Source organism: Lemur catta, chromosome 7 (assembly GCF_020740605.2).
Source record: "Lemur catta isolate mLemCat1 chromosome 7, mLemCat1.pri, whole genome shotgun sequence".
Lineage (NCBI taxonomy): Eukaryota > Metazoa > Chordata > Mammalia > Primates > Lemuridae > Lemur > Lemur catta.
In genome coordinates this window covers 61,289,872-61,348,031 of record NC_059134.1, presented here as the reverse complement: position 1 = coordinate 61,348,031, position 58,160 = coordinate 61,289,872, and the positions used below count along the sequence as shown (strand labels likewise).

Below are 58,160 nucleotides of genomic sequence, written 5' to 3'. Positions count from 1 at the left end.
AGTATGGCAGTTCCTAAAGAAAATAAAAATAGAACTACCATATGATTCAGCAATCCCACCTCTGATAATATATCTAACAGAAATAAAATCAGTGTCTGAAAGAGATATATTCACCCCCATGTTAACTGCAGCAGTATTCCTAATAGCCAAAATATGGAAACCAGCTAAGTGTCTGAATGGATAAAGAAAAGCAAATAAAGAAACACACTTACACACACAGTAAATATTCAGTATTAAAAATAGAAGGAAACCCTGCTATCTTCAACATGATTTTGCTCATTCTGTGAACACACCATACTAAGGTTGTGACTTTCATTGACTTGCCATGAATTACTTCTAGAAGGATTGCATGATTTTTTAAATTTTTCAATACAGTGATTTTATAATGACAATATTTATAAAAATTGAATTTTATTTTTATATCCTACAAAATCAATATATGTCTGTCAATTTAGCAAATTTGACCAGCATTTAGCTCCCACTCATTTCATTTTGTCTCTAAATTCTGCATAAGTACTGGTAACGATCACAGCATCTACAGAAATCTGGTATCACATCTACAATATTAGTCAGGATGCTGCATGTTGGTAGCAGACATGTATGTGCAAATTGGTAGAAATTATTGAAGTAATTCTTTTCATCATCGTACAAAACATAATGCCATACATTCTTGATAAGAGATCACAAAATGCAACATTACTCCTGAAAAGGTGAAGCTATAAAAGTAATGGTTTATGTTTCTTAACATTTGGAGTAAATTTTCAGGAAACAAAATTAAAATATATGGAATACACATGTAATAGTAATACCAATAATACTTACGTAATGTTCAAGAGGTTGCACACTAAGTTTATCATATAAACTTAATACTGCAACATATAAGGTAAGTAACAGGAAGATCCCTTTTGAAAGTATAACAAGGTGAATATATAAAGTAACAAACTTGCCATGCTGGTCATTATTTGTAGACTCAGAAATCTAAACCCGTTTTTTTCCTCCATAGTCAAGCTGTTTATGTATTACATACAAGATAGGACAGTAGCTCTTAGTTGTCTCTAATGGAGTTGTAACTTTTCAAAACTTAAAATATACACGGGAAAATTATGAGCTCTGGAAAGATATTTCAACATTTCATTAAAGATATTCAGACAAGGAAACTATTACATAGCTGCATGGACTGATAATGTAAAATTTTATATTAGGATATGTGTTTGATTTTTTTCCCAAAATACATTATGTAATGTCACCTTGGGTTACTATGATGCCTAACCAAATTTATTTATTTGTTTATTTTTTATATCAGCATATTATGGGGGTACAAATGTTTAGGTCACATATATTACCTTTGCCCCGCATGAGTCAGAGCTTCAAGCATGTCCATCCCTTGATGGTGCACCACACTGAGATATTATATTGGACACCTACCTTGTACCTTAATCAAATATCAATTTTATTACATTTAAGTAAACACTTTATTTTGTAAATGAGAATCCTACCAATATCTTTTTCATTTACATTTGAATTTAGTTCTTTTTTGCAGAATAAATCAAAGCAGTTGAAATCAACTCATTGTGCCCAGCTGTAATGCTACCCTACTTTCCAATACAGAGAAATGGAGTTTCGCTTCATCTCCATTGTTAAAAACTGAATGTTTTCCCCCACTGTAACAAAACTGTAAACTTGAAGAATAAACACTCAACACCAATATGAAGAGAAAATGTGGAGATTTAAGACCAGAAGGCATTCTCCAAAGTTTGTTCTTTTAAAATCTGCAGGATTTTTGATATGAGGTTCATATACAAAGGAAGGGTCAAAATTGACTTCTGTCAGTTATGTTGACACCATCAAGAACTACAGAAACCAGAGACCCTATTTTGAGGTGAAAGCACGGATGACATGCTCACGAATCTGCTTCGTTCTCACGCCATAGATAACAGGGTTGAGGGCAGGCGGGATGACCACATAGAGGTTGGCAACAAGAATGTGCACATAACGGGGGATTTTTTTGCCAAATCGGTGAGTGAGGAAGGAGAAGAGGGAGGGTGTATAGAAAACACACATGACCCCAACATGTGAGCCACACGTGTTCAGTGCTTTGTGACGAGCATCTCGAGATGGCAGGCGGAAAACAGCTCGGAGAATGTACATATAGGAGATTCCGACGAGAACCACATCCAAAATAAGAAAAGAAGCCACAAAAAGCCCATAAATGGCATTGATGCGAATGCTGGCACAGGCCAACTTGGCGATGCCCATGTGCTCACAGTAGGAGTGGGCAATAATGTGAGCCTCACAGAAGGGCAGGCGATGGGTTAGGTACAGAATGGGCAACATGAGCAGGACTGGGCGCATTATAATACCCACACCAATGCCTGCCAGCACCCTGGGTGTCAGAAGGGTGGTATAATGGAGTGGTGCACAGATGGCCACATAGCGGTCAAAGGCCATTGCCAGCAGGACAGCGGATTCCATTCCTGTGAAGGTGTGTATCAGAAACATCTGGGCCACACAGGCTCCAAAGCCAATATTGTGTGCCGCAAACCAGAAGATACCCAACATGCGTGGCACTGAGGATGTGGAAAGAGCTAGATCTATGGCTGATAAGATGGCTAGAAAGTAGAACATTGGATTCCGCAGAGCACGCTCTGACCAGATGATTAGCAGAATTGTAGCATTGCCCAGCAGAGCCATTAAGTAAACAGAGCAAAAAGGCAGGGAAATCCAACCATGGAAAGCCTCAAGTCCTGGGATGCCTATAAGAAAAAAGGTGTCTGGGTGGAAAGTGGTAGTGTTGGTGCGGACCATCTTGCCATTCATTAGGAGAGAAGTAGCTGACCACCTCTACAAAGAAAACTAAGATTTATAAATGCTTGGCTCAAAATCTCTCCAATAAACTTAACTTTATGTCTATTTTTTCTCATTAAAAAGCTGATGCTAAAACTTAAATCCAAAGTCAGATATAGACACAGACTGAGCATTTGTCAAGTGGAAGGGACCTTAACTTTGTCACAGTTCTTCTTCTGAGGTTTTGGACAGTAATGTCTAATACTCCCTTGCTCAACCCCATACAAAACCTGGAATAAATTTCAAAAACATGAAGTGTATGTTATACTGAGATCTCAGTCTTCTTTGAAGACATATCTAACCTTATGCAGAAAGACAGCCATACCTGCACACAGAACCCATAAGTGAAACTAGACACAATGATAGAAAATCCCTTAAGATTCCTTAAACTGGTTTGTGTAGTATTAACAATTTCAATGATACATATTTAGAAAATCAGACTGAAAATTAAGAGTTAAGTTTCATTAATTCAGCCTTTCTATGATTAGTCATATACTCTTATAGACATACTGTACTATACCACAAGTAGTAAAATACTTGCACAAAGATAAAAAACATTATAGCTGGAAATCACCTTCAGGAGAGAAATCACTGCAGGAGAGAAATGCATCTCCTTGCCTTTAGTATTCTAATGACAATTATACCCATAAAGAAGTCCAAATTGTTTACTGGTAGACAAATTCTGAAAAATATCTCTGGATACCCAACAACTGTGTCCTTCAATGCACGGGGCAGTGAAGAGATTCACTGAAATGATATTTGAGAGAAATAAAGAAAACATAATGATGGTCGTCAATATCAGGCTGAAAAGATCCATGTTCCTGATTTACCTACTGCAGGTGTGACCCACCTTCCCACCCTCCCTTCTTTCCTTCCTTCCTGCTTCCTTCCCTCCTTCCTTCCTTCCTTTTTTCTGCTTCCTTCCCTTCCTCCTATTTTTACTTTCTTTCAGAAAGAAGAAAAAATATAGGTCGATAACAAAGAAGGAAGGGACCGAGGTATATACAGGAAGAAAGGGAAGGTAGGAAGGAAGGAAGGAAGGAAGGAAGAAGTAAATACAGAAGAAAGGAAGGAAAGAGAGAAGGAAGGAAGAGAAAAGGAAGGGAGGAAGGAACGGAGGGAGGGAGGGAGGAATTAAGGAAAGACAGAAGGTAAGTCTCCACTTTAATTGAGTCCGGAGAAAAGTAAGAGGGAAAAGTCCAAATTTTGACAAGTTTTTTTTAATGACATTTAAAAATAGAGATTTCCCAGAAGTGAACCCTGCAAGATTATGTGTGAAGTCCATCTCATTCTTCCTATATCTCTGCCTACCTCTTTGTAATCAACTATATAAATCTGCAGTTAATCTCAGTCCTCTGATAACCTTATTTACTACTATTATTATCATTTTTATTATTATTAAAGACTATGTCCTAATGCGCAGTTATCCTGGGAATGAAAATTACCATTTATACCACAACTTAAGTTCCCTCTACAGATGGGTACTTTAAAAATTTAAGTGTCACAGCCTGATCCAGTAAAGACATCTTTCAATCAGGAAGTCTTTCTGCAGTAGTGATATGGAGAATATCAGCTTAATAAGCTCAGCTAAGACCAGCTTGTCATCTGTTAGCTGAGAGTTTCTGATCACTACCCGTCTCCATCACACCTTCAATGGGAAACTCACCTCTAGCAGGTATGGGGCTAGAGAGCTCTGCAGGAAAGAGAGTTTTATACTATCACTGCTTAGGGCCCTTGGGGGCATGTGTGAAATGACAGCCTTCTATGAACTAGAACTAATACTTCAAAATCTCCTGGGGAAAATCTGACTTTTTGCACCAGGGACAAAGGTACTGATGTGGAGGCAGACACCCCTCCGAACACCTCCCCCCGACACACATACTGTCAATAGGAAGTCAGATATAGAGAAATAAGTCTACCAAAACATATTCATGTGAGTTAAACCAAATCTTTTCTTGAGTAAATTTCACATTCCGATTTTATTTGATATAATATTAGTGCAGATTTGGGACATTAACAATGTGTACATCTCTACTTCCACATCCACGTCTTAGCACTCATCAATAATTTATTAAGATATCATGGTTATTAAATAAGACAAAACTTCTCATATCTTCTCCATGCAGTGTTCACCTCACTGTCTTTAAATGTAAATGAATATAAATTAATTCAAAATGTCATAAAAATAAAATAACCTGAAATATTACTCATATTTATAGATCTGAAATATGTAGGCACTAAATAAATCTGTGATTTATTCAAATAAAAATAAAATTCATCACCTACAATACAAGGCCAAGGTAGGAGGATTGCTTAAGCCGAGGAGTTTGAAGTTGCAGTGAGCTATCATGATGTCACTGAACTCTAGCCTGGGCAACAGAGTAAAATCTTGTTTAAAAAAAAAAAAAAAGAAAGAAAGAAAAAAATATATATATGTAATTTGTGATGGATGTGGGGTAAATTAGCATTTTTCTTTAATTTCCTTTGAATAAGAATTTCAAGGAAATCACAATATTTTCAGAAAATCTCAATGCATAAGTTGTACATTGATCTCTTATTTGTGTGTATATATGTACATATAAATACATACAAATGTATGTAACACGATTTGTACTTTACTTGGGTCAAAATTTCAGGGAATTTTAAATGAGGGTGACACAAAAATGGAAACACATAAAATTCTCTAACAGTAGTAATTCTGTCAAGGAGTAGAATAAAAAAACTCATTGGAAGACAAGTAATAACAATGATACTAGTAATGATTAACAACTACTTTGTGTTTTCTGCAAATACATGCTAATTACTTTACAAGCATTATATCATTAAGCCCTTCATGCTTAATATATGAAATGGAAATTATTACAATATTTATAAAATAAAGAAATTGAAGGTCATTGAAAAATAAAAACAGGACAAGAACTGAACCTGAGTTTGTTTAATATTAAAATCATATAACTAAAGACAGAACAAAGCATATAATCAAAAAATGAGTCTGAAAATAAGTTAGACAAATAAAACTAAGAAAGAAAAAGAAAGAAATGCCTCTCGGATGTAGGTGGTTTTTTGTGTTTAAATCATACTTTGGCCCATAACAAATGAAATATATTTGTGACAAACCTCGGACAAAAATTTGTATTGAAATTATTTGTGGTTTCATTTATTTTCTTTCTTTACCTGTACAAAATCAGTACTTATTCCATGGCACAATTTTGCATATTTTTAATGTTTATGATGAAATCAAAAAATTATGATACTGTCCTTACGATGGAATGAAAATGAGTGATATTTCTGGGAATAGAACAAAAAAGAAAAAAATGGAGATATAGGGGTCGGATGCAAAGTAAGAAGAGAGGACATAAGTACAGAGAAACATGAAAATACCCACATGAATGATAGAAAGTGAAGATTGCACAAAAATAAGGTGAACTCTTTAAAATCCTACTTTAAATCTACTGACATCAGACATCAAAAATCACATACAAGAAATGAGCCGTCATTTATCATATGAATTGGATAAGAAAGGTTAGGCTTTTGATTTCTGAACTCGATAACATACTTACAGGAGGGAGCTAAAATAAATAAACTTTTCCGTCAAACATAATTCAATTTAGTTAATATGATAAAAGGTTTCTCTGCTCAACACATCCATGTTATATGTACTAGGTACTATTCTATTTAAATTCTTTATTTTTGTAATAACATTTTCTTCACACGGTCATAGATCTGCTTGGTCCTGACTCCATATATGACAGGATTGAGCATTGGTGGCACTACAACATAAAGATTGGCCAGGAGTATATGGATATAGCGTGGCACATTTCGGCCAAAGCGATGTGTCATAAAGGAAAAGAGGGCTGGGGTATAGAAGGCAAGGATTACACAAACATGTGAACCACACGTGCTAAGGGACTTGAGTCGGGCTTCACGGGAAGGAAGACGGAAAACAGCACGGAGTATCTGAACATAAGAAAGAGCAATGGCTATGATGTCAAACACCAGGATTGAAATGGCACCCAAGCCATAGATGATATTGATCTTGATGCTGGCACAAGACAGACGAGCAAGACCCATGTGCTCACAGTAGGTGTGGGGAATGACATGATTCCCACAGAAGGGCAATCGCAAAATGAGAAATACAAATGGAATAACAGAAATAAACGACCTCATTAACACACCAAGACCAATCACAGAAACAACCTTATTGGTGAGGATGGTACTATATCGGAGTGGGTTGCAGATGGCCACATAGCGGTCATAAGCCATTGCCAAGAGGACTGCCGACTCCATGCCAGTAAAGTTGTGGATGAAAAACATCTGGGTGAGGCAGGCATCAAAGATGATCTCCCTGAGGCTAAACCAGAAAATCCCAAGCATCTTAGGGATAGTAGCTGTTGAGAGGCCCAAGTCAATAGTAGCCAACATGGCCAGGAAGTAGAACATGGGCTGGTGTAGGCTTTTCTCAGTCTTGATCACCAGCAGAATAGTGAAGTTTCCTATGAGTGCAATCATGTACACGGCACAAAAGGGAAAGCCGATCCAGATGTGAAGTGTTTCTAGCGCTGGGATCCCCAGCAGCAAGAAGGAGGAGGGGTGCATCTGGGTTTCATTGGGAAGGACCATCCTGCTTTTGAATGCATAAATTCATGGTCTTTACAAAAGTATGTTTGGCAATGTTCAGGGCACCTATTAAACTCTGAGAGTTGGAAACCTAAAGAAAAATGAGAACATCATACAATTGTATACATTTTATTCCTCAGTGCATTCACACAATTGGAAATGTGCTAGGTAAAGAACAACATGAAAATGTAAATTATTAATGAGAAGGCTCTGGAAGAAACTATGCAGTGGATTATAATAAAAAATTCTATGTAATATATTCCTCTCTGTTATCACCTTTTTTCTCTGTCAATTTGCAATGGTTTCATCACTGCTATTATGCCTATATTTTACCTTATACCTACTTCAATAGTTACCTTCTCTCATCATTATCAGTAAAATTTGTTTTCAGTTGTGACATACGTAGAGCTCTGTTCCATTTGGATAGATGGTAACATACAGGAGTCAACACACCAAATGGGTAATAAATTATTAATGCACAGATTCATTAAAATGTAATAAAATATTAAAGATTTTTCAGCACAGGCAACTGTAAAAATTATTAATACATAATAGCTGTACATATTTATGGGGTGTGTGTGATAATTTGATGCATACATACAATATGTAATGATCAAATCAAGGTAATTAGCATACTCATGCCCTCAAATATATATCATTTCTTTGTGTTGGGAACATTCCAAATCTTCACTTCTTGGCTATTTAGAAATATAATATAAATTCTTTTATACTACAGTTGCCCTATTGTGTTATTGAACACTAGAAGTTATTTCTTCTAACATTATTTTTGTACTCATTTAAATAACCTCTGTTCATTCCCCTACTCCCACCCTTCCCAGCCTCAGTTAACACTCATTCGACTTACTACCTCCATGAGATCAATTTATTTTAACTCCCACATATGATTGATAACATGCAGTATTTGTTTCTCTGTACCTGGCTTATATCACTTAACATAACGTCTTCCAGTGCAAGCTATGTTTTTAAAGGATTAAAATGGGCTCATTTGTTAATATTTATTCATTATTATTACAAAGTAACAAAGTTAATGTAGTTAAAACAGCCACATCAACTACCATTTACTTTAGGTACTGCCTGCTACTTGCAGAGCTATGTTAGAACCTGTGCAAATATCATATGTAATCTTATAAATAAATATAGGAGAACATATTTAACCCTATTTTACAATGGGTATTGACCTCAAATAGTTTAAAATCTTCACCAGATGCTTGAAATGCGTATAGCTATATTAACAGAACTAGGAAAAGAAAGTAGAGGAAAGCAATGAATTAAAATGGAAAGACTACAAATAAGGAAAAGATGATTCATGCTTTACTTGTGTCATGTACAAATCTCCTCCCCTCACACACACATCACACACATAATCTCTTTTAAACTCACATCCATCTGAATAAGAGATACCAACACCTTTATTTTAAATATGATTTAAACATGATTTTAATTGTTTAAGATATATGGCAAATACCTTGAAGAAAAGACAGGAGAGAAAAAAAAATATTCTGAGCCCTGAATTATTAGAAGCAAATAAAATCTATCATTTTTTAAAGTTATTTAAACTGTTCTTATATGCTTTCATTGTACCTTACTTATGGCATTGGTTAGGGAAATATTTCCAAAGATTCAATGATTCATTATGAGTAATTGTTTTGTTGTAAAAAGTCACTTTTGATTATTAGAACATTCCAGAGGAATGATAATAATTATGAAAATAATTTCAAGAAGACAATCAGGATATTATTTAAACATTGATTTGAGGGAAGCAAAGCCAAGAAGAGGGTCCATGATAAACAGGTAATGGAATGAGCAATACAATATGGGTGGGGAAACGGAATCCCTATAAGGAAATGGTAAGCATTTGAAAAAAAGCAAAGCTAAGAACAGATGTTACTTGCAGAAGACAAGAGTATTATTTCTTCTACAATGTTCTTACCTTGTAATAGAATAGGGAACATTTAAAGAAGGTGTAACATGCAAGACATAAGGACCAAAAGTAGGATTTAATCATGGAAACAATTTTATGTTTAGGATTTTTCAATGTATATGCCAATGTTTTTATTAAATAAAACTTTCTGTATTCTTAAATAGCATCACTGAAGAACAGAAATGTAGGCAACAGTCTCAGAAAGCTGTAAAAACATTTTACCTTTTTCATCACACCAATAAGTATGATGAAAGTACAAATCTCAGTAAATAAGAAAAATTACTTTAGCATATAAGTGCAGAGCTAATCATTAAAGGAAAAAAATAAGCTACATATCTGGGGTTTTTTTGTAAGTGGGAAAATGTTATTATATTCTGTGTTTGCAAATAAAATAATGGGGAAATTATATCTCTCAGTTCAGATTATTAAATTGTACCATGGAAGCAGTGTTTCAGTATTCGGTTAAGTAGACAGACAGTAATATGAATAAAAAGTAGAAAAAATTGGAAGACATACACGGAACAACAAAATTGTGTAATTGTTTGTCTTACATCATTACCATTCAGTGAATTGGTTATGTAATAAATCTGAAGAGCATCCTCCTCTCCTGTCCACACATTAAAAAATAATACTGTTGATTGTCCTTCTCTAGTGTCTTTAAAAATCGCTACATTTATCCTCATCCTAATGGGACTAGTTCAAACCATTATCATGTCTTCAATTGATTATGCACAGTATTTTACAGTGCTTAAAAGCATGAACTCTGAAGACACTGTTAAAACCCAGCTTCATAACTTACTCACTCTGTGGTCAAATAAGCATTACCTGCCAGCTGTGTGATTTTGCACACACAATTTAAATATCTATACCTCATTGTCTTCATCTATAAAATAAAGATAATAATGCTAAATTACCCTAAAAATGCCATTACTTTTAAACATATATTTATTTTAAGACACTTTGAACCATATGCCAAAGACACTATGCTATCTATCATTATTTAGACATCAGGAGACTAATTTTTCTAAAATGTACACCAAATGGATTTAGTCTGAAATCCAAATCTTTTACTAGTATTATATGATCCTTTCTAGCCATAATACTATTCATTCTATAAGCTTCATCCTTAGTCTCCTTTCCTCAAATCTTTTGTTTTCTCTTCCTCCCTTCTCCCCTTATCCCTCTATCTCCTTGGCCATCACTGTATCTTAAGGATGCACCTCTGAGCTGGGAGATAGGGGAGACTCACCAGCTTTGGCACCAGTATAGAATTCTGTCTCTGTTTTGTTGCAATCTGCCCAGTCTTTATGATGGGACTGATCTTTGCCTGAAAGGAGCTTTTAATAGAAAACCCCTAGAGCCAGTTTTGTAAAGGACACAAGGTCTCTCAGGATTCTAGTTTATAATTGGGCCCTGACTCGAGAAGACAGTCATTAGCGAGCTCTGACTTCTAAGAAAACGATGGAAGAAGAGTGAAGTTTAGGTCAGAGATGACATAATGGAAGATTACAGTCCTCCTTTCCACACAAAACCACAGATTTAACAACTATCCATGGACAAAAGTACCTTTGTGAGAGTTCTGGAACCCAAGTGAGAAGTTACAGGACCCTGGTGGAGCACATAATGAGAAAAGACACATTAGAAAATGTGAAAAGAGCAGTTTTACTTACACATGTGGCTCCTCCTCCAACCTGGCACAGTACAATGCCAAGAGAGAGCCCTTCAGCCCCAGAGTTCTCTCCCAAGTGAAAGAAGGAACAAAGAAAATGTGTGTGTGTGTGTGTGTGTGTGTGTGTGTGTATGTACACACTCATACACATACAGAATACTATTCAGCCTTAAAAAAGAAAGAAATCCTGTTATTTGTGACAACATGGATAAACTTGGAGGACTTTGTTAAGTAATATAATTTAAGCACACAAAGACAAATACTGCATGATGTCACACACACACACACACACACACACACATAGAGTCAGTTCTCACTATTCTCAATATTTATGTTTTATAAGGTTGCCATGAAACACTGAATTAGCAAATATTGAACCATTCATCACTCCTGGAGAAAAGTACAGAGTTTGGTTCCTACAAGGCTCTGGTCATGACATTTTTATAGACTTATTTATATATTCTCTTGTCTTGTAAGTGTTTCTGATTAAAGATATATTATTTAGCATACAGTTCTTAGAAATAATTAATTTTACAATCTTCAAATGATTTAAAGTTAGGGACTTTGGAAGTGATTTGCATCACACAGGTTTCTTTGCCTATATTGTCCTTGTATGATAAACCAGTCTCACAAATATTGAAAACCTGCTCTTCCAAATAATTATTTTCATGTATAACACTTAACAGGCATTTTAAAAATCATTCTGCGGCCTTGTAATATGTAGAGCATACAATGAGTTGCAAGGTTAACATTATTCATGCTTTATTATTTTTTCAAATGTACAAGATAGACAGTATCAGGTGAAAAGAGGTTGACATTATTTTTTAAAGTGGTTAACCTGAATGTAAATTTCTTTGGCTTTCAGCCTCACAACAATGTTGCCTCCTACACTTTTTGTGTTAGTTGACATCTCATAAGTCCACAAATTTAGTCTCTTTTTCATATGTTAAAGAACCAAAATTTCAACAAATTTACTTTAAAGATCTAATTGACTTTCATTAGTGATTCATGAATGGGGCATGATCCCATTTAAAAATAGAGCCAGCTCCACTGAGCAGAGCAGAGCAGTTGGGTTTTAGAAGATAGATTGAGGAAACAGAGTAATATAAAAAAGTGGATTAGTCAATACCCAGATACTTCATTTTACTTTTCTTCTAAGTGTTAAACAGAAGGCATTTCCTCATCTTGCTGGCTCAGGTTGATTGGGCCCTTTCTGACTGGTTGCTGTGAATCTCATGTGTTTAGGAAAAACTGGTCTGTTTGGGGATTTTGCTGTTCCCTTAGAGTTTCAGTTTGATTACATGGCACTTAGAATAAGCGACTCCATTTGGTTCTGTTTAGTGTAGGAGCTTAGTTTTAAACAATGGCCTCCCATAAATTTTTTTCAACACGTTTTCTGTACCCATATCCCACACTATAGATGTTACTCTAGCACTTTGCAGAGTGACCTCATATACAGCTAAGCAAACTTCCTCTTCTTTTTTCTGGGGGAAATACACTATTGATTAATTAACTTGAACTCTCAACCAACAGCACTATAATTCACTTCTGAAGAAGCTTATGTCACAAATTTGTTTTCTCCATAAGGCACAGGATCACCCTCTTGCACTTAGGAACACTTGACAGCACTTCAGCATAACACTTGGGGGCCATTTTAAACAGTGGCATCATCAACAAAAAGCAAAAAAAAAACAAAAAAAAACAAAGAGAAAAACATGGCACTAAGTAGACTGCAAAAAGGATACTTGTTTATGTCATGAGAGCTGAAACTAGAAGTCAGAGACTTACGTTGTTCAACCTCAGCCCAAACATACACATCAAGGAACTCAAATTGTTGACAGCCTTTTGCATATTTGCAAATGACTGTGGAAATTTCATCAGTATTGATTTGTAGTTACAACACATTTTAGGGAGCAGGCAAATTCTCTACATGGAATCTCCAAATTATGAGACTCAATTGCATATGTGTTATTTACACAGGATTTATATGTATAACACAAATAAAGGATATAAATAAGTATAACAATAAATTTATATTAATATTCTAAGTTTGAGAATTAACAAAATTGATGAGATTGATACAAAAATGTCTAAAAAATTAATGTATAATGAGCTGGAAATAAGAGTAAAAACATGCAATAAACATAGATACATGAGAGAATTGCATGTTTTAAGATGTCAAATTTTCCATACTAATGTTTAGAAGCAATTCAATTTTCATCAAAATTCCATTTTGATTTCTATTAAATTTTTTTTGACGAAGTATGAAAGAACTAAACTATATATCACAACATAAAATTTGGATTGTGGTATCAAACTTCAAAGTATAATATGATTTAAATATTTTAAATAATTTAAATACAAAAAAGTAAAAAATAAAATTAAACCTATATCAAAGTGGCATGAATAATGTTATTTTTTAAATATTTTTCTATATTAAAAATAAAAAGGTATTATTTAAAACAAAGTGTTGAGATGCCACATTTCTTTTTTTGATATATACATATGGTATTTTTAAGAACCAACAATTCTGAGATTCAAGCAATCCTTCTGAGAGGCAGGCTCCAGAGACAGCTGAGGAAGACCCAATGCCTGCCCCACTACTGCCTGTCCTTATATTAAGTTATTAGCTGAGCTCAATCCTTTAACCCCCAGAGGCTTCTTTCCCTGACACCATGGGGATGCCATTCCCACTCCCTGTCCCTGGGAAACTTAGACATCTGGAAACTGTCTATAACCGAGCTCATTTGGAAAAGCTATAAGTTAAGAGAGAACTGAAGCCTCTCTTCAGCCAGGGCATGCTCATCCTGAGCCGAACAGACCCCTAGTGAGGTAAGGCAGTGTACAGTTGCTCTCATTATGTCCTGAGCAAAGTGGACAATCCTCAGATGGAAGATTTTGAGACTCTAATCAGTGCAGACAGGCTCTGAAAAACAAGCTTGTGTAAGATCTCTTGAGTCAATTGATCCCTCTTCGGTTTGTGGCCCCCGAAGAGACCACATCTGTTTTACAGGTAATGGCATCTCTACTCTGTTATGGGTTGAGTCTAGGCTGCAATTTTCATTAAAAACAAATTTGTACATGGGCTTCTTTGCTAAGTTTAGTGCATTAGATGAAGGCTGATGAAAAGGATGGAAGTGTAGATGTATTGGCCCTAAATTCCGAGCAAACCTTAGAAATTTGTGACATTAGAACAATATTTCATCCCACTTAAAACAGTCTGAAATACATTTTATGTTTTACATTTACAAACACTTTGGGGGTACACATCCCCTAAGGTTTAATGTAAAGATTACAAACTTTGTAATTATACTCGAGTTCAAATTCTAGCTCCATAAATTCATAGTAGAATAGCTTTGGGCAAACTAATTGAACATTCTTACCTTGTTTTCTTATCTATGTTGTAATTGTGATTACCTATCCCCAAAATTTCTTAAGGCTAAAATGAGATAATGCCAGAAATGCAACTTACATGGAGTTCAATAGATGTTTAATTCATGCTTTTCTACCTTATTTTTGTAAAGAGATTGAAAGAGGGTATAAGATTTAGCCAAAAGACATTATAGTCCATTTATCTTACTCCTCCCAAAAAGCATATGTGAGTTTCTTCCCCACCATTCCCTCATTTAATCCATCATGTAGTTAAACAAGGAACAAAATGCTGAGAGAATTAAATTTTGTTAAAGACTGATCCTTGGGTATGTCTTGAAATTTAATATGATAATCAGGAAAGAGGGTTTGGGATTAGTGTAGACTATAATAAATTTATGCTGATAGATTTATAGTGATTGAAGGCTTATTGTTTTAACTTTAGATTCAAATTATTTACCAGAAAAGTAATTATATTTCCTTACTCTCTCTTTTTTTCTCTATTAATTCATTAGAACAACAAGCATGTATATGGAAATGCATTATTTCTGCCAAATAAGAATTTGCAATATAATAAAGAAGAAAGATTCAGAAATATGAAATGGAGTATGACAAAAGATAGACAAGTAATTGCAAATAACATAGGAACACCAAGGAGAGGTGCCAATAGTGGTTTAAGGTAGCTATAAAAATAATTTCAGAGGAGTTGATATGTGAGTAGAATCTTCAGTTCTAATTAAAAGTTATTAAGGATTTTTATGTATGAATAGTATCAGTTCTCTATGCAGAGAGATATGGGGAAGGGCATTTTCAGTGGTTAGAAATATTTCTTAATATTTTACAAGGCAACGCAAGGGATACTACATCCCATTTATAATGTCTTGGTTTGTACTTTTTTATGAATAAAATTGTAACTTCCATTATTCATTTACTTATTGTAAACACTACAGGTAATACATTAATACGTTGAGTATGTTTTCCTTGTTTAAAAAGTCACATTGTGTGATAAAGATAAATTATACTCTGCCTATACTCTTTCCATCCATCACCCATTTTAGACTCCTCCTAAGTTGAGTGTGTATTGTATTAGATTGTTTTCTGTGCTTATAAAATTTTCAGTATAAATGTACTTATGTTATATATATGTATATTTAATTTGTGTTTGTATATTTTAATATCAGTGGAAAAACAAAGTTCCACTTTATTTTTACTTGAATATCTTCTGTATCAGGTTATATAAATATACCATAATCATTTTAAGTGCTACCAATTATACCATAAAATAAATTTGCCTTACATTTTTCTACTTTTATTTTTCATTGACACATAATAAATATATATAAATTTATAGGGGACAACGTGATATTTTGATCCATGTATATATAATATGTGATGATCAAATCAGGATAATTAGGATATTCATAACCTCAATTATCATTTATTTTGTTGAGAACATTCAATACTCCCCCTTCTAACTATTTGGAACTATGTAATTTATTATTGCTAACAATCATCATCCTACAGCAGTATAGAACACTAGAATTTATTCCTCCTATCTAGCTGTAATTTTTTTTTATCCATTAACTAATCTCTCCGTATCCTTCCCTTCCTCTTATCCTTCCAAGCCGCTAATGAACATAATGCTACTCTCTGCTCCTAGGAGCTCAATTTTTTTTTTCTTACGCATATATGAGTGAGAAGATATAGTATTTATCTTTCTGTGCCTGACTTAACACAATGTCCTCTTGGTTCATCCATGTTGCTGCAAATGATGGAATTTCATGTTTTCTGGCTGAATTGTATTCCATTGTGTACATACACACCAAATTTTCTTTATCTATTCATCTGTTCATGGACACTTATGTTGATTCCAGATCTTGGCTATTGTGAATAACGCTTCAATAAACATGGGGTTGTAGATATTTCTTGTATATGCTTACTTCCTTTCCTTCAGATAAATAACAAGTAGTGGGCTGCTGGATCATAAGGCAATTTGAATTTTAGTTTTTTGAGAAACCTTCATAATGTTTTTCATAATGGGCTATACTAGTTTACATTCCCACCAACAGTGTAAGAGAGTTACATTTTCTCCACATCCTTGCCAGCATTTGTTACTTTTTGTGTTTTTCATAAAACACAAAAACACCCCATTTTAACTGGGGTGAGATAATATCTCAGTGTGGTATTGATTCATATTTCTATGATGATTGGTGATGTTAAGCATTTTTTTCATTTCAAGCCTATTAAGATCCTTTGGCCATTTGTTAATTGAATTTTTTTATTTTGTTTTTGCCTCTGAGTCACTTGTGTTCCTTTTGTATCCTGGATATTAGTCACCTGTTGGATGATTAGTTTACAAATAGTTTTTTACATTCTACAGGTTGTCTCTTTACTATATTGATTGTTTCCTTTGCTCTACAGAAGCTTTTTAGTTTTTTATGGTCCCATTTGTCTATTTTTGGTTTTGTTGCTGTGCTTTTATAGTCTTGTCTATAAAATCTTTGCCTAGATCAATACCTTTAGGGTTTTTCCCATATTTTCTTCTAGCAGTCTAATAGTTTCAGGTTTTACATTATGTCTTTAATTCATTTTGGCTTGATTTTTGTGTATGGTGAGAGATACGGGTCTAGGTTCATTCTTCTGTGCATGGATATCCAGTTTTTCCAGCACCATTCATTGAAGAGACTGCTTTCTCCGATGTATGTTTTTGACACCTTTGTTGCAAATCAGTTGACTGTAAATATGCAGATTTATTTCTGTGTTCTCTATTCTGTTCCATTAGTCTGTTTTCATTTTTATGCCAGTACCATACTTTTTTTTGTTTACTATTGCCTTGTAGTATATTTTGAAGTCAGATAGTGTGATGCCTCCAGCTTTGCTCTTTTTATTCAGCATTACTTTGGTTTTTCAATGTCTTCTGTGGTTTCATACAAAATTTTAAGACTTTTTTTCTATTTCTGTGAAAGTTGTCATTGGTACTTTGATAGGGATTGCACAGAATTGGTAGACTGCTTTGGGTAGCATCATCATTTGAACAATATTAATTCTTCCAATTCATGAACATAAGATGTTTTTCCAAATTCTTTGTGTCCTCTTCTGTTTCTTTCATCAGCGTTTTGTAGTTTTCATCATAGAGATCTTTCACCTCCTTGGCTAAATTTGTTTTGAGGTTTTCTATTTTATTTTATTTGTAGCTATTTTAAATGGAATTCCTTGCTTGATTTATTTTTCAACTAGTTTGTTATTGCTGTGTAAAACACTACTGATTTTTGGATGTTGATTTTGTATGCTGCAACTTTATTGAATTCATTGATCAGTTTTAAGAGATTTTTGGTAGAGTCTTTAGATTGTTCTATGTATACTATCATGTCATCTTGAAAAGGGAACAGTTTGACTCTCTCTTTTCCAATTTGGATGCCTTTTGTTTTGTTCTCTTGTGTGATTGCTTTGTCTAGGACTTTCCAGACTGTATAGAATTAGAGTGGTGAAAGGGGGACATTCTTGATCTTAGAAAACAGAATTTCAGTTTTTCCACATTCAGTGTTGTCAGCTGCGTGTTTGACATATATGGCCTTTATTGCAGTGAGATAAGTTCCTTCTATATCTAATTTGTTGAAAGTTTTTATAATGAAAGGATGTTGAATTTTATCAAATGTTTGTTCTACAGCTATTTAATATGATCATGCTTTTTGGCATTTGTTCTGTTGATATGATATATCACATTTATTGATTTGCATCCCACTTGATCATGAAGTATTACATTTTTGATGTGCTGTTGGATTCAGTTTGCTAATTTCTTTCTTTTTTTTCTTTTCATTTTCTTTTTCTTTCTTTCTTTCTTTTTTTTTTTTTTTTTTTTTTGTTTGTTTGCATCTGTACTCTTCAGGGATATGAGCCTGTAGTTTTCTTTTTTTGTTGTGTCTTTGTCTGGTTTGGGGATCAGGGTAATGCTGGCCATGTGGAATGAATTAGAAAAAAATCCCTCCTTTTCAATTTTTTGAAGTAGTTTAGAAACAATCAGTGTTAGGTTTTTTGGGGGGTTTGTTTATTTTTTTTTAAGTTTTGTAGAATTATCAAAAAGAACCATTCATTCCTGTGCTTTTCTTGCTTGAGAGACTTTTTATTAATGATTCAATCTTGTTATTTTTTATTTGTTATGTTAGGTTCCCTATTCCTTCTTGGTTCTATCTTGATCAGTTATATGTGTACAAGAATTTATCCATTTCTGTATTTCTGTTAGATTTTCTAACTTCTTGATGTATAGTTGTTTATAATAGTTTCCAATGATCATTTGTATTTCTGTGATATCAGTTATAATATCTCCTTTTAGCTTTCTGATTTTATTTATTTGGGCTTCTCTCCTTTTTTTAGTCTAGCAAATGGCTTGTCAATTATTAAAGTGTTTTCAATAAAGCAAGTTTTTGTTTCATTGATCTTTTGTATTTTGTCTCTATTTCATTTAGTTATGATCCAATCTTTATTGTTTCATTCTTTCCATTAATTTTTGTTTTGATTTGTTCTTGCTTTTCTAATTCTTTGAAGTGACTCATTAGATTGTTTATTTGAAATCTTTCTATTTTTTGATACAGGTGTTTGTTGCTATAAACTCACCTTTTAGTACAGCTTTTGCTATTACCCATAGGTGTTGATATGTTGTGTTCTTATTTAATCTGTTCTGAGAAATTTTTTTATTCCTTTTAATTTTTTCATTGATCCATTGTCATTCAGGAACATATTGTTTAGTTTCCATGTCTTTGCACCATTTCCAGAGTTTCTCTAGTGTTTGATTCCTAGTTTTATTCCATTGTGGTCTGAGAATACATTTGATATGATTTTGATGTTTTAAAATTTGTTGAGACATATTATGTGACCTGACATATGGTCTATCCTGTAGAATGCTCCATGTGCTGAAGAGAAGGATGTATATTCTGCTTCTGTTAGATAAAATGTTCTGTAAATGTCTGTTAGGTCCATTTGGTCTATGTTCAATGTTTCTTTGTTGATTTTCTATCTAAATGATCTGTTCAATGCTGGAAGTGTGATGCTGAAATCCCAAATTGTTATTGTATTGGATTCTATCTATCTCTTTAGCTCCAATCATATTTGCTTTATATATCTGGTTGCTCCAGTGTTGGGTGCATATATATTTATATTTATTATATCTTCTTGATGAATCGATCACTTTATCATAATCTTTTTTTGTCTCTTTTTTATGTTTTTTGACTTAAAACCTATTTTGTCTATCATAAGTACGGCTACTCCTACACAATTTTGGTTATTTCAGTTTTTGTTTGTTTGGGATATCATTTTCCATCCCTTAGCTTTGTGTCTTCACAAGGAAAGTAATTTTCTTAAAACCAGTATATAGCTGTGTCTTGTTCTTTTTTTTATCCATTCACCTACTCTGTGTCTTTTAACTGGAGAATTTATTAATAAACCATTTATATTCAAGGTTGTTATTGATAGGTGAGGACTTACTTGTGTCATGTTATTAACTGGTTTCTGATTGTTTTGCATATCCTTTGTTCCTTTCTTCCTCCCTTATTGTTTATCTCTTTCTCATTTGTGTATATGTTCTACTAGCAAATTTTATACTTTAATGTGTTTTCATGATGATAGATATCCCCCTTTCTTTTCCAGATGTAGTACTGCCTCAAGCATTTCTTGTAGGGTAGTCTAGTGGTGATGAATTCCCTCAATTTTTGCTAGTCTTGGAAATACTTTATTTGTCCTTCATTTCTGAAGGATAACTTTGCTGGGTATAGTATTCTTGCTGAAATTTTTTTTTTCCTTCAGCATTTTGAATATATCATCCCATTCTCTCCTGGCCAGTAAGGTTTCCGCTGAGAAATCTTCTGTTAGTCTAATGGAAATTCTCTTATATGTGACTTGATACTTTTCTCTTGCTTCTTTTTGAGAATTCTTTCTTTGTGGTAACTATCATTTTATTGATGAATATTTTGAATTATTTAATTTTTATTCTATTATAGGCAGTATTACAGTAAAATCATGGTGTATAATTTCATGTGTATCTGTAAAATTTATTCCCTAATATACCAAGTAGTTAAACTTTTCTGCCAAAAATATTATTTTTAATAATAGTTGTTACTACACAAATTTTTCCTAAATGTTGTGACAAGTTACACTCCAACCAGTTGTTCTTAAGAGTGTGTCTTTAACTCAGTCCTCACTAACTCTATCATCAATCTTGATATCCTATTGATTGAAAATATAATGTATGATTTGTGTTGTATGCACTTTAATTTTTAATTTCCTGATTACAATTAAAGATAAAACCTATTTTAAATTTTTGGACATGTGCATTTAATCCACTGTGAATTTTGTCTCAACATATCTGTCCACTTATTTTCTACTGTAAAATATATTTAAATTGGGTAAAGGGAAAGAATAAATAGAAGGAGTGAAGGTTAAAGTGCATGAAAAATATAAGAATGTTAATGTAATCATGGACAAAAAGGTACAAACATTCTTTTTAAGACAAAAAAGAAGGAAATATTTTAAAATGCATTAGCTTAATGGTATATACATAAATCTAATTGTAGAACAGCAAATTTGAGAGAGTCTTATTATGTTATTAACAAATTTATTTCTCAGGTAAGGTCTCATTTGTTGAAAGTAAGTACATTGGGGAAGGATTAATTAGAAAGACTAAGGCTTAGATTTGGACCAGCTTCTTTATGGAATTTAGAAATGGAGGGACTTTAAACCAGGATTCATAATAAAATTAATTGTGATGGTATTTTTAATGCTGTATACAGAATAATCACCATACTCTATTTTCACAAATTTAAATGGACTGTCACATAATTAGGTCAATTTATCATTACAATTGAATATGATGTTTCTTGAATCTGTATCTGGGCTGCAAACCAGGTCTGTCACATACCAGAAATATAACCTTTTACATGTTGCTTAAACTCTCCTCATCTGGAAATGGGAATAAAATTTAAATGAGAGCATATATGAAACGTTATCAGGAAAAGAACTGATTCATAATCAGTGACTGGCTCATTTAGATATGTTAGTTACATTATTATATAACTTTCCAATCATCTGGTTTCCCTATATTCCTGTTCTGTCCAATATATGCCATGATTCAGAAATTATAATCCCTACAATTTCTGAACCTTCCTTGACACATGCATCCAGCTACTTCCATGCTAAAGAAAATATCCATCCCTAGAGACACTGAACAGGAAATGACCAAAGTAACAAGAAACTTTAGGTATGAAACTTCAGAGACAGATGAAGAGGCTAAAATGTGCTTCATCATTGTAATTCACTATTGAAGCCCAGTCTGCTATATATATTCCAATCTTCATTTCATTGGACTTCCGGTTATTCTTCTGATCACAAAAAATCCATAATCTACATATATCTATAATAACAAAGGATTGTTTCAGGAACAATGTCAATTTTGTTTCTAAAAAGAAGAACAAAAACAAAAGAAAGAATATGCCTGTTAGGGGACCAGTATGACTTTTAAAATGTGTTTCTAGTAGTCTTAATAAAGGGAACATGTGTAGTCAGCAAATTTCAGTATAAGAGTAGAGGTGGGGATCAGCCAGTGCAGAAGTATGTACAGCAAAGGAAAAATCTTGAGCCAAAGTGTAAATAAAGTATATTGCATACAAAGCGAACTTAACCAGGAGCAAAACATAATGTTGTTTTACTAACTGGATATGTGGGAGGAAGTGATGGAAGCTCAGACCACAGGTTACAACCCAATCGTTGTAATTCTTGCTGCTCAGATCAGGAGTAAACACAAATTCTGTGACATGGGGAGTCATGAATTGTGCAATGAGTTGTTTAATTTCTGACAGACTGTCAGCAGGATCACTCTGTTCATCATTCTGAATGAGTCTCATTATGTGAATCAATCTCCTTTTGATTATTACACAAGAAACAACAATCAACACATTTTCCCAAATGTCAGTTTTCCTATTCTCAAAGCCACACTTTGTAAGCTGGTATGTCCCAAACCCATTATGGCTAAAAATCTAAATTAAAAAAAAAAAAGAAAGAAAGAAAAGGAATCAATTTTCTATTCAAAAACTCATATCATCCCTCTTGTCTTACTCTATTTCTTGTCTTAGGACTGCATTATTTCTTCCTAAGTCCTCCAAATCCATGGCTTTTATACATTCTCTTTTTTTCTTTTCTTTTTTTAATTTTTTTTATTTTAGAATATTATGGGGGTACAAATGTTTAGGTTACATATATTGCCTTTGTCCTGCCTGAGTCAGGGCTGCATTCTTTAATTTTCAATTGATATCATTCTCTTCTCAATGGAAGATTATCTGATTTTTATATATTTAACTCTGGGTCCGGTATTAAATATTTTTCTTCACTTAGCATTTACATATCAGTAACATTTCAAATCACAAATGTATATATCAATAAATATATCAATGGCAATATATTGGTAAAAGTTATTGAAGCTGCTTTGTGCATGGATAAAATGTTTCATGGAGTTCACTGCATCTCAATAAGGAGAACACCAGACTTGTTTTAGCTTTCACTGCAGATACCCTCCATATATTTATTTAGGTGGTACCTTTTTCAACGTAGAGTAACTCTGTAATAATATCTGACTCTCTGTCAAATAATGAAATAATATCTATCTAAATATGTATAGGCATTGTAATTACTCCATTGCTAAGAATTTCTCTGTGTTTTAACTCAAAAGAGATTTTAAAATTTATAAATTATTATTTTGTTTGCTTTAGAGGAAAAGTTCATAAAGAAAGAACTGAAACATCTGATCCTTGTTATGTCAGCATACAATAAGACCAATGCCCATCCATCAACCTTCATTCTTATTGGCATTCCTGGTTTGGAGGCTGTCCACATCTGGATCTCCATCCCCTTTTGTGTGGTCTACTTTTTGGCCCTCCTGGGAAACTGTTCTCTTCTGTTTATCATCAAGACAGACTCCAGCCTCCATGAGCCAATGTACCTCTTCCTTTGCATGCTGGCTGTGGCTGACCTTGTTGTGTGTACTACAGCTGTGCCCAAACTTCTCAGCCTCTTCTGGTTCCATGATGGAGAGATTCACTTTGAAGCCTGCCTCACACAAGTGTTTCTGATTCACTCTTGCTCCACCATGGAATCTGGCTTCTTCCTGGCCATGGCTTTTGACAGATATGTGGCCATTTGTAAACCATTAAGACACTCAGCTATTCTGACACGTTCTGTCATCAGGGGAATGGGCCTAGCAATTGTACTCAGGGGCATAGCACTTCTCAGTCCTCACCCCTTCCTGCTATATTGGCTTCCCTACTGTAGAACCAACATCATTTCTCATACCTACTGTGAATTCATGGCCCTCATCAAGATTGCCTGTACTGAGACGAGAATCCGCAAAGCCTACAGCCTCATTGTTGCCTTCCTTACTGGAGGGGTGGACTTTGTATTAATCATTTGTTCTTATGTTCTCATACTCCACACTGTCTTTCAACTCCCATCCAAAGAAGCCCGGCTCAAGTCCTTAGGTACCTGTGGATCCCATGTCTGTGTCATCTTAGTGTCCTATACTCCAGCCTTCTTCTCTTTTCTCACCCACAGGTTTGGTCATCATGTGGCTCCCCATGTCCACATATTCGTGGCCAACATGTATCTTCTTGTCCCACCCATGGTGAATCCCATTATCTATGGGGTAAGGACCAAGAGGATATGGGATAGATTTCTTAAATTCTTCAGTTTTCCAAAGCCTCTAGACTAAATTATTTTTATTGGTGAGTAACATTTAAACAAAACATATGTCTATCTTAGAATGTGTGATTCTTCATTAAGGTCCTCTTTTAATGATAAAATAGCTCAGGTTATTTTGTGGGAAATAACTTATTCAAAGATAATTATATGTTTAATCAGATATAACTATAGATTATCTGTTCACTTCAGAAACATTTATTAAATAAATAGTGGGGTTACTGTAAAATAAGAATTTCATTAGAGAGCTTAAATTAATAATTTAGATCTAATCATTATGAATGACACACAATGTATTTAAAAGTTCCAGTTGGCCTAAAGGCCTGAATCTTGTCATTATATAAAAAAACCTAAGTCTGAGCATGTTTGGAGACCAGGTTTATAAAAGAGGAGGAGTCTATGAGAAAATATTACTTTCAACTGTCTTTTCCTGGGACATTTTGATGACATTCTGGAGTTTTTTCTAGGATGCTGTAATTGTTTTTGTATTTATTCCTATATTATTCACCTTCCTCTCTTTTTGGGGAAACCTTACTTTACCATTCACTTTTTCTAATATATGAAGTGGAGATCAACTAAATTTGCCCTGTTCATCTTTCATGTGTCAAGAAAAAGGTCTTAATGTTTTAAACTGATAATTAAAGCCCAGTGTTTTATCTAATATCATAAATTTAAAAAACATTGAAATCATATGTTTTATCTGTAATTAAGAATATTCAGTCTGAGCTTATGTCCAATGACATTTGACAATTTGAATTACATAACTCTACATATTTTATATTCTCACCTATATTTATTTTTTTGTGTGAGAAGAATGGAAGATGTGAGTTCTAAATATTATCTTTCGATAATAGTGATGAACACTTTTGTGAAAGAGCTTAGTTTGGTTTGAGAACCAGTGAACTCTAACTGAACTCCAGAGTTAGGCATATATTCCTCATTAGAATGAGAAGACAGTGTGTAGACAACCACTAGGGAGCACACATGGCTTCTTTAGAAAGCCTTACTACCAGGAAATATGTGTGAGGATGGGGAGCTTAATTAAACTTAGTTTATTCTTACCAAATTTTCAAACCTATTACTACTTCTCCCTAGCACATAGTGAATAAGGGGTGGAGAAAGGATGGGTTATACAATACTTGAACTTCAAGAGTGGGGAGAAACCATTTGTATTAGTAGTTTGATAAAGTTGAATCAAACATAAAAACATTCATTTTCAGTATAATAACATATGACTCTTCTACAGGGTTTACATTTTACTAGTCCATTCTGTATTTTTACGTACTTTAGCCCAGTCATTTCTCACACAAACTTTATAAGATTTGTAATGTTAATATGCTTATTTTATAAATGAGAAAACTGAGGCACAGAGAAATTAGTTGATTTTTCCATAGTCACAAGCATCATAAAGGTGGAGCTAGCATTTTAACTTAAGATGTATGGCTCCAGATTTACATGCTTTTTTTTTAAGTGTAAGCACAAATTTATTGTCTCACAAATTAAGAACTTTGGAGTAGGAGTCCCCACGGTTGCTTACTACACTGACTTGATGATATTATGTTTCTGTTTCTCCACCTTTCTTTTTTTATTTCAAAATATTAAGGGGGTACAAATGTTTTTGTTACATGGATACCTTGTATAATGCTTAAGTCAGGACTTTCAGTGTGCACATCACCAGAATATGTTCATTGTACCCAATAGGTAAGTTTTATTCGTCATCACCTTCCAGCCTCGCCTCTTCTTGGTTTCCAATGTTCTTCACATTGCTTTGTGCCATGTGTTCCCATCATTTAGCTCCTCATTATTAGTAATTACATGTGGTGTTTGTTTTTCTATTTCTGAGATACTTTGCTTATGATAGTGGACTATAGTTCCTTCCAAGTGCTGAAAAAGACATTATTCCTTTATATGGCTGAGTAGTACTCAATGGTGTGTGTGTATGTGTGTGAGTGTGTGTGTGTGTGTGTATGTATATATTTTATTTATCCTATCATGACATGATAAGCACTTAGGTTGATTCCATGTCTTTGCAATTGTGAATTGTGCTGCAATAAACATTCGAGTGCAAATGACATTTTCATAAAATGACTTAATTTACTATGGATACATACCCAATATGGGATTGCTGGATCAAATGGCAAGTCTATGTTTATTTCTTTGAGGAATCTCCATACTGTTTCCGTAGAGTTGGTACTAATTTGCAGTCCCACCAACAGTGTATAAGTGTTCCTTTCTCTCTGCAGCCATGCCAGCATCTATCATTTTTTGACTTTTTGATAATGGCCATTAACATTAACATTAATATGGTAAAGCCAAAGATAGCATTCTTTTTGATAGTGAATCCAGCCATATGTGAAATATTCCAGTGTTTATTATTTTGGGACCAGTACTAATCAGGCTGACTCAGTGTTTTTTATTAAACTCAGAATATGAATGGCTTTATAGTTTTTTGTTTTTGTTTGCCTGTTTGTACTTTTTTGCTTAGTTTTGCTTTAAACTGGTTGTGACTGTGATGTGCTCAATCATAATTGAAGTGTGTTACTTAATAATAAAGTGTTAGATTTCCTCCACATTAGGAATCTGAATCATTTCCAAGCAAAAAAATTATAAAACACTTTTATTTATTCATTTACTTTTATTTCAATAGATTTAGGGAATACGAGTGTTTTTTGTTACATGGATGAGTTGTTTAGTGGCAAAATCAGGGCTGTTACTGTACCTGCTACCTGAATAGTTTACATTGTATCCATTAAGTGAGTTTTGATACCTCACTCTTCTCCCACCTTCCCCGCTTCTTAGTTTTCAATGTCCATTATTTCACTTGTATGGTCACATATATCCATCATTTAGCTCCCACTTATAAGTGAGAATATGCAGCATTTGTTTTTCCATTCGTGAGATACTCCACTTAGGATAATGGTCTCCAGTTCCATCCAGTTGCAGTAAAAGACATTACTTCATTCCGTTATATGGCTGAATAGTACTCCATGCTTATATATATATTCATATATATACACACACACATAAATACATATAGACACACACATATATACATATACATACACACACATTTTATTTACCCACTCATCAGTTGATAGGCACTTATGTTGATTCCATATCTTTGCAGTTGTGGGTTGTGCTGCAACAAACATTGACAAACCCACAGCCAACATCATACTGAATGGGGAAAAATTGAAAACATTACCCCTATGAACTGGAACAAAACAAGGATACTCACTGTCAACACTTCTATTCAACGTATTACTGGAAGTCCTAGCCAGAGCAATCAGGCAAGAGAGAGAAATAAAAAGCATTCAAATCAGAATAGAGGAGGTCAAACTATCCCTATTTGCTGATGATATAATCTTATATCTAGAAAACCCTAAAGATTCCTCCAAAAGATTCCTAGAATTGATAAATAAATTCAGTAAAGTCTCAGGTTATAAAATTAATGTTCACAAATAAGTAGCATTTATATATACTAATAACAGCCAAGCTGACAGTCAAATCAAAAACTCAATACCATATACAGTAGCTGAAAGTAAAATAAAATATCTAATAAATATACTTGCCCAAAGTGGTGGAAAATCTCTACAAGGAGAACTACAAAACATTGATGAAAGAAATCATAGATTACATGAATAAAACACTTATTCATGCATTTGATATGTGCTTAACTTTTCATTTCTGGGTTGAAGAAGGCGGCTGCACAGGTCAAAGAATTGCCATTGACAATTCCCCCCAAGATAGTGCTGAATACTTTCCAAATGTTCACTTTCCAGTTTGAACATAGAAAATTAGTGCACACACTTCTTAAATATGAATTTTTATGAATACAAGAGCTATATTTTATTTCTTGGAAAACACTTTCAGTACTTGTTCCCTAATCTGTTTAGTTCTAACACCATAAATTACAGGGTTGAGAGCAGGTGGAATAACTACATAGAAATTGGCCAGAAGAATGTGGATATAGCGTGGTATATTCCGGCCAAACCTATGGGTCATGAATGAAAAAAATGCAGGAGTATAGAAAGTCAGCATGACACACACATGTGAGCCACAGGTGCTGAGTGCCTTGACTCGGGCATCACGGGAAGAGAGTCGAAATACAGCACGAAGGATCTGGACGTAGGAAATGACAATGGCTATGATGTCAAACACCAGGGTAGAGATGGCACATAAGCCATAGATGATGTTGACCCGGATGCTGGCACAGGACAGGCGGGCAATGCCCATGTGCTCACAATAAGTGTGCGGGATAATTCGGTTTCCACAAAATGGTAACCTTAGGATGAGTAGAACAAAGGGTACAGCAAAAGACAAAGGTTTCAGTAGGATTACCCATGCGATGCTGAATACCACCTTGTTTGTCAGCACCAGCGTGTACCGAAGAGGGTTACAGATGGCCACATAGCGGTCATAGGCCATGGCCACAAGCACAGCTGACTCCATGCCAGTGTACAGATGGATGAAGAACATCTGGATGAGACAGCCCTCAAAAGTGATTTCTCTCAGGGTAAGCCAGAAGATGCCAAGCATTTTAGGGATGGTGGATGTAGATAGGCCCAGGTCGATAGAAGACAGAATGGCTAGGAAGTAGAACATGGGCTGATGGAGAGTGCTCTTAGTTCGAATCACAAAAAGGATACTGATATTTCCAAGCACAGCTGTCAGAAACACAGCAAAGAAAGGAAAACCAATCCAGAGATGCATATTTTCCAGCCCAGGGATCCCCAGAAGGAGGAAAGAATAGGGATGAAATCGGGTGATATTAAGTGGGTCCATTACTCTGGGATCTTTTTATACTAAAATATATCATAGACTAAATATCTTTCATTCATCGAGTGAGTCTAATCCTTGCCTTAGCGCACAGAGATAAATGAAAAGATTAGTGAAACTTCTATCATATCTACCCATGTTACTTCACTATAGACACTTGAAAGTACGTAAAATTTAATGGTAAAAATATGGTGGCATAATTTCAATGTACCATGTTAGATTCATTCAATTAAATTCAATATTTTAGTTCAACAAACATTTCTTAATCTACCACATATGTACCAAGTTCTACGCTAAGATTGATTGTAAAAGATAAACTAGAGAAGGTTTCTTTCCTGAGAGAACTCAATTAGTGGTTTAATGTTTGTGTTAGTTGTTGTAATAGTCACATAAATCATCCGTCTAAACTCATAAAGTATGGATAATATAAAATTGTTCTTTTGCTATGTTGGATACACAAAAGATTCTCCTGAAAATATCTTAAAATAATTTTATGTAAAAATTATTTAATTTATGAATATATATTTTATAGGCAAAGAAGTAGATCCATAGTTTAAACATGATGAAAGCCATTATAATTCACATGGGCCACATTTCTGAGCTAAGCATTTATAATTCACTCTTCAAAGAGACCATAAATGCAGCAAACTAGAACATTTAAGTCAAATTTGGGCAAGTGCGTATTTCCCATTGTTTAAGCCTCTGAATCCACTTCTCATCCCACAGTCATCTTCCAGTCTCTTCTTTCTTGCTGCTGACAACATGAGAGAGATATCCTGCCTTAAGCTTTTATTAATGAAAGCCCTTACTCTGGATAATCCTCTCAGGATAATCTTCTTACTCTGAGTCTGCTTACAATGTAATGTACATATCCCTCTTCATCTCCAATCTGATGATAGGCTTTGCCATTTATAAGTGTCTTTCTACCGATGACTGCCAAGAAAGAAACACTTATTTACATATATATGCACACATAGACATTAATGTTCAAATTTATAAAACATCACAAAATTGTCAAGAAAGTGACAATTTATGAGTTAATTTATACACACCACTCCTTGATACTGAATCTATCATTTCTCTTGCCATGATATATCACTTTAATAAAGCTAAGCAAGCACACTGTGATTAAGAGCTTTTTTCTCTTTTATACACACATACACACACACACACACACACGCGCGTGTGTGTGTGTGTGTGTGTGCATGTGTGTCTTGGAAGGGTGTATTGCAGCTTGGGTCTTAAACAAATTTCTCAAGAATTTCTAGAATGCAGAATTTGATCCCAAATATAGGAAGGAGACAAAAAATTGAGTTCAGATAATTACTCAAAGGCAAATGAATTACTAGATTGAGAGAGTAGAAGAAAGATTCCAAGGAAGAAAAAAAATAACTATCCCTAATTTGAGCAGAGATGACTGTATGCAAGGAGTTGTATTTAAATTTAGGGGATTGAGGAAGGAGATGTAGTAAAAGCCTGTAATCAGATTTCTCCTCTGTGACTTGGGTTTAGCTAATTTTACAGAGCTTAGTTTTATGGAAATAGCGTAAAGATTAGAAACTGATACTAGGAATTGAATCCAAGTTCTGTTGCTCATTGCCTCTAAGACACCTTCCCTACGAAATGAGACAAAAATGTATACATTATAAGATTCTAGTAAAGTATGCTCAATCCAAGATAGATCAAAAAAATATCATCACAGTGACTGCTTATACTATTGGGAGGAATATGATAAAGTAAAGAGCTATAGAGAACTTGGTTCTGATATATCTTAGTTTGTGAAGGCAAGAGTTTCTTAAGTGTATATGAGATTATGGCAGCATATTCTTATAATCAGTTCCCTTATCCCCCTCCCTCAGCCAGAAAGTTTTCCTTTTTTCCCCTTATTTTATCACCTACTACATCTGTTTTCCTTGTTCTCAGCTAGCCACAGATAAGGATCTGTATTTCTAAAGTGTTACCTACCAGCAGACACCTGGAGAAGTTAGCAGATCTCCTTTAGCATCCTTCTGAATTCCATTTGCTTAGGGAAGAGGTGTTTTGTATTGTGGCCAAAACCTCCAGAGTGAGATCTTTGCCATGCCCTATGTCAGAACACCCTGGGGATAGCGGAGCCTGGAAAGCTCTGAGCTCGGTATTAACCTTTTCCTTGTTAAACTGAATGGTAATGGACATAGATAACCCATGTCCTGATTCTGGGACCATATCCTCAAGTTTATGAGTATCTTATTTCTAGGAGAAAATCATTATTTTCTTTTAAATATTGTAAAATCTTTAAACATTTTTTTTCAACTGGATTCCTGGAATTGGTTCTGGGCTCTTTATCCTGAGCGCTTCAAGGAGAGTGGGGCTGGTCCTTGTCCCACAATATGTAGGCTAATGACTGTATTAAATCTGAGTATATCTTCTTAAAATTGTGCAACTACCACATTGATTCAATATTTCATATAAATGTGACCCTGGAAAGTAAAAAAGTATACTATGATATCATTATAATAACTAAATATTTAACATAATTGCACTACCTTAAAGTGAATAAATGCATATAATTTTGCATCCCAATAAGATCTATCATGCCATTCCTCTGCATGTTTCCCATAATTAATGGAAAGCAGATATGAAATTTCAGAAGGCAGAGCCTAGTTATTTTGTCATCACTTTCCCACTGATTACTTATCTAAAACCATGTAAAATTGCCTTTTCTTATTTTTTTAATTTTTAATTATTATGGTTACTTAATATTTGTATATCTTTGTAGGGTACTCTTGATTTCAATTCTGAAGTCTATACAATGAGGAAATTTGTCAAATAAGTTTTAGTCTCCTTTATTCCTAACATCATACGAGTTTAATATCTCATGTTACTGATGAGGGACAGAAATAGGGGAAAAGAAGTACACACAACACTATAGCTGAGTTTTCAGGCTTTTATTCTAGAAGGCTTGTCCATGAGTGATGGGAACTGATCTTGGTCCCTGAAAAGGATCAATAGATTTCATGGTTCATTCACTGATCATTCAGAAAGTGTGCATCAATTATCTACTACATGTTAGGCACTGTCCATACAGATGTAGTTAGAACCAACACGATGCCTTTTCTCCCTAGTAAGAGGAAAAGGACAAAAGAGAATAAATGAAATAAATGTGTAAGCTTTATATTGAAACATAAAGTGCATGGTGGGGGTGGGAATGGTGATGGCTAGTGTAGATAATTCTAAGGAATATTGTTAGGGTGACTGACACTAAGAATGTGACATTTAAGTAAAAGTTTGAAGGAGGTGAAGGAGCAAGACATGTAGAATCTGGAGGAGGGTGGAGGGAAGCATTCCAGGCAGAGATAGTACAAATGCAAAGAAACGGAAGCTAAGGCATGTATGGCGTGGCCAAGGAAAAGACAAGTTTCAAAGAATTAAAGTCTTAAAGTTGTGACAACATTGGGAACCCTCAGAATTCCATAAACATACATTTCATAGGGTCATCATTCAACAGATAAACACCAAAGGAGATCCTCATATAGTGGCTAGCAATCAGGATGTTATTTTAGTCAAGGAGTCATTTTGAAGTCAACTCAATTATTTGTTGTCTTGTTTTGGTATCTGTTCTTTCTTTTATTTTTTGTATAGCACAAAACATGGTAACAGGAAGAAAGACATTGCCAGATTACCAATAGTTTCTGTCTTTGTTTAATTGACTGCTAATACATAAGTATCTTTACATGCCTTCTCATTCCCTTTTCTACTGTTATTAATGTAATAATTACTATCAAATATTTAAGAATGTCAAATCTATAAAGGAAACAGAGAAAATGAGTGTTTTGTTCAAGTAGTTAAATTAGATGAAGAATGAATAACAACATTCACAAATGAAAAAATAGGGAGGATTTTTTTATAGATGTTCCCTATTTGCATACATGTAAAGCATCTATATCACACAGTGGGAAACTCTTTTCAGCAAGTGAGACATACCTACCACTAAAGCAATATTTGCAAATATTGTTTTAGTGCTCTCCTGGATCTAGTGCCACTGTGAAAATTTTAATTCTGATATGATTATTATCACTGTGTGAATGATATAATTTTACTTTTTGGAAAATTTTAGAATTTACCTTTACTTTAATCATAGTTAATTATCTCCATTACATTGCAGTTTTTTAAAAAACATATTCTTTGACATATCATATTCCCCATAAACCTGAAATTTTATATGCTTCTTTAATTTTAGAAATTAGTAGTCATTGAAAAAATATTTTTCCTCTTAATTAATATTTCCCTCTTTCTACTATTCATGTTTTTGACAATTCTACTTTAATCCTACAATTCTGTAAACTTTTTAAAAATTTTCTGAAATTTATAAATTTGTGATAATTTCATACTTGTTTTGTGGTTTGTTATTTAACATTTTTTATGTGTGAATGCTTCAAAATAATATTCTGTAATTTTATGAAAAGAGTGTTATAAAAATTGATTAGAATAAATCTAAAAATCATTGTTTTTGCCAAATATTCTTTTAGATATTTAATTCTATGGGGTTGTACTAATTTCCTATTGCTGCCATAATATACTCACAAATGTAGTGGCCTAGAATAACACAAATTTATTATCTTTCAGTTCTGTATGTTACAAATGCAGAACATATGTCACTAGGCTAAAATCAAGATGTTGTCAGATTGCATTCTTTTCTGGAGGCTTTCAGGGAGAATCCACTTTTTTGATTTTTCATCTTTTGGAGCCTACTCATATTCCTTGGATGAAGGTCTCCTGCTATCTTCAAGGATGACAGTGGCAGCAGAGTCTTTCTCATACCCCATCCTTCTGACACTTAATTTTCTGCTGCCTCCTATTTCTACTTTGTAAGGACCTTTGTAATTACATTAGACCCACCTAGATAATCTAGATTAATCTCTGGATTTTAAGGTCAGACAATTACCACCCTTAATTCTATCTGCCCTATCTGGGGGATGGGCACACTTGTAGCTCTGACTTGGATGATGCAAGGGCAATATATGTAACCAAAGTGTTTGTACCCCCATAATGTTCTGAAATAAAAATAAATAAAAATAAAATAAAAAATAAAAATGGCTGAAGCATTAAAAAAATTCCAGTTTTTTAATGAACATTTCAATTTACAGTTAATTATTTTGAGTATATATATTTATAGTTTTTATAAAATCTGTAGGAAAAATGTATTATTTGATCTTCTATATGTATTCCGGTGTTCCATTTTATGTCACATTTGTTTCATTCTTTCTCTGCTTAGTTATGTTAATGCAAGACATTTAGTGTAAAATGAAGTCGAAATAATTTGAAGCCCAGGATAATGTTATATAAAGCTATTCTGATTTAGAATATTTAAATTTATATTTACTCCTGGCTGGTGGCCATGACCACTAACAATCTAAGATCTTCTTAATGAAATCAGAATTTCAGATGGTTTTAACCTATGTCAATTGGTCTGAGAATGTATCTATTTCTGTAACTCTTGCACTTAGGGACGTTCCCTATGAGATCATATCCAAAAGTCTGAGTAGTTTTTAGAACCTGTACACGTATTAGTATACTGATATTAGTACACATATTAGTACCATAGTCTTTTTACTCTATTGTACAATTTTAGTATTCATAATTTCTTAATTATATTGAAAACTTTCATAGTAGGAATCTGCCCACTCCCCATTGTATATCTAAGCTTATCCAGCCATCCAGGATAGAGTCAGGGTTTCCTTGATTTTGTCCCACTTGAATCTCCCTTAGGCATTCTTGGTTCCCATGGAAATTCCCTCTATCTCATGTTGAGCAACTTACATCCCTTCAACCCACAGGTCTCTACTCATTATATAGCATAAGTAGCTACAGTTCCCTCAGGCTTCCAGAACTCCTATATAACAAGGGCAAAACTTCTTTCATCACAGGTATATAAGCTGGTAATGTTCCAGACCCCTTAGGCAGCACTATCTCCAACTGAGCATTCTAACCAGGAGTAAGAAAGCAAAGCAGTAAGTTAATGAAGTGATGGGTAAACATAAGTGGCCTACACCCTGAGTAAGTCTGATGGGGGAGAATGGAAAAGGGGAGAATGGAAAAACAACTGCCGTTTGTGAAAGGAAAGAAGGAAGAAAAGATAGGTCAAAGAGAGAAGAGATTGGTATTGGGTAGTTGGAGAAAGGGGATTTGGAGGAAGAGAAACAGGAGTGAATTTTGTAGGAAAAAAACGTGTGGTGTGATACAGTTACGTGACGTGAGATGTGGCTGGCTGTTTTAGATAACTGGACAGAAAATATTTGAAGAGTGGTGAGAAAGAGGCTTGGACTGTTATACAAATAGGAAGAGTTAAGGAATGCCTGCTGTTTGGTGAACAAATTGAGATTAGAAATAGTAAAGCTGTAAGAGAGGCTGTGTGGGGGGGTTGAGGAAGAGAGCACAAATGTGAGGAGGAGGGGGAGTAGGGGCAAAACCAGATATAAATTTCTACCTCTTCTTCCCATATGTGAGGAAGAAGGAGTCCATTATGTACAGTCTTACAAATGATAGCAATGATTTTCCTTGACGTGCCAATTCTTGTTAAGAATTTCTACCTGCTATAAGAAGATGGATTTGAGGAGAATGGCACAAGAATGAGATGAGTTAAGAAGCTAATGAAATATTGCAGAAATGAAATCATGACAACAGTGCTAAAGATCAGAAGTGAATAAATTAAAATATGTTGTACATAAAAACAAGAGGACTTATTGATGGCTTTGACAGAACTTAAAGTGTTTGAATGATGGAAAACAATGTCTGGTTTTTTGAATTTGGCCAACTGTGTAGTAAGAGTTACATTTACCAAGAAGGGCACATTAAGAATATTATTAAGAAAAATTCTTCATTGACTATGTAATGTTTCTTGTGTCTCTTAGACATTCAAGGATCCAGTAGACTGTTGAATATACCACTCTGGAGATCATTAAAGAAGTCAAGGATAGGGATATACAGTGGAGTCATCAATGTATAGACAGTTCTAAAAGTCATATTACTGGATAAAACATATTAGGAAAGGGTTATACTTACATAAGAGAAATAAAACCAGAACTATGACCTAGAGTACCCATGACAACATTTAAAAATCTGACTGTGGAGGAATACCCAACAAAAATTATTTAAAAAGGGTCAGTTGGTGAGATGAGAGGAAACAAAAGCAAGAGTTGTCAAAGAACAGAATTGTCAGCAGTGTCATATGCTGCTGGGAGTTGTAGTAGGATGAGACAGGGATGTTTGTGTGGGTTAGGTGGCCAGAGACCACTGATTAATTTAACTAGAACTGTTTCAGTTTCAGCGAGGTGCTGGGTGGGTTAGTAAAATAGAGATTGGATGATGTGAGGAGAGACTTACTATATACCTTATTATACTCTCACAGCCCCTTTTCATGTATAATACTTTTAGGTGATTTCAGTTGATCCATCTTCCTTGAGGGGTTATATTGTTCAATCACATGTTTTCAGTGTTTGTCACCAGAAATATGTACACATTCCTATTATACTTCCAGTTCTAGGCTTTCACTTCTCATCATTGGAAGTTCCACTTGTGTCTAATAAATTCTCAAAAATTAAAGACAAAGAACTATTTGAATGCAGCCAAAAAAAAAAAAAGCAATTCGTAAGACACAAAGCAACCTACATATGATTACCAGCAGATTTCTCAACAGAAACTTTGCAGGCCAGAAAAGAGTGATAGGATATATTCAAAGTGTTGATTAAAAAAAAAAAAACCCCAAATGATTATACTGTACCCACTAAAACTGTCCTTACAGATGAAGGAGAGATAAAGACTTTCCCAGACAAACAAAAACTGAGGGACTTTGTCATCACTAGAACTGACTTATAAAGGTGCTAAAAGGAGTTCTTCAATATGAAATGAAAGAATGCTTAAATAACATGGATGAAAGTATAAATCTCACTAGTAAAGGTAAATCTATCTATCTATCTTTCTATCTATATATATATACAAATACAGAATAATGTAATACTATAATGGTGGTGTATAAATCACTTTTAACTCTAGTATACAAGTAAAAAGAAAAAAGTATTAAGAGTAACTATAACCACAAAAGGTTGTTAATTGATACTCATTATAAAAACAAATAAATTCTGACATTAATCACATAAAATGTGTGGCAGTGAATACAAGTGTAGGGTTTTGGTAAACTAGCATGCAAGTGGAGTTATCAACTTAAAATAGACTTACTAAAATAAGAGGTAAAATAATGAGTAAATGTGTGTTTGATTGTTTTCCTTTTAAAAAACCATTTGCATCTGAGGACCTCTTTAATTATCTCCAATTCACATTGATTGAGGTATGTCTTTCTCAAATGATACTTTGATTTTCAAAATAACATAATTCAGAATGAATTTTGTAATCCTGCAAAGTTTGAAGAAGTAATATTTATGTAACTTTCTCAGGGGTGAGCAAAAACCTCTTTCTTTTAAAGTGAATATATATTATTTCACTGAAAAATTAGCTTGGTGATCTCACAGTTGTAATGTCATTCAGAATAGACTTTAATATATGAAGAATGTTTCATGTAACATGTAAGACTAAATGAGTAGCATTATTTCTTAGCAAAATATTGCACTGCCTGATATTATGATTTTGATGTCTTTTGACAGACATTATCTACATTTTATGGAATTTTATATATTCAGAAATATGATGTCTGTAATTTTGTTCATTTACACATTTTTCATGAATATGAATATTTTATGTATACAGATAAGACTTTTCTAGTAGTCTTTTATTCTTTACTGTTAAACATTCAAAATTTTTAAAAATTAGGATATACATTTATACAACATATAACTTACATCCTTATCACTATTCTTAAACTGGGTAATAATCCCAAAAATTTATGTGGATTTTTCTATCATATTACCAAGTTTTGTTACCCTTTCTAATCTTGCATATAGCACTTTTCTTTGGAACAGCAAACATTTCCTACTGTCAGAAAGAAAGAAAGAAAAAGAAAGAAAGAAAGAAAGAGAGAAAGAGAAAGAAAGAGAGAGAGAAAGAGAGGGAAGAAGGAAGGGAGAGAGAGAAGGGGAGAAAGAAGGAAGGAAGAAAGGGAGAGAAGGAGGGAGGAAAAAATAGGAGCTAAGGTTGAAGGTTAAGAATCACTAATATTTAATGAATAATCAGAGAAACAAATATTTTTAAAGAAGACTGAGAAGATGAAATTAGAGAAAAAGAAAGAAATTCAGAAGAGTTAGAAAACATAGCATTCATATTTCCACAGCCTACAAAAAATGCAATTACATAACTCTACAGTTACAGATGTCAGCATGAGAGGTAATGCTGACATGGATAAGGAAGGATTTGATCTTGCTATTGCTATTCATATGTATGTATGAATCAGCATGTTTTATAATTATGAGAAATGCTACTCTATTAATTTTAAGTATATAATTTATGGTTAAATAAAAATATTGGTGTAGAGCTTACTTCAGTACTGATGAGATAGTCAATTTATTTTTAGAAATTTATTTCCCTTGAATATTCTTGTATATAAACACTGCATCATGTTATAACTTTTTTGTTATATGACTGCATAGGCCTCAACTTTAAAATGCCTCAGAATAGATTCTAATAAAACACATTCAATAGAGGATGGGCTAAAACCTACCTAACGGGTACAATGAACACTATCTGGGTGACAGGAACACTTTTAACCCTGACTTAAGCATTACAAAAGTGATCCATGTAACCAAACACATGTGTACCCATGTAATACTTTGAAATAAAAAATAATAATAAAACCCATTCAGTATTTATGTAATAAATGACTAATGGATGCATGCATAAAACTAATAACAAGAAAATTAGGGTACAAGTTATACCTGGCCTAGGAAATTTTATAGACATTCATCATTTCCGTATTATCTTGTGAATTGATGCCATGGACTCTAATAAAGTGACGGTGGGGATACAAAAATAAACAAAATACATCCTATCTGCCATTAAGGGGCTTATAGCTTGTGAACATTTTATTGTATTTTCATATTCATAAATGAAATGCACATTTTAAGTATGCAGCTCAATTAACTTTTTTACAAACCAAACATACCTATATAACCAGTATACAAATCACCAAACATTATCAATACCCCAGAATCCCCACTCATGCTGACTGCCAGTACCCCACAAAGTAACAACTATCTCGACTTCACAGATTATAGCTTAGTTTTTACCTGTTTTTGACCTTTATAAAAATAGATGACTTCTTTCTCTCATCATTATTTTGTAACAGTCTCCTATGTTGTTTCATACAGTTGTAGATTGTTCATATATATACAGTATTTTACTATAGTAAATATGTATGTAAATTTTACTATAGTAAATAGTATGTAAATGTATTGATATTTATTTTTGTGCTGTTAATGGACATTTGGTAGTTGTTTACATTTTCAATTAGATACAGATATGTTAAATATGAGTGATCATTGTTAATAATTCTATAATAAGGATTAGTATTAGGACTTGTAGGAACATAGAACAGGAAGGGATCAAGCCTGTATGAGGTAATTTACCAGTGTCCTGAGGACGTATCTGAGGTGTGTCTTGAAGAATGTTTTTTGACAAAAAAATTTGATGAAACTTTCCTTTATTTTTACATGCTTTTGTCCATTAGAAGCCTAGACCTTTCCTTTATTCCTTTATTTTTACATGCTTTTGCCAAACCACATACAAGGGAGTCGGGAGAAAATATCAGAATGTTCCCATAGTAACATCAAAGGGGCAGAATTCTTCAGGGAAGGAGTGAAAGTTTAAGAAGGTTTTAAACACAATATTGTAGCTATCCTAGATTGGAAGATAAGAACCAAGATTACTAACAATGGTTGCTTTAAAACATCCATCTCTCTGTAACTTTTCTCTGGGAATCTTTTGTAATTCCTGAAGGTCTTGTCAATAGGTATGAGGTTGCCCTTACTAACCTTTCCCACATTCATGTATCTTTAAAGGATAGATGGTGCCCTTGGGCTTAAAAAATATGTTCCTCATCAATCTTCTAAAACAAACAAGGTCCACAGGAATATTAAGATTTATTAATATACATCTGAGAAAACAGATCTTGTTATTTCCCCATATACCCTATTTTCACTCTAATTTTTTTGTGTCCCTTGGCTATATTTGTCTTCCTCATGGTTTATTCATACCACATTCTGGATATTCACCTAACACACTCAGTACCGTTACAGGAAATAATTATATCATTATGGTGAAATAATTTCCGTTAATTTTGTTTACAATCACAGAAAATAGTACTATTGCTTCCCTCTTAGAAATGCCAAAAAGGTAGCTATTTTTATCCATTAATAATTAGATCCACATCTTTCGCTTAAAGTCAGTTTCCCATTTACTGAAAAACTGTTGCATGTGTGTGTATTGGAAAAGAGGAAACTTTTGTTGATCTTTTGATCTTTTTGACTCATGGAATTCACAGAAAATGTTGCCTCCATGACTAAATTCTTCTTTAACTTCTCCTTTGATCCATTGTCATAAAATCCATTTCAAAAATATTCACAATTCCATTGCAACGACACATGTAAAAAGCCTCTGCTCCTGTTGGAACTACCATGGATTGTCTCCTGCTAACAGTGCTTCCTGCCCCCAGCTTTGCTTCTCTGCACATGCTTACCATCCATAGGGGACTACTCATTCCAGGACCTGCTTGTCACAGACATCCCTCTTGTTTTTGTTCACCTTTATATTAGTGCCTGCATAATACCTTGACTTTTCTTGCTAAAAATAAGATCATAATCGTATTGCTCTCTGAATGGATTTTTACTACAAGGTAATGGCACATATGAATTTAAAAAATGCTCTGGAAATACCTCCCCCACATCAAATGTTATAAGCAGTATACATGAACACAGATAAGAAGGGTTTGGATAACTTAGATAATGATTGAATTGTCCTGAACCTAATTTTCCAATGCTCATATTTTTTATTCTCTCTCCAGCTTTTAATTCAACATTTTGACATGTATCTTAAATTCCTAAAGTCATGATTGCCTCAGCTATGAACTGGATATAGTATCATATGTTATCCAGATATATGTTGTGAGTTTTAAATATATGTATTTATTATATAATGTGTGAGGAAGATTATGCCTGTGTGTATGTGTTTGTATGTATGTATTACCCAGTGTACATAACACAAGTAAGATAGTCATTATTTTTTCCTTTTTTTTCCATTTTCCTTCCATTTCTATCCAACACTTTTTTTCTCCCTACCTTGATATCCCAGATACTCCATTCAAAGCATTTTAAACTTCTAGCAAGCCTCTTACACTCCTTGATCATTAGATCAATTACTTGTAAAATATGAAAATTAATATTCTCTTTGTAGGGTATTTTTTGTTTGTTTGTTTGGTTGGTTGGTTTCTTAGAGTCTCACTCCATTGACTGGAGTGCAGTAGCCTGATCATAGCTCACTGCAACCTCGAATTCTTGGGCTCAAGCCATCCTCCTGCCTCAGCCTCCCAAGGAGCTGAGACTACAGGTATGAGCCACATCTGGCTAAATTTTGTTTTTATTTTTTAGTAGATACAGAATCTCACTATGCTGCTCAGGCTAGTCTGGAACTCCTGGCCTCAACCAATCCTCCTGACTGGGCCTCCCTAAGTGTTGGGATTACAAGTGTGAGCCACACTGTGCAGCCAAAGGGTGTTTTTTTTTTTTAATTTAAAGATTAGAGATGACTTTTTGCACAGAGTCTAACATAAAGCCTAGCCTTGCAAAGAGTAGGCAGTACTTCAGTATTTGGTAATTGATGCTGAGTTTTCAATGTTATTCCCTATTTTATTTTATAAATATTTGAATGTTTAAAAACAAGCCAATTTTAATCTTTTAAATGATTTTTTAAATATCGTGGTGTAAATTTTGATGATTTTGTGTGTTTATTGACTGGATATTTCCTATCCTGTGTGTCAGTCCCTATGTGTTGTCATTCAATTTACTGGAATTAACTTCCAATACTATATTTAGGGGCTAGGTAAACCATAAATTGTTCAAAATTCAAGAGAGTTCTGTTGGTGATTATGGTGATAAATGAGAGCAGATAGCTAATCTGGAGAGTATTAAGGCAAATATTAGCATCATATCGGTGACAGCGTTCTTCATAAGCTATCAGAAGGGTAAGATCCTAGCAAAGTTGAAAGTACCACATAGAACATTTTATTTCAACTTAATATGTAACTTCCTCCAGGCACTTTTTCTTGAGATGTCACTTATCTAAAGTTCTCTGCCCGTAGTACATTTCAAATTGCTATAATTTCCTGCAGAAAAGCACGTACACAAATGTATAATGTTCCTTATGTTATCTTTAGGTCTCTAAAGATGCATAAAACTGTCTGGTAATCTGCAGATTGGGTGAGCATACATGTCTGAAGACTGTGGACTTATGCGTTACCAATCAGGATGTTCTTTCCCAATGAAACCTGGTTTCACCCCTCCTCCTTTTTGTTACTGGGAATCCCAGGACTAGAAACATTTCACATCTGGATCGGCCTTCCCTTTTGTGCCGTGTACATGATTGCACTCATAGGAAACTTCACTATTCTGCTGGTGATCAAGACTGAGAAAAGCCTACACCAGCCCATGTTCTACTTCCTGGCCATGTTGGCTACCATAGACTTGGGCCTCTCAACAGCTACTATCCCTAAGATGCTTGGAATCTTCTGGATCAACCTCAGAGAGATCATCTTTGAGGACTGCCTCATCCAGATGTTTTTCATCCACAAGTTCACACTTATGGAGTCAGCAGTCCTCTTGGCAATGGCTTATGACCGCTATGTGGCCATCTGCAACCCACTCCGATATAGTACCATCCTCACCAATAAGGTTGTTTCTGTAATTGGTCTTGGTGTGTTAATGAGGGCCTTTATTTTTGTCATTCCGTTTGTATTTCTCATTTTGCGATTGCCCTTCTGTGAGAATCATGTCATTCCCCACACCTACTGTGAGCACATGGGTCTTGCTCGTCTGTCTTGTGCCAGCATCAAGATCAATATCATCTATGGATTGGGTGCCATTTGTAATCTAGTGTTTGACATCATAGCCATTGCCCTTTCTTATGTTCAGATACTCCGTGCTGTTTTCCGTCTTCCTTCCCATGAAGCCCGACTCAAGTCCCTCAGCACGTGTGGTTCACATGTTTGTGTAATCCTTGCCTTCTATACCCCAGCCCTCTTTTCCTTTATGACACATCGCTTTGGCCGAAATGTGCCACGCTATATCCATATACTCCTGGCCAATCTTTATGTTGTAGTGCCACCAATGCTCAATCCTGTCATATATGGAGTCAGGACCAAGCAGATCTATGACCGTGTGAAGAAAATGTTATTGTGCAAGCAAGGAATGGAAAAGGAATAGCACCTAATACATGTGAGGTTCCATATACAATTTTATGAAAGTTTAGTCAGAGAAATGCTTTGTCACAAAAACTTTGTCACAATATGTGGCTATATCAGCCCTCTTCTGTATTTAATTAATATATTGAATTTATTTATTCATACTTATGTCAGTGAGGGTTCAAGGAAAAATGCACAACTACTATTAATACTAAGGAATAAAGAATTGATTACAGGAATAGACACAACTGTGGGAGGAGCTAGAAAAGAATAGATCTAAGAACAAATTTAATAACCAGTACTTGTATGCATGAATGAGTTGGCCCTTACAGAAAGCTAAGTACATTCAGACTCTTGGATGGAATCATAAACAGCGTGGGTGTAGAAATGTATGGAAGTCAGTTATTCATAGATATACATGTGCACGTTCCTAGTAACAAATCTGATGGTGATGACTGTTGGTCAGCAGAGCTGGTAGCTGTAGAGAACTTGACATGGAGCTCGGGAAAGTGAGGAGAAATTAGAATTCTCTGGTATGCTCAACTTTATCTGTCACTACCTGTAAACAGTGGTGAACTATGGAGCATCATCACTGCTTGAAGGGGGCGGCCTTGTTAAAATATTATTAACAGGAAAATATCTAATCCCACAATTTCCTAATAACATCTAAAGATCAATCGTGAGCTCTCCCAACTCTCTGCCCTCCCTAGTTGGCAGGCAACCTGCAGGGACTCTGTTTTCACAAACATCTGAAAGAAGCCCAAGGGACAAAAAGGAAATGTGAATCTTTCTTTTTCCATTCACCAGCTCACAGCCTGAGAATCTGTTTCTATAGCCTCAAGGTGTTCCTCAGAAGCTCCTTGAGGGACAGCAGGGGAGCAAACTCCAGGCCTTAGTTTCCTGCCCAAAACCGTTATTTCAGGGGCAAAATCATATTCCCTGTGATAAGCCTGACTACATTTCAGAGATAACAAAATCTCTAGGAGCAGAGAAAAGGCAGAAAGACAGAAAACCTGACATCTCCAGCTGCCTCCTAATTACTCTGCAACAATCATTATTTCTTTTCTCTTTGCCCCCATAAAATCAGCAAGCCACTTGGCCTCACTGCTGGCACCTCCCTTCTCTTTCTTTGGGATGCCATGCCATCTCCCTGCTCTCTTCCCCCACTTTCCCCTCTCTCTTTGATTCTCTTACTCCCTTTCTCCTCTGAGAGGATAAAATAAACTTTTTTTTACATTTATATATCCTAATTCCCGCATGAAAAATCTTTCTCCACCCATGCTATAAGCACCTACTAGACTGCTATTTCACATTTGCTCCAATAGCTTATGCATGTTTCTCATGAGACCAACTCTAAGCTAGAAAGTTGTAGGAAACAGAATTCTAGCTTAGCTAATAATCACAGTATAAAATCACCAAGAAATGTTTTATCATATATGCTTGACCAAGTAAGGAGCATAATTTATTCTCAATTAAATTTTAAGGAATGGATAAATTGTTTAATTAATTGATTATAAATGAACCAAGGAATAAATTAAAATGTCATCATTTCACCTGGATCATCTGGATATTGTTAACTATGAAAAAATAATTGTAGTTTTTTTTTACAAATTATTGTAAAAAACAAAAGAAGAGGGAAAAATTATAGGAGGATAATCAGCTCTAATACTTATTAAAATATATTATAATTTTGTAATGATCAAAACATTGGTACTGGTTCAAGAATAAACAAACTAATGAAAAGCAGCTTCAAGTACATATTGAAATTTAATATAATGAAATAAAAACAAATTAGTGCTGAAGTGATAAGTTATCAAGTCAATCATGTTATGAAAACTGATTAGAAATAGAAACAGAAAAGCATTTATTTTTTTACTTTACATTTATAATAAGATAAATTACAGTCACATTAGAGTTAAATGTAAAAGTGAACATACCCATGCTCTCTCTCTCTTCTTCTCTCTCTCTCTCTAATAATAAAATAGAGGTTGGCCTATAACACAGCTATGCAGAAGCCCTAAATTTGAAAGTGATAGAAGAGTATGGGAGAGATAATAAAAATACTATTGATTTCAGTTGAAAATATCAGCCTGGCATAATAAAATAAAGTATTAAATATAAAGGATTTATGGAAAGGTGTTATTTTGTCAAGTGGAACCAAACAACTGCTACAATGAAACTTTTAAAAAGCTTGGCAGGAAATCTGGGAATGAGGAAGAAAATCACAGTAAATAAGAAACACAATAGAAAAAAGCAGGAAGATGATCAATAGGTAACCTCCTACACATGTATTTTATTTTTAAGTGTAGCACCTTGAAGGATATTTTAAATTTATACAGAAATATTCATAAATATAACACAACATTGTTTCTAAGTTAAAATTACCAAAATATTATATATATCATTAAAACATGAAAGTATAACTATAATGCAAATGATTCTACTACATTTAAAAAGAAAGTGACCATATCCTATATGTATCAGCATATTTAGATCTCTAAACTTTATATTAATTGAAACAATAGGCTTTAAGATGATACACAGTACAATACCAATTATATTAATTACAAAATTATAATTGCACCCACCCAAAATAATGAATTTAAAATGATAAGTTTAGACTCTAAATTAGACAAAAAAGCATATGGTAACCTTTCCTATATCTAAAGATAAAAAAGAAAAAAAATAGAATCAGATTAGAGTAGTACTTAGAGGTCATTTCAAATTAAATGTCCTATATATTTGATTAAGAATAGTAGTAAGATAAATGAATTTTAGTAATAATAGTTTTTATTCCATGCCATAGGAACAAATGTATTTGTTAACGCTTCTTTGCTTTTGTTGGGAAAAAATCATAATATTGTTATATAACATGCAACAAATGTAAAAATGAGAAAGCTCATTGCTTGAACTTATTCATTATTTACTTTTATTCTAAGTAGAATCATGCAAACTTCTCACTTCCACAATAGGAATCAGTCTTTGAACTTGAATTATAATGACGACTATTCAAGATTTAGAATTATTAAAGAGGATAGATCAAATTCCCTGGAATCACTAAATTTAGACAAATAAAAATATTTCTGGCAAAAAGACAGTAGTTTTTCTTGCTGGATCAAAATCCCCAGTAAACAAAGGAGGTAGGAGTCCCTATTTTTCAATAAAAACATGGATTACTCGCTCTCGTATCTGTTTGGTCCTCACTCCATAAATGATGGGGTTGAGAGAAGGTGGGATAACCAAATAGAGATTGGCAACAAGAATGTGAATGTATCGTGGTATGCTGTGTCCAAATCGATGAGTAAGGAAAGAGAAGACTGAAGGAATGTAGAAAACACAGAGGACCCCAACATGGGAGCCACATGTGCTCAGGGCTTTTAGCCTTGCATCCTGTGATGGGAGGCGGAAGACAGCACGGAGAATGTAAACATATGAGATGCCAATAAAGACCAGGTTCAGAAGAAAGAGAGCAATCACAAAGAGCCCATAGATAGCATTGACATGGATGTTTCCGCAGGACAATTTTGCAATGCCCATGTGCTCACAGTAGGAATGGGATATTATATGAGCCTGACAAAAAGGTAGGCGGTAAATGAGATAGATCAAAGGAAGTGTAAGCAAGACTGGGCGAATTACAATATATAAACTAATGCCCACCAGCACCCGGGATGTCAAGATGGTCGTGTAGTGTAGGGGAGCACAGATGGCCACATAGCGGTCAAAGGCCATGGCTAAGAGGACCTCAGTCTCCATGACAGTGAATGCATGGATCAGAAACATCTGGGCCACACAAGCTGCAAAGTTAATCTCATGAGCATCAAACCAGAAGATCCCCAGCATGCGGGGCACAGAGGTTGTAGAAAGGGCCAAATCAATCATTGACAGAATGGCCACAAAGTAGAACATGGGCTCCCGGAGGCTCTGTTCTGCCTTGATGACTAGCAGAATGGTGGTGTTGCCTAGTAAAGCCACCAGGTAAACAGAGCAGAATGGCAGGGAGATCCAGACGTGGATGTTTTCCAGACCTGGGATTCCAATCAGGAAAAAGGTGACTGGGTGAAAAATGCTCCTGTTAGAATAAAACATCTTTCCAAATGACAATGTAAAAGAAGTTGCCACTTTTAGGAGGAGGACCTGAGGAGAGAAGAAGAAGATCAGAGTTTGCAATGAAAATAACTAGGTTAGTGTTGAATTCAATACATGTAGAGTGAAAATGAAAACATTTGCTATTTGCATGGTCCTGTTAATGTATTTTTTATTCCATTCTGAGCCATAGTCATTGGGATGGACCAGTCTCAAAGAGCTCAAATGCAGATGTACAAGACACTTCAATAATTACATACTGTAGAAATGCTTCTGATCATATATTCAACATTTAGTGATGTAGAGCTAAAATCAAGATGAAGCCTAATATCCTGTCAAAAGGACAGTAACAAAATATGAGATACAGGTATCAGAAATAAAGCATAGCCACTCTGGGAATCCGGCCGAAGAGCAGACACAGTCTGAGTCAGGTACCTATAAACATGAAAGAGCTCAAAAAGAAAATAATAATAAACCTTCTGGAGACTTTCACTGATGTTTCTATTGTTTCAATTCCATCCCATTTCATGAGGGCTCATTTTGGAGTATTATAGCAGTGGTGCTTTCTAGTTGTATTTGAAAGCTTCATTCACTCTTTGCTCTGTATCAGTTTCTCTGAGAATGTTTGCTGATTTTACCACTGCTACAGAACTAGCACATACTGGGTTCACACCTGCTGCCTGATTAAGTCCATGGGAAGGTGGGTAGAGGATAACCTAAAATACTTCCTGGGGTTAGGGACCTAGGGAAGGCATTTTTGCTGGCACAAAATTGTATGGAATAACAAAGTGTAATTGGAGAGAAGTTTGATTTTTTCAGTTACCTAAAGGAAACATAGAAGGATGCTCTTTCAATGCCTTTGAAATGATGGAGAAGCTACCAAGGCAGTCATAAGCTCAAATAATGAAATTGACTTTCCCTGGGTCTCCAACTAGAGGAAGAGTCATTCAAGACCATGGAAAAGTAGCACAAGTTCATGTTTTCATGTTCTTAACCTTTTTGTAACTCCATATCTTTGACAATACATCAAGGATCAAGGTGAAAAAATAAAATAAATGTTATATCTATTCTGAGGTTATAGGAGAGAGAGTAAGAGAGACACAGAGAGAAAGAGGGGACTCATGAGCTGTATGGGGCAAAGTCGGCCCCTCTATTTTATTTTACATTTTATTTTACTCTATTTTATTTTATTTATTTTATTTTACTTTATTTTGTGAATTGAGATGTCCATTTAAGCACTTTTGCTCAGTGGCAGGATATAGGACAAGAAGAAGCCCTTCAGAAACCCTGATTCCCCATCTTGTGGTCACTTCTGGAAATGCAGTCAGTAATATACCACTGCTCATCTCATATTTTTATAGTACTGTAAAAGTCCATTTCATTACCAATAACCCATAGAAAAAGTAAAAGTTATGCTTTGCCAACCAACCATATAATCACTCCATAGAAAAATTTTAAATGGCTTGGATCTTCTAGATATTTTAAAGACACCCGTGTACACTTAAAAGTTGAAAGTTTCCCCCTCCCCTGGGTAGATTCAGAAATTGTGTTATGGGATGGATACCAAGCCCAGCTATTCTCAGCCACCTTTGATTCTCTCTCTTTAATTTGAATGTAATACACACCTAAATCAAGAGAAAATTCACCTGTGATACTTCATTCTTCCACAGGAATAAAGACTGGAGGAGAATATCAAGCAGAACAGCTCTTTTTTCTTTTTTTTTTTTTTAACATGAGAAGAGAAGAGAAGAGTTTTATATTAAGGCCCCAGTTGTTTTGAACATTGGAAAATTTGAGTTAATTCAGTGTTCTATTCTAAATGGCACCAAGGGATTGAATCCTCTGAGATCACAGACAAAACCTCTAAATTCTGACCAAAGGAAACAGAAGCCTAAAAAAACTAATGTGGAAAGAACTTTATATGCAGAAAAGTATAGATGTGGGGACAAAAACACATAGATATCTTTATTTATGTATAGCAAAAAGGTAGATACATTTTATTTCCCTCTATGTGAAATTTTACAGCCAAATTCTATGGGTTGTTATTTTCTAGATAAAATAGTACTTGATCCATATTACATACCTAAGTTAACACATAATAACTAGAATTTCAGACTCCATTTTCAGGAATAGGTCCCACTTCTCCCCTTCAGTGACCTTGTGCTCTCAGGTCATTGAAGATTTTGACTATGAATTCAGATCCATAAGCACTTGATCACACTGTCCTCTGTCCAAGATTGTTTCTCTTTGTCCCATTGCCAGTGTTTTTCATATCTATAATATAGAGGCCAGAGATGAGTAGTAAAATATCCAAACCTGGAATCAGTTTGCTTCAGTTCAAGTACTGAGTTTCCCATATACTGTGCCAGTTTGAATGATTTACTAAGTATAATATCTCTATATCCCAGTTTTCTCAACTGGAAAGTTAGGGATGATAATAGTACAATAACATAGGATGTTTTCAGAAAGATATTAGGTAGTGAATATAAGACAAATAGTATAATATGTTGTGGATTTTAAGTGGTTAATTCAAATTAGTTTTAGTTTTCATTGAATTCAGCTCACTACATCACCTTCATACACCTTGGACAAATGAGATAGAGAAATCTTTCACACCACGAAGTCTATAACATTTGGTCTGCATGTTTTCATTTATCTTAAACATTTTATCACTCATTTTTCAGTTGATATATACATATTATTCATTCTTACTAGAACAAATTATTTTGAGTGAAAGAATTATTATATTTTTACTACACATTTAAGCAGGTATCTTAAACAACACTGAACAAATAGCATAATCTAGATTAAGATACAAAGCACAGACTTCAAAGCACAAAGTTAACTCTATCATCTGACTCTTTTGTCTTTTCAGTTATACCATATAAACTTTATATTTGAATTTTTAAAAATTAAAAATTTCACAGGTGGACATGCCCACACCCACATATACATATGTGTGTGCGTATATATATAAATTCATATTTTATTAGCATGTAGCTGATAAATTCAATCAGCATTAATTAATTTCAGGACATGGGCCGAGAAACATTAAGTAAGGTTATATCTATTTTTTTTTTTTTTGGCTGGTTGTGAATGAAGAAATATCTTAAGAGTTGCCAATAGAAGTCCCAGGACCATGACAGCAGCCAGTCTCAGGATCAACATGGATCACATAGTAACATCTCTAACATCCTGAAAGAAACTTATTCCTTGGTTACAAAGAATCAGACCAACTTCTTCATGACAAGAAATTCAAGTGAACATCTTCACTTTTTTTTAAAAATGAGACAAATTTTCTTTTAATGTTTAATAAGTAAATTAAGATCAAATTTTCTTTTACTTATAAAGTGCCCTAAAGATATATATTCTACCCCCTTATTTTTTCCTCTGAAACCGTCATACAAACACCTTTACTAATTGTTCCAAAGACTGCTATTACTTAATTTGTTGTTAATTAAGATGTATGTGCAAGGTATTTTACACTGTTTTTTTACATGTTAACCTATTTAATCTTAAAATCCACCCTATGATATAGAGACTATGCTTATTTCCATTATACATATGAAAAACTCGAGCCACAGAAAATTTTAATAACTTTTCCAAGGCCATACATCAAGTAGCTGACAAATATTGAATTTTAACCAAAATGTCTGAATCCAAAATCTATGCTGTTAATCAATATACTATACTATCTATTCTTTCTCTTTTTGAAACTTGAGTCTAATTAATGTTTCAACAATCTTATTAAAGTTTTCAGAATTCTATTGTAAGGATTTCACTTAAAATACATGCACATGTCACTATATACACATCCAAAAATACATATATGTAGAGCTAGCATTGTGTCTTTTGAATGCCTACTAAGACACCTCAAACCTGCCCATTATTTCAGTATGTCTCTCTAGACATAGCAATGGTTTTGGTGTCCAATTTTTAGAGATAGTTGGGATGCTGAGGAGTTGATATGTGCCTAATCAAACAATCAGAATGCATCGTTCTTGAACATGCAGTCTCACTCAAGATGTGCAATTGTATCTCTTTTTCATGTAACCATTTAAGGGGTAATAGAAGATAATCCTAGATTTATCCTGATACTACCTGAAGTCAGGCCAAATTTCTATCACCCACCACTTTTGTTAAAAGAGGAATACCTTGTTGAAAAGGGTTAGAAAAAAATTGGGTAAGAATTACTTATACAGAAGGAATATAAACTGTCCCATATGAAGAAAAAAAAGATATAATATTCTGGATAAGTGGCATGTTCTTTTATCAGTTAGGCAGAGCCTCCTGATCCAACCTCTGAATTTACTCCACAGATCAAATGCTGGACCTGAGACAGTTGCGTCCCTAGGTAAGAAAAGGAGTTCTGACAGAGGGGGATGCACTTTGCTAAGCAGCTGGCTTCCAATTCCTGAATGTCACAGAGCAACATATCTGCCACATTCTCCTTGTTTAGTGAATTATACATAAACATTCTATTATCTAAGTGACTGGGATTCTAGTTGTTTTACTTTCATTTTGAGTTGTTCTGTTTTATTGTTTTAATGATCTTACAAAGAAATAATTAAGCTACATGGCTTGAGGAATAAATAAGAAGTTTAAGTGAAACCTGAAATGGAGAGAGACTGGGCATCTTAATTACAGCTCTGTTTCTCTTATTAGATGACTTGATGTGGGAGAAATAATTAGTGAAGTTTAAGATGCTTGTTCATTGCCTTCTTGTTAACTCAGTAATGTAGGATTGTTTCATTACCAAGTATATTTGTATTATTTTAACTTATCTTACAATGACATAGACCATATTTTGCTTAATTCAGATTTAATTAAAGTGTTATACTAGGTAGCTTGAACCAAAGATATCTAAGTGAATCCTTTCTCAAAAGGTATATTATTCTAAACAGACATTTTATTCTAAATCTAATGAGGCTTTAGGTGCAGAAAAGAAGGAATAGAAATATTTTTCCTTGTTTCTCTCAGGTAAGCAACACTGTAAATTCTACCAATGGCACAATAGAAAACCAAAGGAAAACTCTGAAAAATAAAAAGATGGAGTTCAGTTGTTTTAAGACCCTAAGACTAGAGGGAAAAGCACAACAGCAAAGCATGTTGTGTTCTCCTATCCACCAAAGTGACTCTTTTTCCTGACTCTTGACCTAGGAACAGAGGGAAGCCTAAGTAGGCTCATTCCTTCCCCAGACTGAATGTTTGTTCAGCTGGCAAAAATAAGGTGGGCTTCACATGACCAGCAAAGGAGATTAACTGGAAAAATCACCAAAAATAAGCACTTTCACTGCCTATGGGTCTTGAGATTTTCCTTTCCTGTCAATAGATAGGATATAGGCAGGAAGAACCAGCAGGAAAGATCCAGCTACAACAGGCAGTCTTGTTGTGGAAGCCTCTTTGCCTCTGTGGTCCAAGACTATCTTACCCACCAAGAGCCACTGGGGCAGAGGTGGGGGCAGGCAAAAATAGAGAAAGAGATGTACACATAACAAGCAGCCAAGTCTAGAAAGGCTCTTCCTCTTCTGGACCAAGACTCTTTTCCTCCATCCAGACACAATGGAAGGTGTGTGTATGTGTGTTTGTGTGTGTGTGCGTTGGGGGAGTGGGCATTGGAAGATGTACCACCACACCATTTCATATTCTGCCCCACTGAGAGACAGCCGACTGTTCGATTTAGGGAAACTGCTTCTTCTTCCTCAAGTAGCATCAACAGTGACCAGCAGGAATCCAGAAGCACAAGAAAAACCAAGATGATTAATATTGCAAAAGCTCTGAAAATTAAATCACCATAGGAACCACAACCCACAAATCTAGGAATGCACAAATCTGCATCCTAAACCTAAACTGTGTGACTGCCTGCTAAAATAAATGTCAATAATTGAAAGGGATCTAGAATCTCTTAATGTAGTAGACAAAATATTCAAGATCAATTAAAAAAATCACCTAATGAAGAAACAAAAACATCACAACTTGGATGAGAAAGCTGTCAACTGACAAATGAATGCGTGAAATGTTAGAATTATCCAAAAGGATTTTAAAGCAACTATCATAAAAATTGGTTAAAAATACCCCATAAATATGTACAGCTATTATGAATCCATAAACATTGAAATTGGAAAAATTAAAATTCTCTCAAAATAAATGAAAACATAGAAATTAACAGACAGCATATGGAAGTTATCAAAGAAAGAATTAAGTAAAAATTTTGAACTGAAAATATAACAGAAAGTAAAAAAAAGGCACTTACCAAATGCTCTCAATAGTAGAGTGAAGGTGACAGAAGATAGAAGAAATGGAATCACCAGGGAAGGGAGCTGGAGAGGGAAAGAAAGAAAGAAAGAAGGAGGGAGGGAAGGAAGGAAGCATAACTTTAACAATATTAATAAACCAAATGTAAAAAAGTATACAATAATTATACACCATGACGAAATGAGATTTATCCCAGGTATATTAAGGCTGGTTTAAGATTCTATCAAAGTAATCCACCAAATCAACATGATAAAAAGGAAAATTTATATGATTATATAGATTGATGCAGAACAAAATTGACAAAATCAAACACCCAATCGTGATTAAAACTCTCAGCAAACTGAGGATAAAGAATAAGTTCCTTAACATGATAAAGAATATCTACAAAGAAACTGCAACTGCAGATAACATCATACTTAACAGTGAGAACATAGATGCTTTTCCTGTAAGATTGAAAACAAGACAAGATTGTACTATAACCTATCTTATTCAAATTATATTTAAAAAAGTAATGAAAGTCTAGCCATTGCATAAAAATCAATTCACTTAATTCTATTATCAAATAGGATGTACTAAAAAATGATTTCCCATGCGTTTAAAAAATAATGTGGCAATCTCTACTAATAAATTGGCAGTCTATGTAACTATTGTCGCTGCCACAAAAAAGCTGTAGATATACTTCAATTTATATTAAAAAATAAGTGAGTCATAAATGTATATGTATAACTTGAATATCAACAGGAACAGTTATTAGAGGACAGGAATAAGCAGACTAGAATATACCTGCCAATACAAAAGGTAGTAACAATTTAAATACCAGGAGAAATATGAATGTTTCTGTAGGTCTTGAGATTTTCAAGTCAGAGGCAAGAAGGAACAAAGGGAAATTCCTACAAAATTAGGTGTAGTTATAGAGTAGTGTCCCCACTACACAAAACCCATACCATAGTTGGGTTTGGTGGTGGATGTTATGGTGTGTCACCCATACCCTGCTTCCAGGTGTGAACTACTTATTTCTCTGGATGACCCAACTATTGGGGATGTGACTGAGAACTCTCAGCTGAATCTCATTTTGGGTCTTCTCCTTGCCCAAAATCAAATCCCCCTCCCACAGGAGCCCCCATCATGACTGGTTGGTGCAGCAGTCTACGGGCTTACAAGATTCACCCCAATTCAGGACAACCATGAAGGGCTATCCCAGCTGCAGAGTCCCCTGCATGTCTGGCTGAAGCCTTTGTTGCCATTACATCACTAATCATTTTCTCCCTCTTTCTTCATCCACGTCATTAACATGTTGATCTTGAGAGACAGCTGTATTAGTTTTTAATGTTACTATAACAAATTACCAGGAATCCAGTGCCTTAAATCAATAAAAAAAAAAAAATCTTAGTCTGTTAGTCTGTTGGATAGAAAGATGGTGAGTTTCTCACTGGGCTAAAATTAAGATATGGGCATGTTTGCATTCCTTGCTGAAGGCTCTAGGTGAGATTCTGTTTTGTTGCTTATTCCAGCTGCTATGGGCTGCTCTCATTACTTGACTCATGTGGCTTTCTTCTCCATTTCCAAAGCCAGTATTGGATAGTTGGGTGTTTCTTAGATGATGTTACTCTGACCTTGTTTTGTTTTCACATCTCCTTCTCTGAATTTGACCCTTCTGTTCATTCTTCCATTGTCCACTTTGAAGAACCTTTATGATTACATTGAGCCACCAGGATAATCCTGGATACTCCATCTTTAAATCAGTTAATTAGTAGCCTTAATTCCATCTATAATCTTATCCTTTTTTACCATGAGTTTTAACTTACTCACAAAATCTTGGGATTAATACATGGATATCCTTAAGCAATCAATATCCTGCCAGCACCACCATGCTCAAGTAAGCTTCTTACATGCAAATCTCCATTTCACAACATGCTTTCTAAGAAAAACCAACCTGCAAAGATTTCTCAGTCAGGATCCTTGAAGAGCCTAGTAAGGCAAAGGAAAGCTCAAAGTAAATAGTCATCAAATATTCTGAGATTATTCACAACATTAAAAATATTTAATAATCCAGTAACAAATTGTGTGAAGTAGGATTGACAAGAAACCAGATCAAAATATTACAATGCATGAAGTTGGTTGCATTAGAGAAATTAGAGAACATAGAAGGATAAAGAGAAAAAGAGTGTTAGAGAAAGAGAGAGAGAGAGAAACTACAACCATGCAGAAAACAAAGTTTTGTGAAAATGATTGGACATAGAATATTTAAGTGTTCAGAAGTAATTATATTGAGAAACAGAAGAATAGAATGGAAACTGCTGACAATCAAAATTGTGAGTGTTAAGGATCAGAGGATGAATTTTCATGACTACAGCAAAGTGGATAAAGTGACGGAAAGAAAGAAAGTTAAATACATGGAAAAAAGATAAGGATTTCAAATTTTATTTTAAATATTTAAAGAACCATGGGAAAGAAAGTTGATAAGGAAGATAAAAGAAATGAAGTTTGAAAGCCCTTAGAAGTAATAGAAATATAGAGTTTCAGAATAAGGTCCTACTAAATTCTGAACATTATATTTTCAAAAATTATAAATCAAGACTCAATATAATACTATTTCAGAACATCAAACTTCTTTCCAAAGAGCAAAGAAAAGAAATTCTTTCAAAACAGTTAAAAAAATATTTGGCATTTTATGTTTCATTATAGCACTGGTTACTAGGAAAAAAAGTTGAAAAATAAATTTAGAAAGCTGATAGAATAAAAACTTTGTTCCAAAATTCTATAAATTTTTGTTCTATTATTAAGTTATGAGGGAAAATGAAGACATTTAGACATAAAATTATAATCAATTATTTTTATTTTTTTATTTCAGTATATTATGGGAGCACAAATGTTTAGGTTACATATATTGCCTTCACCCTACCCGAGTCAGAGCTTCAGGTGTGTTCATCCCCCAGACAGTGTGGGCTGCACCTATTAGGTGTGAATACACCCACCCCCTTCTTCCCCCCTCCCACCTGTCCAACACCCAATGAATGTAACTACTGTATGTGCACTTAAGTGTTGATCAGTTAATACCAATTAGATGGTATTGGAGCAGGGCCTAGTTGGTTGTGAGAGCAAGGCTTCTTTTATCTCCAAACAGAGCTAGAATGGGAAATACTAGATGTTTTTCTGTGATGATTGGTGAATCCTTAAGGAAGAAGATATTCATGAACATTTGTGAGACAAACAAATTGTTAAAAATGTATTTGATTAAGTAAAAATTGTCGTTAAAAATGGTTTTATTTCAATTTTTAAATCTGGAAATATAATTCCAGATGACAGCAACATGAGAGAAATGGATGCAGAAGAAAAATGGAAAAATGTAAAGGGACTAATATTTTTGTTTGTTCAGAGTAGTCACAAATTAGTTTTATTAGAAAACAAAAAGGTGAAATTAGGAAAGTTAAAATTTTAATAATACCCAATGGAAGAAGCGATACAGAATATGCAACTTTCAAATGGTGGGGGCGAAATTTTTCTTAAAAAAAGGGAACTTAAATAATAAAAGCATAAAAGTGAGAGAAAAGGAAAGTAACAAGAAATGGAAAATTAAAAAGTGAATCAAAAACAAAGATCAAAGAAACAGAAATATATTCTGATTGATTAAAATCTTGCTACCTACTAACTCTACTTCCAAGTATGAAACCTGTATAAATAAACTAAAAATATACACATAAATATATACAAGGATGCGCAGCATATTTTCTAGTTAAAAATATAAGGTGGATATCTATTCTTAAATGAATACATAAATGAAATCAATGTTACAAAAGAAAACACAGTGTACTTTAATCTACCTAAATTAATAACAAATGACTTAACAATAATATTGTGATTGATTGTAACACTAAAATTTGTACCATGATATAAGAAAAATATCTGGTAGATTTTGCCTCTAGAAAAATGGGGAAAAAATCTGTTGGGGAAGTGTTAAAGGTGATTTTAAATTTAATATGTGTATTTTATTAAGCATTATCTTTTAGATAGGAGTAATGTAAAAAATTGTTAATTCTGATTTGTGGGAACAAAGATATTTTGTGATAGTTTTTCTTTAGTTTATTTTTAAATAACCTGTATAAGATAAAATAATTACAGTTGTAAAAAACCAAGTGACAAGTCTGATGATACAAGAGGTCATTAATTGGTTGATCTTTGGAAATTTTATTAAATCAATGGAAAGCACTCGGTCTCATGTGAAAAGTTGCTATTCATAGCTTGGTCTGACATATTCTGCAATAAAGTCTTTGTGAGAATGAGAGATCGATCATGAGTTTGAAAAAGAGGCCTTGAATTTTGGGATGGACTATTTTAGGTTAAATGTAAATTGAGAGACCAATACTGGATAAAGATATAGGAAAAGGTTAGCATATATCACATAGATAGAAATATTACACATAATTAAATTAAAACAAGGCCACACTTATTTTATGCTATGAATATGCAGAAGTAATCAGTGAGAAGTTATGTTAGAA

General features: G+C 34.2%; 6 protein-coding genes across 6 annotated transcripts; 2 read left to right on the top strand and 4 right to left on the bottom strand.

Moving 5' to 3' along the window:
* Nucleotides 1-1,869: 1,869 nt before the first annotated feature.
* LOC123641578 (olfactory receptor 52J3-like) lies at nucleotides 1,870-2,805 on the bottom strand. The gene has a single exon (XM_045556456.1). The coding sequence runs from the start codon at nucleotides 2,803-2,805 to the stop codon at nucleotides 1,870-1,872; it is 936 nt and encodes a 311-aa protein (XP_045412412.1).
* A 3,723-nt stretch (nucleotides 2,806-6,528) lies between these two features.
* On the bottom strand, nucleotides 6,529-7,464 carry LOC123641577 (olfactory receptor 52E2-like). Its single transcript, XM_045556455.1, has one exon. The coding sequence runs from the start codon at nucleotides 7,462-7,464 to the stop codon at nucleotides 6,529-6,531; it is 936 nt and encodes a 311-aa protein (XP_045412411.1).
* Nucleotides 7,465-23,198: 15,734 nt separating this feature from the next.
* Nucleotides 23,199-24,186, top strand: LOC123642027 (olfactory receptor 52K2-like). The gene has a single exon (XM_045556955.1). It carries the CDS (start codon nucleotides 23,236-23,238, stop codon nucleotides 24,184-24,186), a length of 951 nt encoding a protein of 316 aa, XP_045412911.1. The 5' UTR covers nucleotides 23,199-23,235.
* A 3,836-nt stretch (nucleotides 24,187-28,022) lies between these two features.
* On the bottom strand, nucleotides 28,023-28,958 carry LOC123641576 (olfactory receptor 52E1-like). The gene has a single exon (XM_045556454.1). It carries the CDS (start codon nucleotides 28,956-28,958, stop codon nucleotides 28,023-28,025), a length of 936 nt encoding a protein of 311 aa, XP_045412410.1.
* A 13,436-nt stretch (nucleotides 28,959-42,394) lies between these two features.
* Nucleotides 42,395-43,348, top strand: LOC123641575 (olfactory receptor 52E2). The gene has a single exon (XM_045556452.1). It carries the CDS (start codon nucleotides 42,395-42,397, stop codon nucleotides 43,346-43,348), a length of 954 nt encoding a protein of 317 aa, XP_045412408.1.
* A 3,128-nt stretch (nucleotides 43,349-46,476) lies between these two features.
* LOC123641574 (olfactory receptor 52J3-like) lies at nucleotides 46,477-47,412 on the bottom strand. The gene has a single exon (XM_045556451.1). The coding sequence runs from the start codon at nucleotides 47,410-47,412 to the stop codon at nucleotides 46,477-46,479; it is 936 nt and encodes a 311-aa protein (XP_045412407.1).
* Between the last annotated feature and the right edge of the window lie 10,748 nt (nucleotides 47,413-58,160).

Excerpts from the sequence above, each read along its gene's own strand:
- LOC123641578 (XM_045556456.1), bottom strand. The coding sequence starts at position 2,805 with ATGGTCCGCACCAACACTACCACTTTCCACCCAGACACCTTTTTTCTT.
- LOC123641577 (XM_045556455.1), bottom strand. The coding sequence starts at position 7,464 with ATGGTCCTTCCCAATGAAACCCAGATGCACCCCTCCTCCTTCTTGCTG.
- LOC123642027 (XM_045556955.1), top strand. The coding sequence starts at position 23,236 with ATGTCAGCATACAATAAGACCAATGCCCATCCATCAACCTTCATTCTT.
- LOC123641576 (XM_045556454.1), bottom strand. The coding sequence starts at position 28,958 with ATGGACCCACTTAATATCACCCGATTTCATCCCTATTCTTTCCTCCTT.
- LOC123641575 (XM_045556452.1), top strand. The coding sequence starts at position 42,395 with ATGTTCTTTCCCAATGAAACCTGGTTTCACCCCTCCTCCTTTTTGTTA.
- LOC123641574 (XM_045556451.1), bottom strand. The coding sequence starts at position 47,412 with ATGTTTTATTCTAACAGGAGCATTTTTCACCCAGTCACCTTTTTCCTG.